This window comes from Salmo salar, chromosome 01 (genome assembly GCF_965601325.2).
Source record: "Salmo salar chromosome 01, fSalSal1, whole genome shotgun sequence".
Taxonomy (NCBI): Eukaryota; Metazoa; Chordata; class Actinopteri; order Salmoniformes; family Salmonidae; genus Salmo; species Salmo salar.
Genome location: NC_138291.1, coordinates 144976322 through 145048410, shown reverse-complemented (window position 1 = coordinate 145048410; position 72089 = coordinate 144976322). Strand labels below are relative to the sequence as shown.

Here is a 72089-nt window from a genome sequence, read left to right as displayed (position 1 = left end):
CTCAGCACTACCTGGCCTGATGACTCCTTGCTGTACCCAGTCCACCTGGTTGTGCTGCTGCTCCAGTTTCAACTGTTCTGCCTGCGGCTATGGAACCCTGACCTGTTCACTGGACGTGCTACCTTGTCCCGAACTTGCTGTTTTCAACTCTCTCTCTCTACCGCACCTGCTGTCTCTAACTCTGAATAATCGGCTATGAAAAGCCAACTGGCATTTACTCCTGAGGTGCTGACCTGTTGCCCCCTCTACAACCACTGTGATTATTATTATTTGACCTTGCTGGTCATCTATGAACATTTGAACATTTTGGCCATGTTCTGTTATAATCTCCACCCGGCACAACCAGAAGAGGACTGGCCACCCCTCTGAGCCTGGTTCCTCTCTAGGTTTCTTCCTAGGTTCCGGCCTTTCTAGGGAGTTTTTCCTAGCCACCGTGCTTCTACATCTGCATTGCTTGCTGTTTGGAGTTTTAGGCTGGGTTTCTGTATAGCACTTTGTGACATCGGCTGATGTAAAAAGGGCTTTATAAATACATTTGATTGATTGATTCAGTAAAGACGTAAAGGTCGAGACCCAGTCTGCGTCTCTCACATGGATAGGAAGACCATTCCATAAAACTGTTGCTCTATAAGAGAAAGCCTTGCTTCCAGCTGTTTGCTTAGAAATTCTAGGGACAATAAGGAGGCCTGCGTCTTGTGACCGTAGAGTACGTGTAGGTATGTACGACACGACCAAATCGGAGAGATAGGTAGGAGCAAGTCCATGTAATGCTTTGTAGGTTAGCAGTACAACCTCGAAATCAGCCCTAGCCTTGACAGGAAGCCAGTGTAGAGAGGCTAGCACTGGAGTAATATGATTTTTTGGTTGGTTCTAGTCAAGATTCTAGCAGCCATATTTAGTACTTTATCCAGGTAGCCAGAGAGTAGAGCATTGCGGTAGTCTAATCTAGAAGTGGAAAAAACATGGATGATCTTTTCTGCAAAGTTTCTGGAAAAAAGGTTTCAGATTTTTTGCAATGTTATCAAGATGGAAAAAAGCTTCCCTTGAAATTCTCTTGATATGTTTGTCGAAAGAGAGATCAGTGTCCAGAGTAACGCCGAGATCCTTCACAGTTTTATTTGAGACGACTGTACAACCATCAAGATTAATTGTCAGATCCACCAGCAGATCTCTTTGTTTCTTGGGACCTAGAATAAGCATCTCTGTTTTTTCTGAGTTTAAAAGTGTCAAGAGAATTTTCAATCCCAATGATGATAACTAACAATTATTTAAGCTTTGACCAATCCCCGAGGTTTGTAAGACCCTGGGTTTAATAAGAAGACTCAGTTTATGCAAAAGGTCCGTACAGTTTATTCAGAGAACGTTCTGAAGTCCATAATACAAAGACATGCCATTTTATAACTCACTCCCTCCCTACCTAATACACGCACATACATACACACAAACAGTAGGTGGGATGTATCTTTCCTCATAGTTCTCACCACTCGTTTATCACTTCCAAGCTGGCAGTTCCCTCCTCCCGAGATTAGATGAACACTGACAGGACTCTAACCAGGTCTAACCAGGTCAGGTCATACACAGTTTAATTGTTCTCTGTATTTTCTTAGTCACACACACACACACATTTCTACTTGTCTCGACCAAACCTTATTGGACTGAAGTTTATCATTCTAATTATTCATTATATATGTTATAACTAACAATTATGCTTCAGGGTGGAATTCTTTAGTCATTACCTTAAACATATAAATTCCCTTATCAAAAAGTAAAACATTTGTCGCCATCCACTTCCTTATGTCTGAAACACAGGCTTCCAGGGTAAGCCTTTTTGGGGCTTCACCATGTTTCATTGAAATACACCAGCTTCAAATAGCTGAAAATACTATATTTTGGGTTATGGAAAAGATATTGCACAGCGGTTTAAATGGTACAATGATTCTCTACACAATGACTGCTTGTTTCGTTACATAAACTGAAATTAGGCAAACTATTGGATTTTCAACAACCAAGTAATGGCGCAGCGATTCTGTATATTGCACCTTTAAGCGTTGTTGTGGACTTAGAACATCCAATTTTGTTGTTTTCATATTTAAAAAGTTTGACTTAGAGAGCGAAAACCTGAAAAAAATCTAAAACCTGTGAATTTCTGACTCAGTTGACAGACTCATCTGTTTCAATAGTAGGCCTACTATAGTCCTACTTGTACAGTACAGCTTCAGTTGGCCTGACTGTGAAAGACCAATATGGGATTTATCATTTTAGGTCATTCAGAGTATGCCACTGTTTCTCATAGAAAGGTAAATGGGATTAGAGTATACCCACTTCTCCAGGCACCACTATGCCACCATGGGTAACACAGAAACATAAAACGTTTTAGGAGTAATATTTAGGTGGAATGGTGGTGCCTAAGGTGACCACATTTAAAATATCCAAATGCGTGACAAAGGGATGATTTTGCGGGACAGTGCATACATTTGTCTGGTTGCAGGACAAAGGGCCAAAATGCGGGACATGTGGTTACCCTCAGATATTTCCCTCTATGGTAGATGCTAGTTGTCTGGGGTCTGATGATGGAGAGTGTCTGGTGCTCAGGAGAGATACAGTATAAACTACAGACCTCCTGTAACCAGGCTCATTGCTGTGTAGTGAGAGAATGGAAATGTGGCAGCAAGTATTGAAACCTGCCTCTATGGAAACCACCCGTTCCTGTTCTTGTGAGTCATTGATGAACCAGCTCCTCTCAGTGCTCATATGTTGCTCTGGGCACTCTTTCTATCACCCTTCACAGAGGTAGTTGTCTCAGAGCTAATATATTCATCATAACCACTAGTTTTGTTGCAGGCTGACACCTTTTCTTGGCGTAGACTTACTTCATCAAACTACACACAATACATAATGCGTAAAGCGAAACGTTCTTGTCTGCAGGAGGTTTGAGCACTATATTGACTAAATTGGCAGACAGACATAACAAACATGACATTTGACCCATTCAAAACAACAACAAATTATATTTCCCCTAAAGGACCTAAACTGTTAAAAATGTTACTTGGCAAAGACTGCGTGGGAACTTCAAAATACTGACATCAGAATGTTAACACATGAAGTAGCCACACACATAGCTAGAAAAGAGGACATCATTACCACGTAGTGACCTTCAAACTGGCTGTTTTCCCAGCAAAGGATTTTAAGAGGTGGGTGGTCAAGAAGCGAGTGCCTCGGATTCAGGATGATGGGGAAGGGAACAAGAATGAGAACAGGAGTGAAATGTCTCCTAGGTAGCCTTTTAGTAATCATCCAATAATTAATCTAAGTGCTATACCAGCAGGACATGAAACTAAAGTAGCTTTCAACATGCACTAGATGACCAAAAGTATGTGGACACCTGCTTGTCGAACGTCTCATTCCAAAATCATGGGCATTAATATGGAATTGATCCCCCCCTTTGCTGCTATAACAGCCTTGACTCATCTGGGAAGGCTTTCCACTAGATGTTGGGACATTGCTGCCATGACTTGCTTCCATTCAGACACAAGAGCATTAGTGAGGTCGGGCACTGATGTTGGGCGATTAGGCCTGGCTCGCAGTTGGTGTTCCAATTCATCCCAAAGGTGTTCGATGGGGTTGAGGTCAAGGCTTTCTGCAGGACAGTTAAGTTCTTCCACACAATCTCAACAAACCATTTATGTATGGACCTCACATTGTGCATGGGGGCATAGTCATGTTAAAACAGGAAAGGGCTTTCCCCAAACTGATTGCCACAAAGTTGGAAACACAGAATCATCTAGAATGTTATTGTATGCTGTAATGTTAAGATTTCCCTTCCCTGGAACTAAGGGGCCTAGCCCGAAACCATGAAAACATCCCCAGACCATTATTCCTCCTCCACCAAACTTTACAGTTGGCACTATTGTGAGAGAACAATTACGCATTTACCTGATTTGTTGAATATTAATAGTTAACAATTATATGCTTAACAATAGTAAGACATTTCTATTCTACTAATGTTGTGTTTCTGTAAAGGGATGGTTCCACTCTAGCTCCCTTCAGCTGGTTTAGACGTATAGTCAAGGACATGGGCGGCTTGGGACAGAGATAAACTTGAGGAACAAAATAGACCTGTATTGTTACAAAATCATCTTCTGTCTCTGAGTAACTTGGTCACACGGCACATAAGACAAAGAGCCTCTGAGAGTGACCACAGTTCTTCGGTCCATCCTGTTCTTTTCATAATCTTTCAAGGGCACAGCTGTGGAAATATGAGGTGAACAGAGTCTGGCTTGAGCACTGTTAACAATTCTCTCAGCAGAAAGGAACTAACGTTATCACTTGTTTGTGTGCTATGAGCCGATACACACAGCCACAAGAAGAAGACAAGGTAACTTATGATGCCCTGATCTGCCCGGGGAGGGGTGGAACCAGCCATGACTAAGCATTGTTAGTGTCAGCTATATAAGACCCATGATTCCTCATTGGGCTCTCAACGAATCACCTACAGGTGGCTCATTGACCAGCTCCATTATTGCAATCCTTAATCGATAATAAAGATTGATTGTTTGAAGAAATTACAAAGTCTCTCTCACTTGATTAGAATTTTCCACGACATTCATGGCGACGAGGATGGGATCCTTGTCTCTGTCTGCTGACCACTCCTGAGGACCAGGGTCAACCATGCATGGGAATCACTCTAGGTTTGATTCAAGCCAACCCGCACTTCACTAAGGGAGCAGAAAGGGACCCTGCCCAGGGTCCTCCAGAGGGGGCTGGCGAATGGATACAGGATCTTTAACAAAGACAAATCGAATAGGGTGAGACTAGCATTTCTTGGAAACAATTCATAAAAAAACAAAGTCGTGAATGTACTGTTGTTTTAGAGATTATGAGATTCTGATGCTATCATCATAATAAAGACAGAGTCGTGACCATACTGCCATAGAGTGACCGTCGTGACCGTACTGCCATAGAGTAAAAGACAGAGTTGTGACCGTACTGCTGTTCTTCAGATTCTAAGATTTTGAAGCAATCGTCATAATAGAAAGAAAGTTCTGATGATACTGTCCTAAGAGGAGAAAACACAGAGTCGTGAACGTACTGCCGTTGTAAGGAGAGGTGTGAAATGCATTATAATGCCCTGGGTTAGTATAGCAAGATGCAAATGTAAAAATGATGTAATTCCAGGAAGTAGTCCTGAACTAGAAACGCGTAGAAGCAAGAAAATATTCCTGCAGGTTATAAAAATATGGATTAAGTATGTTTGGGAACGGTACTGTGTGAATGTGATATGAGAGTTGTGTGAGGGTGAAAATAAGTGTTAAGCTGGAGTTTGGGTATTAAGTGATGGAATTTGGGATCATTTAAAATTTGGATAATATGATATATACATTTGTACAATAAGTTGATTGAAATTTAGATAAGTTTCGATTTATAATGTTATATGGGGATTCTGTGAAGATATGAAAACATGAAAAATTGTATGTGGGTATAACCGATTACTAGAGATTTGATAAAGTAACAATGGGAGAAAATTCTAATAATATAGAACTTCACATCCATACTTAGACCTACGTAAGGGATGTGAAAGTATTCTGAAAGGTTTAGTGTGGTGCCCTTATGGATCATTCGATAAAAATAAGGTTTTGTATTGTATGACTGTCTAAACAGGTCTGGGAAATATGCTCAGAAAAAGATTGGAGTATATCCACTTTTGGTAAAGGTACGGGACTAGACTTACCCCTAACCAATAAAATTATAAACGCTTATGGGATTTTCTCTGTCCTGGTAATAAATAAAAAAATTGAAAACTGTCCACGAAGCCTGAAAATTATATTTTGTCCCGCAGCAAGAGAGGAGTTGCTATGTTTATCGAATAAACCCTTTTTCCGTAAAGTTAGAGCCAATTACCATGGAATATAGACGTAACTTGGAACGACGTAAGAAGCCAAATGAGGTTTTCCATCGAAATAATAATAACTGCGGAGCAAATGTGATGTAATAAAGGAATTTCATTATGTCCCAAGAGAAAAGATAATCTGCTTTTATTAAACCCGCCAGATCTGTTCCAAATCAATGAATGCCGATTCAACTCGTTGACTGCTAAATCCCCTTTGAGCATGTGAAATCTTTGCAAAGAGACACTTGGACGAACTTTAAGGCTATTTTCTGGTAATTGTGTCGTTATTATGTGCCAGATGTTAATACGACAAACCATTATAATTGGGTTATTTGCGGGATTTACTTGTCATTTCAATAGCATTGGTTCTATGTTACTGACTAAAATCTGGGTTTCTGATTGTAATTCAACTATTGCCATGGTTTTCTTAGCTAGATACAGCAGCCAGTATTTGTTTTAAGATGTAAACTGAATGATTTAGCAGGGCGATTTTGAGGTAATAACTTTTTGTGCTGCCCAATGGTCTGCTGGAGTAACCTACTGAGAATGGAGTGTCCATGACTTCCGCCGAAGTTGGTCCCTCTCCTTGTTCGGGCGGCGTTCGGTGGTCGACGTCACCGGTCTTCTAGCCATCGCCGCTCCACCTTTCATTTTCCATTTGTTTTGTCTTGTTTTCCCGCACACCTGGTTCACATTCCCTCATCAGACTAAATGTATATTACCCTCTGTTTCCCCCATGTCTGTGTGTGGAATTGTTCTTTGTATAGGGTGTTACGCTACAGGCTGGCTTGCGCTAGGTTTGTTTCAGACCTATGTTTGTTTGTTTTGTTTAATCCGGTTCATGTTACCATGGTTGTGCTTTGTGCTGCCTCGCATGTGCCTTTGGGCCAGGGTGTATATTAAAGTTCTTCTGTTATCACCCATCTCTGCTTTCCTGCACCTGACTTCCCGGCAACCAGTCACTCACCCCGTTACATGGGGTCGTATTTTAAATCACTGAATCAAATATTAATCATATGAATATGAACTGAATATATGCTTGTCAACAACAGAACATTTTTGTATTATTACCTGTAGTCTAATCAGAAGGGACAGTTACTTAAATGTAATGCATTCTAATAATAGCTGATCGGCAATTGCGATAGAGCTGTGACCATGATCATAATTGATAACTAAACATGGGTTTTAATTATGGCATGATTAAACAAGGTTACAACAGCAATGAACTGAAGTTGTGGGAAGTAAGAGGCTCTACTGAGACTGACAAACAGATTTTACATTTACATTACATTTGAGTCATTTAGCAGATGCTCTTATCCAGAGCGACTTACAGTAGTGAATGCATACATTTCATACATTTTTTTCTCCGTACTGGTCCCCCGTGGGTATCGAACCCACAACCCTGGCGTTGCAAACACCATGCTCTACCAACTGAGCCACACGGGACCGCAGGTGAAAGCGTTATGGTGCACGCTGGGCTAGAGCAGGCTGTAAGAGACGTTTTTTGACAATGTTCAATTATTATTATTTAATTTTATAGTTTGAGGTAAACACTAATGATTAGGAAAAAGTTTATAATTTAGCATTAGTCCTATGTGTGATTGGGACCATCACAAGGACAGCTACCCTTTACTGATGAAGACAGTGATGTTTGACCTGTTCCATATTTAGAAATGCGTTTGTTGTAGACAGAGGTTTGCTCTCACAAGGTCGGCTCAGCGGGAGTGGAATATTGGCTGAACGCCCAGACTCTGTGATTGCCAGGTGTTCTCTCCTAAACTGGGAGCATGCGCTTTGCTGAGAAAGGATCCACTTGGCTATCTTTGACACTGGCAGGTTAGAACTGTATATGGTATGTGTATAAGGTTAAAGGTTTTAAACTCAGTGGCACAACAGAAGCCATTTACAAAGATAATGTACTAGTGTAAGAAAGCACTCTCCCACGTGTCATATTTTACTTGGTTGAAATTCTGCATAGATTATGACATAATTGGCTTACATTATGAACTATTGCTTACATGCGCTGCTTTATGCATTAAATATTTGCTTGTTGATGTCTATGAAGAGATAGCATTCAATCGTAGGGACTGTATGCATCCTTAGTTCGTGCAGGTGACTGGTGGTCATGACCTCCTCCTTCTCAGACCAATTGGCAAAATGCCCAGAATATGTTTTGGAGGAGACAGTGCTCCGTTTCTTGGGAGGCTGAGCGTCCGCGATGACGACCAGTCACGTGTAGGAACCGATCCAATGAATTATTGCCTATATGTTTTATGAAGAATGTAGGAACTTTGTGAATTGAGATGTAATGTGTGGGGTCTTTTCATTTGGTTTTAGTGGGGGTTTCACGGGTTAGAGAGGATGTACCTTAAGGGGCACACAAATTACAGTTTTGGAAGTTTTTATTTTCGGAGTTTTAATTGAACACGTGAATTCTTTTGATAACAAATGTACTGAAAAAAAACTAACAATGTAGACCTCGTATACAAAATGTATGAAATGTTTGAACTGTTTTTGAATACTTAGTCTGAGGTACAGGGAAAGGAAAGGGAAAGAAATACTAATTTAAAGAGGTTGAATGACCTCTGTCCTGACTTTCTAATGTGGTTTGATCACCCTCACTGGAAAGGAGAGAGACATCGGGTGATGATTTGAAGGTCATATGTAATACTGATTTAAAGGTAATATGGTCTATTTTACTATTACCTTATGGGATACAATTATTTCTTTATGGAGTTATTAAGGGCAGTGCTTCTAATACAATTTGTTATTTTTAGGATTTTTATTTAACCAGCAGTGTTGTTGTTGTTTTTTACACATTTATCACAATATGAGTCATGTGTCAAAAGGGGGTGCCCAGAGGCTTTTTGGTTAAATATGCAAATTGTTCATATGCCTACCTGTAAAAGGAAGCAGTGTATCAAAGGATATATGCAGAAGTTTGTTTGTTCTGCTTTAATATAAATCTCTCCCTAAGAATTAGCCGTCTAACTCGCTGACCCTGTAACTCTGCGGTGAGGTCATCGATATGATGGGGGAGTATAAGCCAATAAAATAAAAAAAATGATTTCAACTATGTGTTGTTATTCTCTTTGTCATGTGGAGGGAGCATGGAGACAGACCCGTTCCAAACTTCTCTCATGTTGCTGGTATAATTGTTGGGAAATGGACAAGACATAATGGACTGTAAAGGACAGTGGCGGCTCAGGTGAGAGACATTATCAAGGGCCATCCACTTTGAACATGTGTCATTGGGAAGACAAAATGTAAAGCTATCTGAAGAAGAAAATGAAGGGACGACGGAAGATTGAGTGCCCGGGGAGGGAGGGGGTTGGTGAACTGTGCCCGTATTGGGGTATCAAGTTGATTGTATAGGTCTACACACTGTGAAATGTATAGTAATTTAGACTAAGAATGCATTGAGATACTGATCTGTAATTACCACCGTTATAAGAAAGTTAATGCTCGAATTATGGATAACTATACTGTAAGCTAAGGTAAAGGTACATTCTGCTAGTGTCGATGTGTGCTAAGTTGAGGGTTTAACTTTGAGTTATACAACCAACGTGATTCACTGAGCAATGTCATTCTAAATTCTGGTTTGATAATTAATTGGGTTTAATTATGATTTGGAAACTGAATGATTTCCCTGACCAATTCCCTATTCCTGACTACATCTCTGATGATGAGGATGCCAATTCTGAGCATAAGGACCCAGATGTAGAGCTCATGTTCCACACTGTGTGTACAAAGTGCCCAAAGAGGGGTCTCTGTCACTGGTGTAGGAAGGGTTCTAAAAGAGATGGACATTTCCACCACACTGAGCCCTATCACTGTGCTCGTTGTCAGTGGGATGATTGTCCCATTTGCTGTAATGAAGCTTGTGTGTGATGTTAATTTTATGGTTTTTATTATTTTACAGATTGACTGTGTTTTGATAAAGAAGGTATTAAACTCAGCAACCTAAAGGAAGGTTGTTTACCATGGATGAAATATCAGTCACCAGAAGGATGTATTTTGTTTATTTAAATACATGCTTCACAATAATTATGTAGTGCTTGTACCCTTACATTTTTATAGAAGAAACTGAGTTTCTTGAGAGGGGAATGTGAGAGAAAAATGACGTATTTACCTGATTTGTTGAATATTAATAGTTAACAATTATATGCTTAACAATAGTAAGACATTTCTATTCTACTAATGTTGTGTTTCTGTAAAGGGATGGTTCCACTCTAGCTCCCTTCAGCTGGTTTAGACGTATAGTCAAGGACATGGGGCGGCTTGGGACAGAGATAAACTTGAGGAACAAAATAGACCTGTATTGTTACAAAATCATCTTCTGTCTCTGAGTAACTTGGTCACACGGCACATAAGACAAAGAGCCTCTGAGAGTGACCACAGTTCTTCGGTCCATCCTGTTCTTTTCATAATCTTTCAAGGGCACAGCTGTGGAAATATGAGGTGAACAGAGTCTGGCTTGAGCACTGTTAACAATTCTCTCAGCAGAAAGGAACTAACGTTATCACTTGTTTGTGCGCTATGAGCCGATACACACAGCCACAAGAAGAAGACAAGGTAACTTATGATGCCCTGATCTGCCCGGGGAGGGGTGGAACCAGCCATGACTAAGCATTGTTAGTGTCAGCTATATAAGACCCATGATTCCTCATTGGGCTCTCAACGAATCACCTACAGGTGGCTCATTGACCAGCTCCATTATTGCAATCCTTAATCGATAATAAAGATTGATTGTTTGAAGAAATTACAAAGTCTCTCTCACTTGATTAGAATTTTCTACAACACTATGCATTGGGGCAGGTAGCATTCTCCTGGCATCCAGATGGTGAAGGGTGATTCATCACTCCAGAAAATGTGTTTCCACTGCTTCAGAGTCCAATGGAGGTGAGCTTTACACCACTCCAGCAGACATTTGGCATTGCGCATGGTGATCTTAGGCTTGTGTGCAACTGACTCATTTCATGAAGCTCCCAACGAACAGTTCTTGTGCTGATGTTGCTCCCAGAGGCAGTTTGGAACTCGGTAGTGAGTGTTGCAATCGAGGACAGACGATTTTTACTCGTTACGCACTTCAGCACGTCCTGTTCTGTAAGCTTGTGTGGCCTACCAATTCGCGGCTGAGCCGTTATTGCTCCTAGATGTTTCCACTTCACAATAACAGCACTTAAAGTTAACTGGAGCAGCTCTAGCAGGGCAGACACATTACAAACTGACTTGTTGGAAAGGTGGCATCCTATGACAGTGACACGTTGAAAGTCACTGAGCTCTTGAGTAAGGTCATTCTACTGCCAATGTTTGTCTATGGCAGTGGTGTAAAGTAAGTACTCTAAGTAAGTACTTTAATGTACTACATAAGTCGTTTTTTGTGGTATCTGGACTTTACTTTACTATTCATATTTTTGACAACTTTTACTTCTACTTCACTACATTCCTAAAGAAAATAATGTACTTTTTACTCCATACATTTTCCCTGACACCCAAAAGTACTCTTTACATTTTGAATGCTTAAAATGGTCCAATTCACACACTAACAAAAAAACATAATTGGTCATCTCTATTGCCTCTGATCTGCTTCCTTTGTAAATTATGTCTGAGTGTTTGAGTGTGCCACTGGCTATACATACATTAAACAAGAAAATGGTGCTATCTGGTTTGTTTTATATAAAGAATTTGAAATGATTTATGCTTTTACTTTTACTTTGATACTTAAGTATATTTTAGCAATGTCATTTACTATTAATAATTAAGTTCATTTTAAACCAAATACTTTTAGACATTTAGTATTTTACTGGGTGACTTTCACTTTTACTTGAGTCATTTTCTATTAAGGTATCTTTACTTTTACTCAAGTTTGACAATTGGGTACTTTTTCCACAACTGGTCAGTGGAGATTGCAAGACCGTGTGCTCAATTTTATACACCTGTCAGCAACAGGTTTGGCTAAAATAGCTGAATCCACTACTTTGAAGGGGCATCCACATACTTTTGTATATATAGTATACAAAAGTATGTGGTAAGTAACATGTCCCCAAAAAAACAAGTTCCCATCAGACTACCCAAATCCACTTCGTCCTCCTTGAACTCTCATCCTTCCACTTTTATCCTTTCATCTCACTCCATCTAATCTACAAAGTCCCCTTAGTCCACCTTCATCCCCTCATCCACCCACTGGTTCCCTGTGTCTGTCTGGCTGCCAGACACAGCCCCTCTGACCCCCATCCCTTCCCAGTCTGTCTGATGAGAACAGTCCCAACCAGAACCACAGGAGATGCAGCCTCTGTCTGGACAGGAAGCCAGGAGCAGAAAATGCCCTTTTTATGGGCCCACCATGGTAATGAAAACCTCTACTCTATGCTTTTGATGTCCCCCCCCCCCCTAAACTATGATACTGAATGTCTCTGTTGTCGGAACAAAAGATCTTATGATTTCACTGAGACTAGTTATTGGTTTTTGAATTCTGATTGTCTTGTTTAATGACAATTTCAGATTCTGTGGTATTATCCAACAAATGTTTGATAATACCGTTGTATCATTTTAGTGCCCTCTGTAATTTTGGCTCTGTATTCCAGCACTTTGGATTGAAATGACACAATATGTTAAAGTGCTGACCGCCACCTTTATTTTGAGGGCATTTTCATCCATATTGGGTGAATTGTTTAGAAATTACAGCACTTTTTGTACATTGGTCCCCATTTTAGGGGACCAAAAGTATTGAGACAAATTCACTTAAATGTATTAAAGTAGGCAAACGTTTTGTATTTGGTCCCATATTCCTAACACAATGATTACATCAAGTTTGTGACTTTACATATGTTAGATGCATTTGCTGTTTGTTTTGGTTGTGTTTCAGATCATTCTGTGTCCAATTGAAATGAATGGTAAATAATATATTGTGTGGTTTTGGAGTCACTTTTATTGTAAGAATAGAATGTTTCTCAACACTTCTACATTAATGTAGATGCTACCATGATTACAGATAGCCCTGAAAGAATCGGCTATAAAAGTGAGAAAGTTAAACGGACAAATATATCTCCCCCCAAAAATGCTAACCTCCCGTTATTGAAATGGGGAGAGATGAGCATGTCTTGGGGGTATGATATTAACATAATGGTTTCTAAAATCCCACTTGATCTGTCTTGCATCAGACTCTGCGCTGCTCTGCCTGTTTCAGTGTGTGGATAATTTCATTCAGGCCAGGAAAACAAACCGAGGAGAAAGGACAGAAAGAGAAGTTAGTGCAAAGAAAGAATTTAAGGGATTTATTGTGGAGAAGACATGTGCATGAGTAAAATCTTTATTGCATGCACAGAACTATATGTCAAAGGTTTGAGTGAAACAAGTGCTGAGAGTGGTCCTTTCCAAATGCCACAACATGCACCGGAGAGGGGACCTCAGATTGACCCCTAATACCAGCCACAGAGTGACAGAGGCACCACTACACTTACACAACATTTACACCAGCGAGAGCTGCAGTTTACCCCACTGCCTCCAGACACCGCCACAGTTCAAATCTATACCCAGAAGAGCAGAAGCTAAAAGTATGATCAGAAGCACTTCCTTCACATTCAGTGACCTGATGCTTAATACAAGCAGTTGGCTTGCAAAAAAAAAAAAAAAAAAAAGCTGATTTATTTTGTCTTTCTTTTGCAACAGTAACAGCTATAGTTGGTTTGAAAATAATTATCTTTGACTAAATTATTCTATGATATTATAGTCTGTAACTGGAATGCACAACAGGAGAGAAGACACAAAAAACTAAAATGTAAAAGTGGTGCATGAACCACACACCATTTAAATTTGGCAGCACAAAAATCAAGGGAATATGGCAATACTGGTGGTTACATACAACTGTTGAGAGTATGGCAGTAAGTAAAAACTTCACATAAATGTTCTTGACCACAATTTAAAACAATAACAAAAACGGTAAGACTTTCCATTCAACAAAAAAAATGGCAGATATTTAAATGCATTTCATCCCCAGTAAAAAGTGGACTATGAATTGCAACAGTTTTTTTCTCTAAGTGTTTTAGAGGAAAGTGTGAGGGTAGGCATGATGAGAAAAAAAAAAGTTCATCTTGGAATGCGTGCTTGGGATCGTCGCTGGGAAGATGCCAAGCGGAATTGATGAAGCCGAATTCTACAATTTTGCCAGTGGCTGGCCCCGCACACTTGATTCTCTCCCAACCAATGAATGGTCCTGAGCGGGGGTCGAGTCTTAGATGGCAACCTTGGAGATCTGGTCCTCCAGTTTGGCAATTCGACGGTCCTGTAGGGTGACAAGGTCTCTGAGCGACTTGACCTCTCGCAGTAGCTCCTCCAGTTTCCCTTCATTTTGCTGTGATAAAGCAGAGAAAGAACTACAAGTAAAAAAAAATGACAAGAGACATCGTCACAAACCATCTAAATGGCTAAAATGACTAAGATCCAAATCTAGTCACTGATTTATTTAGTTTACCTTAATACATCTTGACTGTTGCCAGTGTTACAGTACAGTTTATTCACTATGTTGTTACGGTAACTGTCCAGTCCTACTCACTGTACAGGGATGTGGAGAGGCCTTGCTCTGGGCAGGTGAGGTGTTCTCTGCTTTCTTGGCTGGCTTGCCCTCCAGGACGTTGGACTTCTTGACCACCTTGAGGTCGCGGTTCTTTCCGGGGACATAGCCGTTTTTCAGGGAGATCAGGATAGGCTCACCGTTCTTCCCATCAAACCAGTCCTCCGCCTCGATGGCACAGTCTGGTCCCGCTGTGTCCGGGTAGAGGTCATCCTGGAACAGGTCCGACTGTACGTGTGTGTGGGATGGCGAGAGAGACGTAATGGTATCAGGATTGTACTCTAGTCAGTGGTGGACTGTTGTCCATTCTTAATATTGCCCCCATCTGAACGACAAATGCACTCTTTTTTACAGCATCAATATCTTCAATGTTAAAAATAATTAGTCAAAGAAAGAGACAAACCTTTCGGGGGACTGTCATGATGATTGGCTCACACTTTCTCTCATGCAGTTTATAAAACCTGCACGGGAAATAGACATCATACAATGAGGATGTACAGCCGTGGGAATCAAAGGCATTGGGACTGTTCTCTCAAATAGCGCAACACGCCCTCCCTCTAGTGGACGAAAGGAGAAGGTCTCAAAGCCGTCAAACACTTTCTAAGTGTATGGTCGTTACCTGGCAATCTCGCACTTATTGACGTCCAGTCCACGTTTAGGCATGTACCCCATTCCCCTCTGGGGCTCCTTGCTGGAGAAGGTGTTGAGGTAGTGCACGAACGGAGCCTCGTCTGTGATCTCAAAGTACCGGATGCTACTGTCACCCTGAACAGAGATGAGAGCTTACTGAGAAAACCCGTGCGAGACTCTGCCGCTGCACTTTAACAGTGTCAGGTTAATAGAAAACGACAAATCCTCCCAGAAAGACGGACGTCACACTAATCCGCCATCCAGATGGGAAACTATTGGTGCTACTGGGTTCGGGGGATAAGACAGGGATTTAGGAAAGACATGACATCTCTAAACAAGCATATCATCCTCACCTTCCCACACAGGTACACCACGTTGGTGTCTGCGTCGTAGAAAGGCAGCAACACTCCATTACTGGTGTCCAGCTCGTGGACTGATATTGGTTCCTCCATGCTTTTCTGTTAACACAATAAATACATTTCATGTGCTAAGATGGATATGTGGCTAGATAAGGATATGTGCATCTATGAGCGCATGAACATCTATGTGTGTGTGTGTGTGTGTATATGTCTGGTTGGGAGGTGACGTACAGGGTTCCAGAGGGCTAGCTGCCGCTCGCTCATGCGGCTGAAGCCGGTGGTGAAGATGTTTCCGTCAGCCAGGAAGATGGCTCTCATAGGCCGTGCTCCATCGTGGGCCTTGTCCTTCTCCTGAAAAGACACAGCACGTCTGTCAGAGAGGATCGTATGTTTGAGCACCAATAACACGTCTCGGTAGGAGGGTGTGTAGGTGTTTGTGAATGAGTATGAAAGAGAAGAGTGCATATCAAGCCAACCCCCAGAGTCCCCAACCCACACACCGCCACAATCTTCTCCTTGCGGGGATCGATTACGCGGATCTTCTTGTCCTTGCAGGCGGTGCAGATGAGGGCTCCGTTGCGGCTCCAGCAGGCGCTGAAGATGACGTCAGGGTGCATGTCCTCCAGCTGGATCATGGCCTCGCCTGTCCCCACATTCCAGATGATGATCAGGTTGTCACAGCCTGGAAGGACGGACACAAACAAACAACAGTCAGAATCCACATGCCTCTGTCTCATAGCAGAGTGCAATCCCGCAGTAGAGTGAAAAATATAGAAGATGCCTTGTATTCTCAGAGCTGATGTGACAAATGTACTCCATGCTGAACGTGCCACACTCCTTGTGTGAGAGCAGAGAGTCAAAGCTGTCTCTACCTGCACTCATGAGGACGTTCCGGGCCGTGGGGTGCCAGGTGACGATGCCCACCCTCTTGGAGTGTCCCTCCAACACCACCACAGGCTCAGCCAGCGGGGTGACCAGCCCATTCTCTGGGATCTGCCACACCTGGAGACACAGAGAGATTAAGTTAGTCATGATGCCATTAGCTTCTACTTGTCTTTAGCGATTTTCTCATTTTTAACTATGGAGACAGACTAAAAGCTACACTACACAGCCAAAAGTATGTGGACACCCCTTCAAATTAGTGGATTCGGCTATTTCAACCACACCCGTTGCTGACCGGTATATAAAATCGAGCACACAGCCATGCAATCAATCTCCATAAACAAACATTGGCAGGAGAATGGCCCGTACTGAAGAGCTCAGTGACTTTCAACGTGGAACCGTTATAGGATGCCACTTTTCCAAAAGACTAGTTCGTTAAATTTCTGCCCTGGCCAACTGTAAGTGCTGTTATTGTGAAGTGGAAACTTCTAGGAGCAACAACGGCTCAGGCGCGATGTGGTAGGCCACACAAGCTCACAGAACGGGACCGGCGAGTGCTGTCTGTCCTCGGTTGCAACACTCACTACAGAGATCTAAGATCACCATGCGCAATACCAAGCATCAGCCGGAGTGGTGTAAAACTCACCTCCATTGGACTCTGGAGCAGTGGAAACGCATTCTCTAGAGTGATTAATCATGCTTCACCATCTGGCAGTCCGACGGACAAATCTGGGTTTAGCAGATGCCAGGAGACGCTACCTGCCCGAATGCACTGTGCCAACTGTAAAGTTTGGTGGAGGAGGAAGAATGGTCTGGGGCTGTTCATGGTTTGGGCTAGGCCCCTTAATTCCAATGAAGGGAAATCTTAACTCTACAGCACACAATGACATTTAACATGACAACACCCCAGGGCACAAAGTGAGGTCCATATAGAAATGGTTTGTTGAGATATGTGTGGATGAATTTGACTGGCCAGCACATAGACCTGACCTCAACCCCATCAAACACCTTTGGGATGATTTGGAACACCGACTGCGAGCCAGGCCTAATCACCCAACATCAGTGCCCGACCTCACTAATGCTTTTGTGGCTGAATGTAAGCAAGTCCCTGCATCAATGTTCCAATATCTAGTGGAAAGCCTTCCCAGAAGAGTGGAGCCTGTTATGGCAGCAAAGGGGGACCAACTCGCACCCCCACATTCAGCCATGACATTGTGATCAGTGATTTTCTTTTTTAACCAACTTTTTTCTCCCCAATTTTGATCTTGTCTCATTGCTGCAACTCCCCAATGAGGCGAAGGTCGAGTCATGTGTCTTCAACCCACCAAACCGCGCTTCTTAACACCCACTCGCCTAACCCGGGGAGCCAGCCGCACTAACGTGTTGGAGGAAACACCATTCACCTGACGACCGAGGTCAGCCTGCAGGCACCCGGCCCACCACAAGGAGTTGTAAGAGCACAAATGAGCCAAACCCCCCCCGCCCAAAACCTCCCCTAACCCCGGAAGGCGCAGGGCCAATTGTGCGCCGATCTATGGGACTCCCAATCACGGCCGGTTGGGATCCATCCCGGGATCGAACACGGGTCTGTAGTGACGCCTCTAGCACTGCGATACAGTGCCTCAGAGCACTGCGCCACTCGGGAGGCTTCGATCAGCGATTTCTATTGGAGAAGCAGTTTCTAGGCATCTTCATACAATCTTTGATGTGCTTGTCTAATGTTACCAGGATGTGCTAACAGTGTTTAGTCTAAAGGTGGCAGCAGAGAGCTGATGGGGACAACACACCCTTTGTTCAGAAACAAGGAAGGGAGAGGAATAAGGTCTGCATAACACTTCATGTTTCAGAGAGCAGACCTTCCTACAATGTTTTTGTATTCCATCTTTTAGGTCTATCGCATCATATAAAATACATTAAATTAGATCAAATATTGTATGGACCACTCAGTGGACTTCAGTCTCTCGCTACAGGCGAGACCAAATAAAGACGCAAGACATACTGACAGGATGACCTCACCGCCCCACCATTTACATATGGCTGGGGTTCTGATTACGCTATGACACATGCTTTGTGTATAGAGCACACCACGGAGGTTAATGTTGCAGCACTGACAGACAGGGTTATTGATCCCATGTGAATCTCAGGTCTTTCTCAGAGATGTCACCGAGTTCACTGCAAAATAATCTATAGGGGTTGACAAGCTTGACTTCACAAGATGCACACAAGGCGCCCAAGTGTGTAGCAGGTAGGTAGGACAGCATATTGACCATAGTGTCACCGCGACACCATTTTGACCATGTAAGCAGTGAAAACTAGACGTACGTACCATGACCGTGCAGTCCTCGGAGCCGCTGGCGATCACATGGTCATTGTGAGGGCACCAGTCAATGTCCAGGACAGGTCCCGTATGACCACATACTGTTGGGTAGGCCTTGTCTATGCGACCCGTCTGGAGAGAGAAAAGAGGAGGTTTGGTATGATTGCTGGAGATCAGTAACATAGGACGGGAGAAACTGAACTGTGAGCCCCCAATCCTACTGGCAAAGACCAAGGGTTGAATTGTGAAGGAGAAACGAATAAAATAAAGCGTTAGGGTAAAGGACATACTACTCTCCCTATGAGACAGACACTTTGTTGTTACTGTATGTCTGGCATTTCTAAACTATTACTTTCTTTCAGCGCCATTCATCATCTTTACTATCATCAAATCCCCAAGGCATGATGAGACGTGGTCGTTTACAAACTCCGCAGGCTAACGTTCCTAAAAAAAAATACCATTAATCCAATCAGAGGGCCTCTAGATGACATGAGCAACCTGGGGGTCAGCGTGTGACCTCTGCCGTCAACTGGATCAATGAGTGATGAGGAGAGGAGGACCCACTTATTTCGCTCAGCTCCTCTGTCTTTGGGTTAATCCAGGCCGACACCGACTCTGTGCCTGGCAGGACTGAGGCCTCAGTGACGTCACGAAAGGGCTGTGTGAGAAACCGGTTCTCCTTTTACAACTAGCTTAGTCCCTGACTACGGCTGTTACTGACCTCAGCATTTTTTTAATACCACACTGATAAAGAAATGTGTCCCTGCCAAGAGTGATCGCGATGGCAAGGTATAGGGCTAGAGAGGTATGCATTCTCGTTAATGTTTCATTTAGTCTGCAGCTATGTTGATATTTTTTCTCTCAATCAGCCATTAATACTAAATAGAAATATCAGGCTCTCAAAACTCCTAATTATGAGATGCTGGAATTGAGAAGCAATCTAATCACCGGTCTGACCCCCTGGGGCGTAACCGGCACTCCCTGTCTGCCATTACTGCTGTTGTCACGGTAACAACTTGCCAGGAGGAGCGGGAACAGCAGCCAGTAAGTTCATATTCACAACATGGCCTATCATACAGATCAAGGAGGGAGGGATAGTTTGGGTTTGTTGACTGAGTATCTTCACTAATTAGACTCCCCATACACAAGCCTCCCTCTCAGGGGGAATGCAGATCTGTTCTAGAACAAGACGTCGGTAACAGTCACGTTTCCAGTCGGGCTGGGAATTTCCAGGGACATCACAATACGATATGTATTGCGATTCTATATGTATTTTGAGTCAATACTGCAATTTTATTGCAATTTGACACTCCAAAGATATTGCTCACCGTGTCTACTGCAGAGGGACAAGAGAGAGCCATGAGTAAAACGAGTTCTGACCACATGGACATAAAATTGCTGAAAACATGTTGGCTCACCACTTAAAAAGATGGATAACAAACTAGAGAAGTAATACCAGAGTTTTGGCGCAGGAACAGCCGACTAGGCCTAGCTAACCTTAGCGTTTTTTTGTTAGAGAATTGATACTACTGAAGCCATAGAATCGATATATCGTCGCTATACTTTACTGTGTACATTTTTCCCCAATCACTAATTTCCAGTGTAGGTTGACATCTGACCATTATATAGGCTACTGCTACATGAGTGGACAGACAGACTGGAGGTAAGTGACTACAACAGATGTTACAGCAGATGTTGGAGAACACACTCACGCAAAAAGGGAGAAATATTTTCAAGACACAGCCAGGAAGTTACATATTCACTCAAACAATCATCTCTGTTCCATGGATAATACTGTCTAATTGTTGTGAATAATGGTGTTTGGAGATGTGTTGCTGAACTCGTGAATCTGACTTTGGGTACGTCGGAAAACGGCTTAAATGCCAGAATCTCGTAGTGCCGCTTTAAGCAATGTAGCAGTTACCAGTCTCTTTAAGGGGGATGAAGGAAATATATGATAATGTAAACTAATTAACCAAGTGGACTAGAATAATTGCATCCCATCCAGTACCCTAGGGTCAGTGAGGCAAGTGTAACAAGAGGGCGTGAATGCATGTAATACAAATGCCTTTACAACAACCATACTGATTAAAATAGATATGTGATTGATTGCTTGTCTATGGTGTTTGTTACTATAAGTGGCTGGCACGGTTTCCAAATGCTAACGTTTTAGCATTTGTGGCACAAATCCCATTCAAGTCATGGGACCGATATTAGCATTTTTAGCCAATCATGTTTAAATCATCCATAAGGCTGCGTTACACAGGCAGCCGAATTCTGGTCTTTTGATCAATCAGATCAGCTCTGAAAAAGATCTGAGGTGATCGGTCAAAAGACTAATTAGTGGGGGAAAATATCCAAATTGGGCTGCTTGTGTATGTATATGCAGCGCAAGTGAGACTTTGGTGAGCTTCACAATCAATGAGATACTTTTGGATTTTTTGGACATGATACGTGAAAAATGTGAATATCGGTCCCATGACTGAATGGGATTTGTGCCACAAATGCTAAAACCAGGGGTAAAAAAAAATCCCATGACTGAAACTTAAGTCGATCTCAGATCAATTGTCTGGGGCCAAGTTAACTTTCTTACATTAAAGGGGAGGTTATGACCATCATGCATTTTGGGGAAGAGGATCATTTTGTACATGTATTAAACTGGGAGTTGACCAATTCCAGTATCCTTGTTCAGGGGGTCCGGGGTGCCCCCGGGGATCATATTTATGTAGAAGGACTGAGTTCTGGTGAAGGTCAGTTCTGGTGACTTTTTAAAAAGGACATTCTACTCCAAAATGTAGGAAAATAAAATGATGCCAGACATCATCTAAAATATAATTTCCACCTCCAGAAATGAGCCCAATAACATGTCGGTAAAAATTGTGTTTAAATGATTTAAACATATTACCAGATGTCGCATAGAACACAAAACAACAAGTCGACTAGGTAAACAATTCTATGAGGTCGTCTGATTTAGTTTTAATAACATTACATGGCAAAAATAGAAGCACTGGAAAGTTACATCCTGAGTGATTAAGTATAGGCTTTGAATTACACACCGCTGTTTGAGTTGTGCGCTGCGGTAGTGCGCATGTTAAACTATTTCATTCCCTTTATCTGAACATCGGAATGTCATCAACAATCGTGCAGTTCAGTTCAGTGCCCCCCCCCCCCCGAGACGTTTTATTGCTGTCATACCTTGTCCATAGACCGGCTTACACAGGGTAAGGAAACTAATGTCATTTTGTAATTTGGGTGAACTATCCCTTTAAACTCAAACATGTTTTCCTGAACAAATAATGCAAATTGATATTTGATTACAACATCAATATGACACTCATCAATATAAGTGATTCTGCTTAATATATTTGAATGTAGAGTTCACCACAACATTTTTAACACCCATGTCCCAGAATCCACTAGCCAACACACATTTCCATCAGCCAATCGGGAGACAGACAGGAAATGGTCCTGTAGGCAGCCTGACATGCAAAGTGCTGGACTGCCATATATGGTCAAATCTGCTGACAGCAGCAGCAAGCTCTTGGGTACTGAATAGAGGAGGGGAGAGAGGAGAGTGGAGACACAGACAATTGCTGTTGGCTGTTCACATAACTCCCCTACACATATGCACACACACTGGTTCGCTAGTCACGCTGATCAATCCCAGGCATAGGAAGCTTCTTTCAAATAAAATGTTCTTTCACCAAATTTAAACCACCTAGACATTTGACCTAAAATCCATTCAGCGTGTAGCACTACTGTCCAGAAGTTGTTGGTCTTCCATAAGGTCAGAAAACCTGAACGAGGTGGGCAAGCCCTTTGCAGTAAGATACGACAGCGCACCCTCACGTTCTGCATACGTTGTCAGGCCAACAAAATTCGATTGGCATATATCCGGCATAGTAAAATATCATTGTAATCTAATTTAGTTGAAGTCATAGGAATGAGCCATTTCAAGAAAGACCTCTGCAAATACTCTCAGTAATCAAATCCTTAGGAAATAACAAATAATCAAAATCATACTGGAACAGAATGGAGCGATTGAATGTAACTAATACTGAGATCTAGGCCAACAGTGAGAGGAAGTGTTCCAAGAGCGATGAAACAGGAGGAGCCACGATGCTGCCTGGTTGGCCGACAGCGACACACTCACCTTAAGCAGAGGGAGGACGAGGAAGGCTCCGCCCCCACTGGCCTCGATGATGATGGCGACAAATTTGGGGTTGACGGCACAGAAGGAGCTGTCCCATGTGACCCGGGAGACGCGGATGTCGTCATAGCACTGGTCGTTCTTCACCGCCTGGCCAAAGACATGACGGAACTTACTCGCTCGCACCACTCGCCTGAACATATCTGTCATCAGGAGGAGAGACAGGGAGAGAGAGAGAGAGATGTCAGACAGATGCTATAACAGGGTTACTAATCTCTTATGGACAGACGCACGTTACATAAATGGTATCCTAGTGTCTGTCAGACTGTGGGATGCGATGACTAACAATGAACTTTGGTCCGGATGGGAAATTTGGCCCATAGACATGATTGAAATTTGGCTTCAGATTTAGGGTGGGTGGAGACTTTCCTAGTCTCGTTAGTATCTTTCCTCATACATCTCCCCCCAGAACTTAATCAAGATACTTTTGTATATATAGTGAAAGTGCTGAAGCACATAGCATGTAAAAAATGATCTGTTCTCGGTTGCAACACTCACTACTGAGTTCCAAACTGTCTCTGGAAGCAACGTTGGCACATTAACTGTTTGTCGGGAGCTTCATGAAATGGTGTTCCATGTACGAGCAGCCGCACACATGCCGCACGCAATGCCAAGCTTCGGCTGGAGTGGTGTAAAGCTCGCCGCCATCGGACTCTGGAGCAGTGGAAACGCGTTCTCTGGAGTGATGAATCACACTTCACCATCTGGCAGTCCAATGAACGAATCTGAGTTTGGCAGATGCCAGGAGAACACTACCTTTCCGAATACATAGTGCCAACTTTAAAGTTTGGTGAAAGAAGAATAATGGTCTGGGGCTGTTTTTCATGGTTCAGGCTAGGCCCCTTAGTTCCAGTGAAGGGAAATCTTAACACTACAGCATACAATGACATTCTAGACGATTCTGTGCTTCCAACTTTGCGGTAACAGTTTGGGGAAGGCCCTTTCCTGTTTCAGCATGACAATGTCCCCATGCACAAAGCGAGGTCCATACAGAAATGGTTTGTGGAGATCGGTGTGGAAGAACTAGACTAGCCTGCACAGAGCCCTGACCTCAACCCCATCGAACACCTTTGAGATGAATTGGAACGCTGACTGCGAGCCAGGCCTAATCGCCCAACATCAGTGCCCAACCTCACTAATGCTTTTGTTGCTGAATGGAAGCAAGTCCCCGCATCAATGTTCCAATATCTAGTGGAAAGCCTTCCCAGAAGAGTGGATGCTGTTATGGCAGCAAAGGGGGGGGACCAACTCCATATTAATGACCATGATTTTGGAATGTGATGTTCGACGAGCAGGTGTCCACATGCTTTTGGTCATGTAGTGTATATACAAATATCAAACTTCACATTCTCTTTAGACACGCTCTACACTGAAAACAAATACTGGTGTGGCCACTGCCCAAACTAAGGCTCAGTTGATATGAAGCCACTCACATTGAAAACTTTATAGGATAGGGTCAAGTTAGTTATCCCCATCTCTGCCTCAAATGGTAGATCACAGCTTATCTAAACTGGATCAAGCCTAACAGCAGAGCTGGCTCCAAATCAGAATAGAGGCAGACTTTTAGATGTCTACTTTTCTGTGCATCTGATCAAATGAGGTGATGGCTGAGTTTGTGTGTATGAACTATGAACCTAGAAAGCATTAGCCTAATATGTATTTTGAGAAAACTTTGCATCTCATCCACTGCCCTTCTTATTAGCCTACTTAGGCAGCCTTTATTCACATTGCCCAATGTTCACTTTGGCAAGCTGCATGTTGGTGTAAGCTGGCCACAAACAAAGTCCCACGAGAGGTCTGTCTAGCTAGCGTATAGCTCTGTTTCCATAACAACAATGATAGATTCCCATCACGCCTCACAGGGAGCAGGCTCCCATCAGAAGAGCTGACCCTGCTGCAGGAAGAGCTTAATCAATTACGGGTTAGCATCAAAGGCTTCCTTGTGTCTCCCATAGCCACCAACAGAATGCGGTGCATACCCACAGTACAGTACTGTGAAATCAGCCAGGGCTGAGCCAGGACAGGCAGTAATAGAACTGATGCTTATGGGCTATGTTCCACTCAGGCCCTTTAGCTCAGACTCCCTGAGACCTTTCACTTAATCAAGTATCACAAGCATAGTGCACTAAAACTTTGTACTTGACACCCCCTTGACCTGGTGGATAATCTTGAGAGGAGATACTGTGTGCAGTTGTCATTTTGCCAACATGCCACCCATGCCGAAACTCACCATTGCTGGCAATTGGCATTCAATGAATTTTGATCCTACCACCATCCTTCATATGGGATGTTGTTTTTGATGACAGATGGTTTCCTTCACAGGAAGTGGATGCAGAAGTTGTATCTTTCCTTTAGCCCATATAGTGGTCACAATGTGCATGGCAGACAGTGATAATAGACCAGGCTATAAGAATAGGCATGCCAGTCAGACATTCTATGTACTTGTACCATTAACCCACATTCTGCTACCTTCAACGTCTATTCAGAATGTTCACCGATGACCTCGCAATCTCGCAAGGACTGCCAGAATGTAGTAAATAGCCTATCAATTGACCTGACGTAAGCACCGGGCATAATCTCATAGATTGTTGTTAGGAGCCCTGAGCTCGTGTTTTGAATGGTAGGATAGACAGAAACAACAGTCCTGATCTGAATAACACAGAAGCCGTCCCTGTGGTGAAAGATGGCCTTTCAGTCAAGGTCATTTTCATTATACAAGGAGCTGGTACATGTGTCGCTGGGCCGTCCGCTCTCTCACACACGTGTGAATGACAGCTAGAGCTACGGCGTTTACATTCCTCCTCTGACTGAGATCAACCAAGCCCAGGTCAATGGGCTTGCATCTTTTTGATGAAATGGGGCCAGTGACAGAAACATCTGCATATATAGCAACACCATATTTCCTATAAATCATATTAGCCTACACATAGGCTATCCTTAATTTGTCCTGAATGGACTCTCCTAGTCACACATCGATCTCTTTTGAAGCGGGAACAGGCATTAGCACAGCAAGGCCATCTCTCCTGGGTCAAATACTCTCCTGGGTCGAAGCCTTGGGTACAGGACATAGGCTATGATGCTGTGGTTATATGACCACAGCCTGCATAACTACAACCGCAAGATGCAGCCAGAGAAGGACATGCAGGGTTTGACAAACAGAACATTTCGTTCCATTACTAGTTTCAGCCCTAATGATTCATTCTGGATAGGCTCTCCTCTCACACACATGAACCATTCACCAAGATGTGCTCCATGCCTCGCATGCCTAATTTCTCTCAACACGATGACCTACTTTACAGAGAGCAGCATGGCACAAAAAGGACCGAGTCTGGGGTAGCACCACTGCAACTTAAAGATCACACCCATATGAACCTTGGGTCTACGTTCTCCTTTTACTGAGTGTATGGCATCTTTCACTGTAGTTCAATTAGAGATATGGAATCACCCTTCTATTCTTCTTACAGAGTTAGTTGCAGCTGTAACTGGAATGGAAGGGTCATACATAAATCCTTACTATACACAACATACAGCATTGACAGTTATGTCAGCAACTTTGAGACTAACATACTCTGCTGCTAAACAGAAGTCAATCATGTATATCGGTCCTGTGTGGCTCAGTTGGTAGAGCATGGTTGCCATGGATCACCCTTACAAAAAAAATGTATGCATGACTAAATCGCTTTGGATAAAAGCGTCTGATACATGGCATATACTATATAATATCTTCTCACCCCTGATAGATGAATGTCCAACTTCACCATAACTTCTCCTCCACTACAGCAAGCAAAAGTGACATGACCAATAATGCAAACCATTTGCTATAGTAGGTGCTAGGTATTGTGAGGTCGACTTAAGGACACACTGTAACCAAATTATTGCATTTGTGTTCAAAATGATTAAAATGTTGGTCAGACTAAGGTAGGCCATATGCCTACTTTCCTGGTAAGAACAGTATGGGTGCAGTAGACAGACTGATAACTATAGTCTTGGATTGAACTGTGACAACCCCACCAGTGGCATCTATAATACGTTTATGGCCTAGCTAGCTATCAGACTGGGCATCATTGATGCATATCATTGGACACATCATTGTCTGCCACAGAGCATGTAGCTAGGTAGCTAAGCAATGTAGCTAGCTATTAGCTAGATGGCTGGGTCCTGTAGGCTGCCGTCATCTCCATGCATGTTTCTGATTCATACAGGTTATTGATGATTGATCAGAGTAGACATGTAAATACAGTGTATTAATAAACCAACACATTTGACCATAGTCAGAACATAGCAGGCTACTCTTCATTCCATAATCTAAAGGTGGACAATCGCCATGCATTGTGTGGCAAGCAAAAATGCTAGCTACTTCCTTATGTGCAATTCATTAGCAATAATTTCCAAAGGCAGCTCCCCACTCAGGAGGAAAAATGTGCGGTTAATAATGACTTGCTACAGCGGTGTCTAATAAATGGATGACAAAGATGTTTATGAATTTACATGAAGATGCTACCGTCTAGAATTTGGAGCATAGACCACCGTCAGTGAGCTATTATGACGCAAGTGCAGATTTTATTCATGGATCTGGCTGTTCCCATTCAAAACGGTGCACAGCCGGGTAGGATAGCTAGCAGCAAGATGTTTACTGCAAATACAGGACAGTCCATTTTCCTTACCTCCTAAATCTATGCGAAATTTTCCGTGAACACGAGGTAATCAATCTGAAAACATGAATATGGTAGTTTAGCCCTCGTCCGTTAAGATTTTCCCTTGTTACACTCGTTCAGCCGTTCGAGTATTCTTTCCCTCCAGACTGCAATTCTATGAACCGGAAGCAACGCCCTGTTTCATCCCCGCCTCTTCCATATGAGGCATTATAGGAATCCCATATCGGAGAGATACCAATTGTCTCATTTATATGATAAAGATACTCTTTTAATAAAAAATGCTTTTTTTTCTCCACTGAAAATTATTAATGGGTCTATGAAAGCATCACCAACACTGTTACAAGTAGGTCTATAATAAAAGGACAACTAGGCCTAGATCATGGTCGTTTTGGAGGAACAATGCCAATGGTCTCAGAAATGATTGAGTATTTGCTGTAAACAACCTGTACATGCAACCAGCATGAAATGTCACACACTCAGCCTAATTTACCTTTTAATTGACACACCCATGTAACTGCATAGCCCTGCTAGATTGGACATAGCCTACAGTTAAACTTCAAGGCACATTCAAAACCAACAGCAAAAGAATGTGTACAATAATGTGCCAATACTCAGCTTTCTTATGTTTAGTGCGCCTGCATGTGGTGATTCTGAGAACTGCAGGGCAGGCAGTTCCAAATGTCTCCATTCACGCTATCCTGCTTATCACATTTCTCAGATGTTTGCTCCAAGTCAACCTGTACCTTATTTATTTTCATTGTAAGAGTCAGCAATTTATCAGGCACTATTGCCAACCCTCAAACTTCCCACATACATGTGGTTCTATGTACAGTACAGCTGAACCCAACGACTAACACATTCTAACATGTACATAACATAGTTCCAAAGGGCTAGTGTGTGTCATTGACTCAAAGGCAGACTGCAATCTGACAAAAATGACTTCTTTACAACTCAGGTTCCTCACGTATGCGTGTGTGTGGCTGTGTGTGTGTGTGGGTGAGAGAGAGTGAGAGACACACACACCAACTAGAGTGAGCGAGCAAGAGGGAGGGAGGGAGGGAGAGAGAGTACATCACTGGGGCCGAGCTCCCTGCCATCCAGGACTTCTATACCAGGACGTGTCAGAGGAAGGCCCTAAAAATGGTCAAAGACTCCAGCCATCCAAGTCATAGAAGCAGTACCGATGCATCAAGTCTGGAACCAACAGGACCCTGAACAGCTTTTACCCCCAAGTATTAAATAGTTAACCAATAGCTATAGCATTGTCCCTTTTGACTCATCACATACACTAACACTGCTACTACTGTTTATCTATCCTGTTTCCTAGTCACTTTATCCCTACCTACTGTGTACGTACATACATCTTAGTACTTCCGGCGCCGACAGTTCCTAGGAAACTATGCATACTGAATCTACCTCGATTACCTCGAACCCCTGCACATCGACTCGGTACTGGGACCCCGTGCATATAGCCAAGTTATCATTACTCATTGTGTATTTATTCCTTGTGTTATTATTTTTCTATTTATTCTCTTTTTTTCTCTCTGCATTTTTGGGAAGGGTCCGCAATTAAGAGTTTCACTGTTAGTCTATACCTGTTGTTTACAAAGCATGTTACAAATTACATTTGATATGAGGGAGACATATAGACAGAGAGAACATTGATCCAAAGCACCTTCTTACCTTTTTTGGGTTCAGGCTCTGGTGGTTTTTCAGCAGGCTTCTTAGTGACATCAAAGGCCTTCTTCATCTGTGATACTTTCAGGCTCTGGCCCTGGTCCACAGCCCCGGCAATGGACATGGCCGTGAGCGGTTTTGCCCGGTCTGCATGTCTGATCATGGACTTGGCCGCAAGGGGTTTTGTCCAGTCTGCATGCCTGATTCTCTGGTGCATCCGGTTAGTCTCCTTTATGAGCTCAGCCACAGGCCTGTATGTCTCAGTTTCATGCTCAGCCACAGGCCTGTATGTCTCAGTTTCGTGCTCAGACACAGTATCACGATAACGCTGCTCAACAAGACCACTATGGATTCCACGGTCACTGTGGTCAAAGTTCTTCCAACGGACATCTGTGCTGACAGTGTCAGCATGGGGTTCAGGGTCATCATCATCATCACATTCCATTCTCTTACACAAGGCCTGCTCTAGTTCTCGTATCTCCTCGTCATATGAAGGACAAGTTATGTCTTCTGAGATGGCAACCGTTTCTAATAGAACAAATGGCTTTTGGGGCTTTTTTGGTACAGGAGGCGGTGGACCTTTGAATTTAGCCTGCTTTTCCAAAACAGGTTGTCCGTCCAACATGTCAAGTTGTTTTGGTTCTTCCTCTTCTGCAGCACGTTTGACCATTTGTGCCCAAGCATCAAAATCTATGATATTTCTATACTTTTCCTCTCTAGTTGGTGTCCTTTGTCGTTGTGAAAAATCGAAATTATCTGGCGTGTACATGTTGGATGGTACAGTGTAAGCAGCACCTGTGTTGTCCCATAACACACACATGTCCTGAGGAGCTGTGTCACAAGCATTTTCTTTGTTGACTTGATGTGAATGTCTCCTCCTCTTCTTCTTCTTCTCCTCCTCCTCCTTGTGATAATAATCATCACATATCTTCTGCTCATCCAAGCAGCATGTTTTTGCAGCTGGAATCTTAACGAAGGGATTTGGGGGCTTTTTTGGGACAGGTGGAGGAGGCCCCTTTGGTTTAAGCCTCTTCCCTGCAACATAAGGATCTATAGAGGCACCTGAGGTCGCTTTGTCCTCTGTCTGGGTGAAATCCATACTGTTGTTTTGTTGTGTTGGCAATGTGCTCTCCATTTTCCTCTCAGGCAGACTATGAATGAGGGGTGGTGGGGTGATGACAGCAATGTAACAGACAGGCTGGCTCTCCATCTGCATGCTAACAACCTGCCTCTGCCCATCACTGTCCTCTAAAGTTGGCACAGACAGAGGAGGTAAGGGAATCACATTGCATTGTTCTAATGAGCATGAGGACGAGGCAGTTATGAGTTGTGGCATCTTGGGGACAGAGCAGGAGAGGACATTAACTTTGACCTGTTTTTTTGACATAGAGGCAGCTGATTGGATGTTTGTTTTTCTACCAGCCGTTAAATTAACATTCTCATCAGAAAGGGATGTTTTGGCATTCTCAGTAACACTCAGAATCTGAATTGGTGAGGGAGATATGACTGCATTCTGAAGTACTGGCTCTTTCTCTACCTTTACAGAAGAACAACTACCAGCAAGTTCTTCCTTAGCATCATGTAAAACAGCCTCAGTCTTACTCTGAGACTGTTCAGCAGCTAAATGTTGATATTTGGTGATGGAGGTGCATGTATCAGTGGACAGGGATACTTCTTTTGCTTTTCCAGTAGAAGTTTCAGTTTGCTGTTGTAAGGAGACACTACCACAATGGCTCTCTACATTATCAAACTGTTGAATGGATTTCCCAGTTTTGTCTGTACCTTTGGCCTTTGGTGGAGGCTGAGGAGGATTTGGTGTGTCAATATGTCCTGGGACACATGTGGAAGATGCCCTGGGTACTTCAGGTTCGCACCGATTTGACTGACAAGCCTCAATCCTGTGGTCTGTGACACAGTCTCTCTTTACCTCCCTCCTCGGCACGTCTTTCACCTGTGGATGCTCATCTGTGGCTGTGGCCTTCCGCTCTTTTTCAGTTTGTGAACCACTCTTAACAAGATCTGTCGTCTCCGAGCGTTTGTCCGGCTTCGTTTTTGTGTTGAGCGTGGTTAATGCTTCTGTTTTCTCATCAAGTTCTTCCTCTATATTTAATAGGACCAAATCCTCATGAGTGCAGTCTTTATCTTCAGGGGATTTATTATATATATCATTTGGTTTGGAATTGGCATGGGTTGATTCAATACTCAAGAGGGCTGGTTCTTTGCCTTGAATGCCCGTTTTGAGCTCACAAGTCGCAGTCTTTCCCGCCTCATTCTCCTTCATAGCTTTGACAGCTTCAGTTCGTTCAGCCTTCTTCGGGCGACACACGATGCCTTCAGGTTCAGCCAAATGTGGATCCGCTCTTTCCGAACATTCTGTGTGTGAACATTGGGTATGTGCATCGCAACCGCTGCTACCATTACCGGAAAGAACACAAGAAGTGTTTACAGTGCTGCTCGTATCCTCATCCCGTGTTACTTGTTGCAAACTCTGTGTTTTGCTTGTTTCATCACCCAAAGGTGAGGCTTTTTGTGAGGTCTTCTTACTGGATTCCTGGTGTTTTTTTCCTGAAGAGCTCTGAAGTCTGTCCTCACTGAGCCTCTGAACATTCACAGCAGAAGAAACGTTCCTCTTTGGATCAGTAGGCGACGTTGTATGGTCTTGAGGTTTATCCACAACAGCGGCAGAAGTCGTATCCTCCTTCACTATTCTATTTACAGAGAGCGGTTTAATTTCCTTCTCTTTGTCCCTGATATTAGCGATCGTGCTCCTCACATTAGATGATAACCACGATTCATCCTTCTCCAGAAGTACAAAGTCCTCCTCGGTAGGCTCTGTAGTCACCAAGTCCTCTGTGTTAGACATATCTGTCGTATCCTCTGTATCTGAGTTGCTGTGCCAACTTCCAGCCAGGGATTTACTCCTCACTTGTCCTTCCATTGTATTTGCCCTTTTCTTACTACCCGCAGCTTTATTCTGTGTTTTGGGCTCTGAGTGCTGTGTGCTCCTCTCAGAGTTCAGGACACTTTCTGGCTTCTCTATATCATATGTGACAGCCCTGCCTTCTCTGTCCCCTCCCTCGTTCCCTCCCCCCGCGGTCAAGGGGCTCTGTTCCTCACATAGAGAGGTGCTCATTGGCCCCTCACTGAGGGTGTCTGTCAATGCCGGGGTGGCAGTGAGCTCATCGCCTCCCTGCTCACTGGACAGGCTGCTGCTGACACTCAGGCCCTCTGTTTTCCCATAGCTCCCAGTCCCACCGCTACTGCTACCACTGCCCTGTTCACCGGGCTCCGACTGCTCTCCTCCATTGGAGGCATTTGTTGAAACTCCCTCCTTTTCCGACACTTTGTTCAGTTTCTGACCCATTGGTTGTTTTAGTTGTTTTCTCTCTAAAAGGAAGAGAGAGATACATGTCAAGACACAGCAGTGGTCAAGGAATGACTCAGTGTACAGTAGCATTCTGCTTGCCCATCTCTTAATTTGACATAAGGCCTAGGGCCAAGCCTCTCGCTCTCTTACTCGCTCACAATCTCACCCCCTACCTCTACCTTTCTGGATTTCTATATATAGAATAGGAAATAGAAAATAAATATATTACTCTCTTTCCTTTTGAAAACCCACCACTCTCTCCAGTGGACTCTCTCTCTCTTCATTCTGTCCTGCTGGAATGTTGTGGCGCTATAATTAAAGTGGCTCTCACTGCCGCCAGTGAGTCACAGGGCCAAAAGGGAAACAGGACAACTGGGATAATAGAATCAGTCAGCAGCCAGGTGCCAAGGTCAAAGACTGAGGGCTGTTTGGAACGTGAACTGAACAAAACCAATGTCCATTTCCCATTGAAAATAAATATATTAAGCATATTGACATATATCTACAGTAAGGGCATGATCTAAGCACACTCTTAGAATAGTACAGTAAGGCACACGATAGAATTAAACCAATCCGATCATGTCCCATCAGTAGCATCATACAGTCTGAGTTCAGCTCCGTTTCCATTGGCACTTTGAAGTCAACCCAGGTTGGGCTGGCCTTGGTGGGCTAGCTCAAATTGCGTTTCCACTGCCTCCAGAAATTTGAAATGATGTCATATTGCTAGGTAGCCAATATGTAACTGCAGCTGGCTTCGCTAATGTTGCTAGCTAGCTAGCTTACAAGATGAAGAATTTAATTCACCCTCACCATGCTATAACTAACGGTACCCCATACTACTGCCAGTGCCAACCAGACTCAGAGCCGTGTAGCTAGCTTTCAATACGACCTGGCCAGCTAAAATTCCTGCTAGCTCACGTTAGCTAGCTAGCTAGCTTGTTTCAACTCTGATTTGCTTGCTAACATTAGGTAGCTAGCATTCAAGGGCTGACTGTTCTCATAAAAGTTTATTGTGTAGTGCAAAAATGAATGAAGGATCCAGCTATGGCGGTAATTTGTGTCATGTCTGACTACTGCAGTACTGCTTGTCCATGTGCTAGCTAACAGCAACAAGCCCAGACAAGCTACCTAAACGTTGTATCAGCATCCAGCAGGGATCAGCTTGGTGGTTGCATAGTAAGGGCGCCACCAGCCAAAATCTTATTGAGCTGGCACAAGTTGTGAAACTGGGCTGCGCTGGCCCGGGTTTCCCTCGACTCAGCTCGAATTTGAGAACTACATTCGACCCAACTCGAATTTGTCCCTAATTTTAAGTGCCGGTGGAAACAGAGATTTATAGCTCTGCAACAACAGAGTGCTCTCCTGTGTCCTCCTTCAAACCCATTAATTGTTTATGATTGCTATGACAACGAGGACCATGGAAAGATCGGATGGAATAACATAAGAGTCACAAGGGCTTTGACTTTTGAACTGGGTTGTCTGTCTGGGAACTGGTCAGGACAGAGTTTTACGACTGACGTAATGGACGGCCGAGGAGAGATTATTCAAGAGGAACAAAGCTCAACAGGCTTAAAAATAGCATTATGTTTCTTAGTAGTTCAAGGTTGCAAACAAAGATACAAAGTATTAGGACCTCAACTGACCGTCACACCAAGGTCAGTTTATTATCTGAAGTAAAAACTTCATTTACATTGCCAAAACCTTCTGAAATGCACATAGGCCTATTGGACGTAAATGCTCACTGTCTGCGTGTCATCACAGTAACTGGCGCTATGACACAGAAATGTGATACCATGTCCTTAACAGCACATGCCTTCAGAAAATATTCACACCCCTTGACTTTTTCCACATTTTATTGTGCTACAGCGTGAATTTAACATTTATTAAATTCAGTTCTGTCACTTGCCTACACACAATACCCCAGAATGTGAAAGTGGAGTTATGTTTGTTGAATTATTATTATTTATTTTTTTCATGAAAAGCTGAAATGTCTTGAGTCAATAAGTATTCAACCCCTTTGTTATCACAAGCCTAAATAAATTCAGGAGTAAACATTTGCTTAACAAGTCACATAATAAAATGCATGGACAATAATAGTGTTTAACATTACTTTTGACTGACTGACTGACTGACTGACTGACTGACTGACTGACTATCTCATCTATGTACCCAACACATACTCTGGCTGTAATCTGTAAGGTCCCTCAGCCGAGCAGTAAATTTCAAAACACAGATTCAACCACAAAGACCAGGAAGGTTTTCCAATGCCTTGCAAAGAAGGGCACCTATTGGTAGATGGGTCATTTTTTTTTTTAAACAGACATTGAATATTCCTTTGAGCATCAATACACCCAGTCACTACAAACATACACGCGTCCTTCCTATCTCAGTTGCCGGAGTGGAAGGAAACTGCTCAGGGATTTCACCAAGAGTCCAATGGTGACTTTAAAACAGTTACAGAATTGAATGGCTCTGATAGGAGAAAACTGAGGATGGATCAACAACATTGTAGTTACTCCACAATACTAATCTAATTGACAGAGTGAAAAGAACACTGTGCAGAATAAAAATATTTCAAAGCATCCATCCTGTTTGCAACAAGGCACTTAAGTAAGCAACAAATTTGGCAAAGTCATTCACTTTTTGTCCTGAATACAAAGTGTTATGTTTGGGACAAATCCAATACAACACATTACTGACTACCACTCTCCATATTTTCAAACATAGTGGTGGGTACATCATATTATGCGTATAATTGTAATCGTTAAGGACTGGGGAGTTTTTCAGGATAAAAAAGAAACAGAATGGAGCTAAGCATTCTGCTTTCCACCAAACACTGGGAGATTAATTCATCTTTCAGCAGGACAAAAACATAAAACACAAGGACAAATCTACATTAGAGTTGCTTACCAAGAAGACAGTGAATGTTCCTGTGGCCAAGTTATAGTTTTGACTTAAAACGGCTTGAAAATCTATAGCAATACCTGAAAATGGTTGTCTAGCAATGATCAACAACCAATTTGACAGAGTTTGAAGACTTCTGAAAATAATAATGGGCAACTGCTGCACAATCTAGGTGTGGAAAGCTCTTAGAGACTTACCAATAAAGACGCACAGCTGTAATCGCTGCCAAAGGTGATTCTAACATGTATTAGTTCAAGGTGTTGAATACTTATCTAATCAAGGTATTTTGTATTTTTCATGATTTTGTTTTACAAATGTTAGAATTTGTCCTTCACTTTGACAGAGTATTTTGTGTAGATTGTTGATAAAAAAAGACAAATAAACCAATTTTAATTCAACTTTGTAAGACAACAAAATGTGAAGTAAAAAAGTAAAGGGGTGTGAAAACTTCCTGAAGACACTGTAGCAATACATGTTCAATGTTCATAGGGTATTGATTTAGTAGACTACAAAATGGAGTGACTAAACATATCCTATGGATGAAAACCAAATGAAGACATCCTGTAGCCTTTAATTTCATGTCCATGTTCCAGTATCTGTTTGATTCCGCAGGGTGACGTGATTGAGGACAAACAGGTGACAACCTCTTGACCCTGCATCACTAATCCTGCCTGCTGCCTCTCTAGCTATTTCAGGCTTAAGTGGTGCTGAGAGCCACTCACTGATTTTTTTAGGCTTATCCATGTAGGCCTAGAGAGCGCCCTTGTCCAGGGCTACTCGTATATGAAACATTATTTTCAGTAAGCTCCCCAGACAATTATACTGCATTAAACCCAGCCCCGCAGTGATCAATGTTTTAATAATCGTTGAGTTTGAATATGATAACATTTATTTTTTTTACATTAAATTCTGACAGGTCAATACAGTAGGGAAGAGTGGGTAAGTTGAGCCAAAGGGGTAAGCAGAGCCACCCTTGTTTATAGGAAACCATACACAAAATTCATAATTTGACCAAATATTTAGGAAGAGGTCATCATTTCATGGAGTCTGAAGGAAGAAATCACATGGAAAAAGTGGTAAGCAAGTCAGGTCCAAAAAACAGATTCACCAAGTCAAATTTGTTTGAGTTTTCATGATGCTTGTATCTAAACCAAAGTAGATAATTTTAAGATTGTTCTATACATCAGTTGGAGTCTCTGTAAGCGTCAATATGAGGTCCTAAACCAAGAATTAAAGTGCATCCTTGTAGCTGTGTGGGCTAATATAGTCAAAATGTTTGCCTTGGGGTAAGCCAATGACCATGGGGTAAGTTGAGCCAATGGTTGATCCAATGTCAGGTTGAGCAAATGGAAGTGTTTTCTTCCCAGGTATAACGCAAGGCATTATCACTGGGATATGAGGTAACAACAGGGCCTGGCCTATGTTAAAAGTGTTTAAAAAGTACAAAGTGTTTGTTAGGTGTTAAGCCTGTGTTAAAAAAATGATTGTAATACAAAAAGCGATTGTGTTAGGGTAAATAAAGACACGGTTTTAAAAAGGTAGTGGTAATATTTCATTCAGTACAGACATTTGTAGGAGGCTTAACTTACCCTGGCCCGTGATTCAACTTACCCAATAAGTAAGTTGTGGGATAAGTTGTCCCAAGAGACTACCTTTTTTTGGACAAGCTCTATTTTCAAAACTGTAATATTGACATGAATTCTGACTATTTCCAGGGATACACAACATCCTGAAACATATGCAGATATCTTTGTTAGAAAGAATAGTATACTTCCCTTGACGGAATGATGCTGAATGAAAAAAAAAATGGCTCAACTTATCCCACTCTCCCTGTACAGCCTTAATTTTGTGGCCCAGTTGTTGAATCGAATAAAAGATATAAACAGGTCTGACGACTTTGTAACCTTCACCTGACGAGAAACTAGCCATGATCATATCATATACACATATCACATACACTTAAGAGTGGTCCAATTAATTTATTCTATTCTCACAATGTTGATATGTTGTAGCAACAAAATAAAATTAGTGGTATGCGCATTGCAGAGTTCCTTCCGTCTTGTATCTAAGGGGTTATTTTGAGATGGATGTGTACAGAGTCTTATAATGGCAGCAGCTGGCAGCTGTGGGAGGCATCTGTGACAACGACCTCACCCAAATATCCCCTCCCGCTCTTTCCATGTCTCTCCTATCATGCGAGGACACTGAGCATCGAGAGACATGTGACTCAGATTGAACAAACTCTTAGCAACTCTCGAAAGTCCCACCATAGGCTGTTTTGAAACAAAAAGTGAAAAGAAGTGCCACATAGGACACACATTCAAACAACTAATAGAAGAGTCAAATAGGTAACAGCTATGCAGAGCCTAGTGTGACAATAAGCCTGCTATGTAATTATTTGGTAGGCCATAAATGGATAACTACACAAATACCTCTGCTTACTTTTTTGGCCAACTTCAGAACAGCCTATTGAGAGGTACAAACATGGAGTTGGTTCTGAATCATCATGGCCATGGATGGAGTGGGATGGTCGAGTGTCGATTCCTTTACCCGGGAGTTATATCATGACATAAACACCTGAGGCACATGCACAATGTTGTCTGACACGTGAATGCAAAAATATGTCACTCAGAATAACATCAAATAATATGCTGCTCTAGTTGATTCCCCAGAGAATTAGGAATTTAACATTGCACTAACCCACACGTCAACAAATATAACTCAATCGGAATTGATGTAACCTATCCATAAAGTCTACATCTCTGTTGTCATGGTAAGAGCATTTTCTTAATGTCATCTGAGGCTAGAGATGCAGAACAGAGGTAGGGAGGCACTCACCCCAGTCCGAGTTGTGGAATCCGCAGGCCTGCCTGCCTGTCTGTCTAGCCTGTTTCCCTGAAGGATTACAAAGTAGTTTTGTTGGAGGTACTCCTTCCACTGTCAGTCTCATTTGCTTACTTGCACATCCCTGCCCATCCCGTGATGTCAGAATGACTTAATTTGACTAACTCAATAAGAATTCTCTGCCTTGTGGATTTAACCAAGCCCATGCAAAAGCACTAACGCAAACATATACTGCTGTTCACAAGAGACAAAACCCTCCTTGCACATCCCTGCAAAACAAAAGCAGATCTCAATAACATCCCCTTTATTTGACACATAGCAGTAGACTATCAGTCCTTTCTTCTAGTTAATATAAAGCTGAAACTCTGCAAGGTCTATAAGGGGTCAACACAAATCAGTCATTATATGGGTACCATAACAAAGATTCCAGTGAACCATATTTAAAACTATAAATAAATAGCTTGTATTTTAGAAAATGTTTGCTTCACGCAGTGTGGAGGAGGAAACATGGAACTTCAAACTGGCTGCTTAATATAGCCTAGTAGAGTGGCTGTCCTTTGAGGCATAATTTTGCTTGATGCAGGAAAGTCAGATTAAAGTGAGCCTTAGAATTTTGTTTCTTGTGTGGTAGGATTCAGAAAAGATTGGTAACCAATGGTCTATGTGCATGTAGTTGCAATGCAAGTGTCAGAAGAGGGACTGTCTCCTCTCCATTAAGTATGATCCACTACTGGCCAGCAGATAGGTTATGCAGAGGAAATGGTTTATTTCCATCATTCACATCCACTGGACATCCTTTTAACAAAATGTAAAATAACATTTTAAAAAGTGCATTACACATTAACATAGTGCAAAGAATAAGTTACAGCTTAAAATGTAAAAAATATATAACAAAAACAATCAATCAATGTAACAAAACTTACTCTCAATATGATGATGTATGTTTTAGGAGTTTTCATTCATTTATGCCTTATATGCAAAAAAAATCTCTAACACTTGTTGATGGTAAGGAATGAATATCAGGGAAAGATGGCAACTTGTACTCTTGACATGAACTACAATAAGTTCCCCCTCTCCCTATGTCTCAGTGTCTCTGTACCCAGCTTTCTGTCTCACTCTCAAAGCATTGACCAGTTTAAGGATTGTCAGTAAGGGCAGGTGGACCCTAAGATGCCTGGGAATGTATATATAAAACTTTGTTCTGTGCCCATTTGCACAAATAAACCCCTCAGACTTTGGTCTCAATAATAGCAAACAAAATAATAGCAATTGATGAGCCTGTCAAGCAAATACACGTGTGGGAGTGAGAGCTTGTGTACTCCGTGTGTGTCAAGATGTCGCTTTCGAGGGGCATCAGGATAATTATTTTGGGGGCAGAGGGCAAGTGGCGTTTCCATGGATACACTCATTCACAATGACTCTGCAAAGCCTGTGACGAGGTTAGGACAGACAGAGCTAAGGCCAGGGTTAAGGCACTTATGTAGAAATCATTAAAAAAACAAAAACATAAATAATAACAGTGCAGTAGCTTTAAGCATCAGTTGTGACGGACTAGTTCAAGACACTCCTTTTGACAGCACTTAAATCCTCCATCATATGGCCTACTGTTCACTGCTATGAGCATGACGTAACACTGAGCACCACTGGCCAACCAAACAGATTCTACAATAATGTCATCACCACACCAGTGTCATCAAATAAATAGTTGAACTTTCGGGATCTAATTCCACTCTTTATAATATTATAGGGTATTCTGTAAACCTTTAATAACCTGCTATGTCAGAAGTTACATCATGCTTATAACAGCTACATGAAGGCATAACAGTGGGTTGGAATAAAGCGCAAACCCAAATGATATATGGTGACCTCAAGTGCTAGACATCTGATTGGCTGAACTAGATTCAATAAAAAATAAAAAAAAAAGGGACAGGGGGCAGTTTTGTAGACATATCCCAATTTAAAACCCTACTAATTCCTATTCCATTCTATTAACTGTATTTCCTGTGAGGCAACCTCTTTAAAATTGAATACCCACCAGTGAACACAGGCAAATTCATCCAGTGCCTTAAGTGCAGTAACTCAAACGCCACAAAGTGTTCACTGACCACAGAACCCAACCCATTAATGTGGCTTGTACCCAAATTAAATGCAAATTTGCTTTGACCAGTACCTCTGAGTAACAAACACTGACAGTAGTTACTAATATAACAAATGCAGAGCCACTCATATGATTAAAGGGATAGCGCACCAAAATTACACATTGGTTTCCTTACCCTGTAAGCAGTCTATGCACAAGGTATGGCAGCAATCCATTCTTTGGTTTAGTTACTCTGGCACCGTTTCTACATGCTAACATTTTAGCATTTGTGGCACAAATCCCATTCAAGTCACGGGCCCGATATTAGCCTTTTCCGCGTATCATGTCCAAATCATCCGAAAGTATCCAAAATTGATTGAGAAACTCAAAGTCACTTATAGATGTTTTGAACACGATGCACAAAAAAATGCAATAAAATGGGGCCCATGACTTGGAAACAGTGCTAGGGAAACTACACCACAGCATGGATTTCTGTCATACTTTGTCCATAGACTGCTTTTGTTATCACAAAACAAAAGCAATCTTGTCTACATATAGTATAGGCCATTGCGTCAGTGGCAATGACATACATACAGTTCAATTGAAAAAAAGTTGATTGATCCCCCTACTTTAAAAGGGTAACAGTTGTTTTGCACTCATACACAGACAGCTTTTCCATCTTCACATAGCACTACTGTCACAACCATGGTAATAAACTCCTGATATATGCATGCGCCTGCACACACACACTGCCACCATCACACATATTATCCTTGCACACTCAACATGCCAAATGCATTAGTTTATAAACAGCCAAACAACTTTCAAAAGCATAATAACACCCTTGGGGCAAAGTAAATTTAGGCTGGCCACAAAGAAGTCAACTACCTGCATATTATGTGCCAGTTTATCAAATTAGAACATATACTAAATAAATACTCTTAACTGATAGGGGTTAAGTTAAGATTGGTCAAACAGCATGCGGGATGGCAGAGCCTCCAGTCAGACTTGGCCTGTCATACTGTACTGCTGCTCTACACACAGCTTCGGAAGTGTCTCATGTCTGCTGTAAATAAACTAAAACTTCTAGTAGCTAGCTACTGATATTCTACAGACTGCAACAGAAAGCAGAATTGTAACCCCTTTCTGAGAAACTATGACGGTGGATAATCGTCCGTTCCTTCCAATGCCTCAACTTGTTTTTGTCCCAACTTCCTTGTTTGGCTGTTAGTGTTGCCATGCTAATGCAAAAGGCTGAGAGAAGCTGGCTCTTTCCCAAACAGATCCAGCTAAAGCCCATTACGCTGTGCTGCTAACATCACAGACACATTTGGAACTCCCAGGTCTGTCAAAGCAAAAACAAGCTGTTCAAACAAATATGACTTATACAGTAGTTCTGCTTCAATGTATGGCAACGATTCCGTTTTTTTTTTTTTTTTACAGTACAAATAAAGGTAGTTCAATGTTGCTCTGGCACAATGACAGTTGAATAAAGCCGGTTTCACAAAGCTCCTACATCTACTGTGCAATACCACAAATGTGTGTCAATAGGGAGGAGAATAAATAGAAGAGGAATGCCGTCAGAAAAACTTGAACCTAATGTATTTGATTGCCTTTTGAGAGTGATGCAGAGATGTTGGAAGAAAGATATGGTGTCAGACACAGTATGTCTGACTACAGCTGGTCTGGAGAAGAGGGGACAGAGCACTGATCAGCGGTAAAGTAGAGTAATACAGCGTTGTGAAATCCAATCCCAAAATGATTTCAACTCTTTCAGTTGCCCACAAATCCTCGCAAACCATACAAGGATGATGAGTTCTCAATCAGATCATTGAACTACTGTACCTATTGCCATTGCACAGCAGTGGTGAAATGCCAGCTGTGGCAAAAACTAAACAAATCCAACGTTTATATGCTCCCTCTAAACTGCTTCAAAGTAACAAACGAATCCAGGAGAGAATGGAAAATGGGATTTAGTCAATATTTTTTCTCTTTCTGCGTTTCTTCCCATCATCCATAGCATTGATCAAGAAGAGGCTGTAGCCGTGACGATGAGGACACGGTATGTAACACTATATGGTCATGAATAGAATATTGACCACTTTTCAAGACATTACTTCATGAAGTACTTCAAAATGGAGGAGGGCTGGCTGAGCCAGTCATTGAGAAGAGAGGCAAGTCAACAAAAACAGTCATGGACTAAAATATTCTTGAGATGCTTGTGTTCCGACTGAGGTACACTGCTTCGCTTGAAGAGGCAGGAAGATGCTCATATGATGAAGTCGTTATTCGGTGACACAAAAAAACGCACGAGGAAAATACAGTGAGTGAGGATTCAATATTCAACAGTCAGTCTGTTCAGGGGCACATGAGGAGATGTTGAACGAATCCAAGCAGAGGCTCAGTTGCACACATTCATTGAGCTCCATTGAGAGTGCCTTCTCCAACAGTATCTCTTATTTGGATTGATAAAACAGACAGTACATGTATGTATAATAGGAATTGTGTTGTTATTTTTCTTTCTTCCAGCCAACATTCTGTTAATATGTCTCGAGAGACAGAGGAATCTCCAGGACACCTCTAGCAAACCTGGCAAACTTCCTCCATCCTCCTTCAAACCTGCTCCCTAAGTTCTGACTGCGGAACCTGTCTGGAGGAGACACACTGGAAACACAGTCAGCTCCTGGGGGTGGATGGGGGCTCAGAGGGTTCCTCTTCCCCTGGTGTGGAGGGGCAGGCTGGTGGCTCGGTGAAGAACAGCTGGGCCTGATCGTCAGCTAGGTCTGAGAGGTCCTCGGAGTAGAAGGTGAGGCCTCCCAGCTTGGCCAGGGAGCTGGAGCGTTTGAGCAGGGAGGGGACGGTCAGGCCGGCCAGCCTCATGCGGGTTTCTATCTCCTGGGTGCGCTGCCGGACCAGGCCTTGGTGTCCTCCGCGGTTGCTGTGGAGGCTGTCGCTGCTGGAGCTCCGGGTGAGGGTGGAGCCGTGGGGGGAGGACACGGGGGTCCAGGTCTGGGCCGACCCCTGGGGGTACGACACCGGGGTGGTGTTCATCTGGGGGTCTGCGGCTATGACCGTGCAGCTGGTAGATGGAATGGGGGTTTCAGAATGCATCCCTACATCCCCCTCCACCTCCATTTCCTCCACCGCCAAGTGCAGGTCCATCTGCTCAGCAAGCCCAGCCCCTGAGAGTGGACCCTCCATGGCCAAGCCTGAAAGCCTCTCCAGCTGTTCTGCCCTCTGCCTCACCAGCCCCATCCCCAGCTCAGGCCCTGTCCTCTGTAGCTCCACTCCACCACCAGCAGCAGGCTGCAACTCCACCCCAGCAGGCTGCAACTCCACCCCCCCACTAGGAGACTGACCTGCTGGCCTCTCCCCGTCCAGGCTGAGCTTCATAAACGTGAGCTCCGTGATGGCTCCGGTCCCAGCCTCCCTGCCAGGCCTTGGCTCCTGCTCTTCCTCCTCCTCATCCTCCTGCAGCTCGTCCATGTCCTCCGTCTCCAGGGAGCAGTGTCTGTCTCGGGGCAGCTCCTCGCAGCTCATGGGCGACACCAGCCGCTGGCGGTAGGCCTCCAGGCGGGCAATGGTGGCAGGGAGGGTGCAGGGGGAGTGGGGGGCGGGGGTGTTGGTGAAGTGGGTGCCAGGGGGGTCTATGGAGATGGTGGGGACCACCCCGCAGTGGCGTGTGGGGTTAAGGCGGTGGGTGCGGCCTCCTGCCGGGCGCTCACAGCGCCGCCCTGGTGGCAGACGCTGGCAGTCTTTACAGGACTGGTAGGAGGGCTTCACTTTGTAAGGGTTTCCAGTGCTAGCACTGTCCTAAACAGAAGAAACAGAGAGAGGGAGGGAATGCATGGTCAGACAAAGGTCTCGAAGCTAATAAAACACAGATATTATGACACCAATAAGATGCTGGTCCCTGAAATGAATGGGATCGAATAATGACAGAAACATTAGGCATTACAATTACCCTCATGTAAGCTTAATATTTTAACCCTAAACCCAAGCCAGTTCAAGTCAAAATTAACCCAACTTTTACACCCCCATTTTTATAGATACAGGTAGCTATTGACTGCCCCACTCACGTCGAAGGTAGCGGGGCAGCTGCGCTTGGCAGCCAGGCGGTTACTGTTGTTGGCGTTCTCGTTGTTAAAGCGGTTCATGTTGACCTGCTCCTTCCTCTCTTCGTCCTCTCTCGCTCCCTCTCCTCCTGCAGGACTCCAAGCCAGGGCAGCCATCTCTGCCTCCTCCTTCTGCGCCTCCTCCTCGTCCTCCTCCTCCACCGTGCTGAACTCCAGCCTCAGCCTCATGTCCTCCAGGGGCTCCAGGCGGCCCCCACAGGTCTGGGCGGCGGTGCCCTCCCCGGGCAGAGCCAGCTGGGCCATGGGGAAGCCCTCGTCCTCCAGAAGGGCGTCCCTCTCCACATCCTCGATCTCAATAAACACCCTCTCCATACCCAGCAGGGGAGGGCCGCGTACTGGGGTGGAGGGCTCGCTGTCTAGGGCCGTGTCCGACAGCCGTCTGAAGTAGTAGTTGTAGTTGAGGGGGTCCAAGGGCTCCACCTCCAGGCCCAAGCCCCGACAGGGGGAGGCTCTGCAGCCCTCTACCCCCCAGGCCTCACCCTCCACGGGAGTCTCCTCTCCACCACAGCACTGGCCAGACGCCTCATCTGGGTTGTCCTCCCCTCCCTCGGGCCTCCACAGCTTGTTGTGGCGCTGCTTACTGGGGGACAGGGGGGGACGGAGTTAGAATGACCATGTGTACAGAGCATATGCATTGTATACAGACAGACATCATAGACATAATGAGATGCTTAGCCACTAATAAACATTCAGTCGCCATTATCTGCAGTCTCTCTACCAAGCTAATAATACACGAATAACCTTACAGATCCCGTCTAAACAGCTACTGTGGTAATTTAACGGTCACATTTGATCTGATCTCTATGCAGCGAGTTAGGTAGAATACCTCATGACTGCAGTGGAGTGAGAATGTAAATTAATGGTAGAGACTCCTCGTAAGGCCCAGCTGGTTACACAGTGCCTTCAGAAAGTATTCATACCCCTTGACTTTTTCCACATTTTGTTGTGTTACAGCCTGAATTCAAAATGGATTTGTTTTCCCCCCTCACCCATTTACGCAAAATTCCTCATAATGACAGTGAAAACATGTTTAGACATTTTTTCAAATGTATTGAAAATGAAATACAGAAATCTCTCATTTACATAAGTATTCACACCCCTGAGTCAATACATGTTAGAATCACCTTTGGCTGTGATTAAAGCTGTGAGTCTTTCTGGGTAAGTCTCGATGAGCTTTGCACACCTGGATTGTACAATATTAACACATTATTTGAAAAATTCTTCAAGCTCTGTCAATTTGGTTGTCATCGCTAGACAGCCATTTTCAAATCTTGCCATAGATTTACAAGCCGATTTAAGTCAAAATTGTAACTCGGCCACTCAGGAACATTCAATGTAGCCTTGGTAAGCAACTCCAGCGTAGATTTGGCCTTGTGTTTTAGGTTATTGTCCTACTGAAAGGCGAATAAAATAACATGACGCAGCCACCATTATGACTGAAAATATGGAGTGGTACTCAGTAATGTGTTGTATTGGATTTACCCCAAACATAACACTTTGTATTCAAGACAAAAAGTTAGTTGCAGTATTACTTTAGTGCCTTGTTGCAAACAGGATGGATTCTGTACAGGCTTCCTTCATTTAACTCTGTCATTTAGGTTAGTATTGTGGAGTAACTACAATGTTGTGGATCCATCCTCAGTTTTCTCCTTTCACAACCATTAAACTATGTAATGGTTTTAAAGTCAACATTGGCCTCATGATGAAATCCCTGAGTGGTTTCCTTCCCCTCTGGCAACTGAGTTAGGAAGGATGCCTGTATCTTTGTAGTGACTGGGTGTATTGATACACCATCCAAAGTGTAATTAATAACTTCACCATGCTCAAAGGGATATTCAATGTCTGTTTTTTTTTACCCATCTACCAATAGGTGCCCTTCTTTGCCAGGCATTGGAAAACCTCACTTTGTGGTTGAATCTGTGTTTGAAATTCACTGCTCGACTGACGGACCTTACAGATAATTGTATGTGTGGTGTACAGAGATGAGGTAGTCATTCAAAAATCATGTTAAACACTTATTGCGCAGAGTCCATGCAACTTATTATGTGACTTGTTAAGCACACAATCTCAATTAAATACATTTTAATTTCAGCCTGTAACACAACAAAATGTGGAAAAGGTCAAGGGGGTACTTTCTGAAGGCACTGTATACCTGAACAGACCTACATACCGTAAAACTTAAATTAAACGCTGAGTCGCAAATAGCCGTCTATCCCTTTTAATAGCCGGGCCTCTGCACACATTTCAGCAAATAAACAGCTATTTCAGATAAACGCTGGGTCTAAGTGAATTGTTTACTAGTGAACTTCAATACCGTAAAGATTGCGCGAAAGACGATAAAGGAGACAGCGGTGTGATTTGACATGGTCGGCTCAACGAGTGAGAATGGTGCTAAAGTACAAAATTGGGTTGATGATATGCAGCCTAGTCTTCGCAAGTCTGATCGGCGATGGATTTGTTATTATAAAAGGTTTATACTGGTCATATTTGGTCACAAACAAATGTGGTAGTCTTTTCAACATTTTATTGAGCAAAAGCTGTGTGCATTAAGGAAATACAAGCCTGGCTCAAATAGAAGCCTGTCTCTAATAAGCACCGGTTGTGTGTGATTGAAGCAAATAAACACCTGGGCTATTAATTTAAGTTTTACGGTATACCTGTATGGTACCCCAGTCTACCCTGACTGACTCACCTAGCGTCCAGGATGCCCTCGTACTCGGCCAGCTGCCTCATGAAACCAGCGTTGGGCCGAGCGATGCTCCTCTTCTGCTTCACAAAGTTGTAGGCCTTCTCCAGAGTCCAGCCATACTCCTTCATAGCATACGCTATGACCGTGGAGGCTGACCGGCTCACACCCATCTTACAGTGGACCAGACACTTAGACTGGTTCTTCCTGTGGGGCAATAATACGTTTTACATTGAAACCCTACTCATTTAGAAGATGTCTTATCCATAGTTACTAGGCTGTCCACATAGTTTATAGAATAACTTTGGCCAAGACAGAGGCACTAGCCACTATTTCATAGCCTACATTGCCTTTATTGATGTTCTGTGGTGAATACTTCACATGCTCCCATACATGTTAGCCGTTCAAGGAGTAGGGTTCAGTTTGTTTTGAGAAGTAGGCACTCACTTGGCTCGGACAATGAAGTTGTAGGTCTCGTTCCAGTGAGCCAGCAGGTCTGTGGCCTCCTCGTCGTACACCCGGATGTTGTGGTAGGTGAACGTGCCCGGGAAGAAGTTGTCTATTTCCCTGGTCACGTTGAGGATGTGGCCCACACTGCATCAAGAAGAAAGAAAAAAACATGTCAGTCTTTAGTTCAGTGATGCTAGCGATGTTCTAACAACAGACCTTTTTGTATTGGTAGGCCTTTTGAAGGAGAGATTCAACAATGACTTGACAGAATAATACAACGCTATGTTTGTGAGCCAGGGCTGGTGGTTAGGGAGCAGTTCTAGACATAGCTTTAGTGTTTGTGAGACGCCCACTCACCCACAGTCCCGTAGTTCCTCTAGATTGGAGGCATTCCACTCAGAGCCCTAGAGAAGAAACAAACAAAGGAATATACATCAAGACAACTTAGTCAGGTTACAGGGGTGAAATGAACTGTAACAACACCAGGGTTACAGTGAGAGGTGTGGCAGGAGTTCAGAGGTTAGCGAGGAGGACTGTAGTTACATTTGAGTCATTTAGCAGATGCTCTTATCCAGAGTGACTTACAGGAGCAATTAGGGTTTAGTGCCTTGCTCAAGGGCACATAAGCAGATTTTTCACATAGTCTGCTCAGGATTCGAACCAGCGATCTTTTGGTTACTGGCCCAACTCTCTTAACCGCTAGGCTACCTGCCGCCCTGTGTTATCTAAGGGCCTCTCTTTTGTACCTAAATGTACAGATAAACCATTCGATATGAAAGTAGATCTGTTTAAATTCTTTCGGAAGATTGAACTTAAGCATGTGTTTTCGCAAAACACTGTTTCGGGCCTAGAAACACATCAAAGTACTGGTACCCATTTTCAGCCCAAAAGCAAATTCTGTCCCATGGTTAACAACTCCTCGATTAATACCTATTGTAGGTTAGTCGAACAAGAAGCCATGTCAGTGTATACGAGACAAACAAACCACATTCAGAAGAATCTCACTAGAACAGAAGAACAGGCACTTAATGAATTAATGAAAGATTCCTCTTTGGTTATTAAACCTGCGGATTAGGGGGGTGCTATAGTTGTTTTAGACTATGAAAAATATATAGAAGAAATTCAGAGACAATTGAGCAATGAACGTTTCTATAGAAAACTGAGTGTTGATCCCACACAGGTGTTCCAAAGGGAAATATGCTCTAATCTCGAGCAAGCCCTATTAAACAACCTTCTCAAAACCTGAATATATTTGCTGCAAATGTCCATGCCTGTACATTTTACCGAAATTACACAAACCTAAAACACAACTAGGCAATTATCCAGGCAGACCAGTGGTTGCAGCAATAGGCTCAATGCTAGAGCCCTTGTTGATCTTTGTAGACTCTTTCATTAAAACTCAGGTGCAAGCATTGCCATCTTATGTAAAAGACTCTATAGACTTCATAAACAAGATCTCACCAATAACAGGTTTAACAAAAGACTGTATTTTGGTCACATTAGATGTCGAGACCTTATATACCAGCATTCCCCACGTGGAGGGGCTGGCAGCCCTAGCTCACTATTTGGGAGACAGAGACACTAACAAATATCCACTAACAAACTTTATTCTAGAGCTGGCTGAATTTGTTTTGACGTATAACTATTTCAGGTTTGATGATGAATACTACCTCCAAACGAATGGAACATCGATGGGCTCCACATTCGCTCCGAGCTATGCTAACCTCTATGTGGGTCTTCTTGAAGAACGTTTTGTTAATAATGAAAACAAAAATCAATTTTTGAATAAAATCCTGAAGTGGCATCGATATATTGACGACATTTTTTGCATATGGGAAGGAACTGAACAAGAGCGGTCAGATTTTATGGCATTACTCAATGACATTGACCCCAATCTCAAATTCACTATTGAATGTGACACTCAGCGTGTTCATTACCTCGATATGTGGATTGAGAAATCAAATGTAACCCTGTTTACAACTCTGTATAGAAAAGAAACGGGGACAGCTTCCATCCTGAGCCATTAAAAAGAGGACTTCCTAGAAGCCAGTTTTTCAGACTGCGCCGTATATGCCACTCCACAGAGGATTATCTAGAAAAAGCAGCGGAGATGCGCATTAGGTTTCTAAGAGGCTATTCTCCACAATGTGTGGATGAAGCTCTTAATTTGACATTGGGAAAAACACGAGATGAACTGCTACAAAAAAGTCCCGGTAAAGCTAAAGAACACTCAAATGTTCATAACCACAAATACTTTGTACTCGCGAAAAGTGGGAGATGCGGTCAAGAAACACTGGCATATTTTATCATCGGACCCAGCTTTGCCGGCTGAATTTAAAAATCCACCACTTATTGTCTATAGGTGAGGTCGCAATTTACGCAATAAATTGGTTCATGCCAACTGCCAGCCACAAAAGAAAATCAGCCAGGCTCTTTTACGCCCTCTTCCAAATGGTAGCTATAAACGCAGAGGATGCGCACAGTGCAACAATATGATGAAGTGTGAATATTTCTGCCACCCACACACAGGAAAACGGTTCTAAATAAATGACATTATTACGTGTTCCACCACCCATGTTATTTACATTATTAAATGTCCATGTGGGCTCTGCTATGTCGGTAAAACCTCTCGTTCTCTCAAACAGAGAATCACTGAACATAATAAAAGTTCAATCAGGAGAAACGACAGGGATTATCGAGTCGCAGTACATTTTAACGACCTAAAGCATGACATTTCTACCTTTAGATTCTGTGGCATAGAGAAAGTTAAGATATCAGACAGGGGAGGTGATATTAATAATACTCTGAGTAAAAGAGAATGTTTTTGGATTTTCACCCTCCAGACATTATTTCCTAAAGGACTTAATGATGAAATGCCTATGTATGTTATGTTGTGAATTTGAACATGAATTATCCTTATTTAAGATTACTCTGATGTTTTTCGTACAATGTACCCAATGACTAATGAAAACCTGCTCGGTAGGTCGATGTCCTCATTGTGGTTTTACAGACGTGTTTAATACGTCTTATTTACACACTTTATTTGAATATTTATGAAATATATATTGTTATATTTGGTAGCACTTATTTGTTTTTTACTTCGCCTCAAACCCCTTTCCATGCGTGGAACGGATGTGGGTGGGGCTGTCTACATAAGGGTGCTAATTTTTAAAAAAACTCACAAAAGCTCTGACGAAGGCCGTGAGGCCGATACGTAAAGCTTATTAAAGATCAGTGATACTATCAAGAGCAGTGTGCCGTTTCCTTTTTCCTTCATGGATACAAAGAGACCATTAGGATGTCAAGAAAGGTTATTACCAAGTAGAGGTGGTCGAAGATGAGTGTGGCTTTGTCCATCTGACCCAGGATCAGCAGCATCTCGTTGTCGATGAACTCTTTGTACTCCTTCAGGTTACAGCTCATATGCTGCTCCAGCTCCACACGGATCTGGGGGCACATATCAGGTATTAGGTTGCACCATGGTACTATACCATACACATAAGTGAAGTTGGGAGGACTAAGTACAAAAAATGCTAGAATTTCTTAACAGTTCACCTGACATGGATGAAATTACCCTCAAATTAAAGATGACAGTCTGCACTTTAACCTCAGTCATTGTATCATTTCAGAGCCAAAACAACAACAAAATGTGTCACTGCCCCAATACTTTTGGAGCTGACAATACCTCCTTGGAAGTGACATTCTCCAGGTCCCGGAACATCATAATGCTGCGCAGTTTGGCTTTGATTGCACACTCTGTTCTCTCGCTCTCCGTTGGCCTGTTCAACATACGTCAATACAATTATGAATGTAACCAGCACATTTCATTTCAACCAAAAAAACCCGGTTAACACCATAATGGACATACAGTACCTTCTGAGATTGGTAATGTAACTGGAAAAGAATCATACTAAAATCAACTGAAGTGAATTTTACTAAATCGGATGGGTGAGGTCTTACCGGTCGACGAACATGGCAGGTGAGTCGGGCCGCGTGGTCTCCAGGTCGGTCATAGCGTTCCACTCGTTGATGCAGCTCTGCTCGGAGGTGATACAGCTCTCATAGAAGCCCATCCAGGTGAGGGCCATGCCCCCGGGGAAGTAGTTGTACCTGCGAGACACCTCGCATGCCTTATGGAGGATCTGCAGGGCAGACCTGAAGACACGCCGGTAGCAGAAGCTCTCAGTCATAATACAGGTTCACAACAGCAACTGTTCAGTAGCTATTCTACTGATCTAATGACATGGAGAGTCAGTCTTTGGATCATTGATTTTTAATGACGGCAGGAAATTCAGAGCACATTATTAAGGCGTCTTGTCAAATCCAGAGCAAAATATGAGTCTGCTAAGAATGAAAACAAATTGTAACGTCTATTGACCAGTAGATGGTGCATGGACACTGCCAGCGTTTTTATCAGCATCACAGTGTTACCAGCCTGAATAATTCCATTAGTAGTTTATGATTTTCATTCCATTGATTGTTGATATTAAGATGAAACCAACACCACAAGCTCAAGGTGGTAAAGTACAGTACTGTCCATAGACAATCACTATGGTTTCAGGGAATATAAGGTCACCAGACAATGATATTCTGAAGTACCCAAACACAGTATCAATTAAAATCACAAAACAGACACTTACCACATGGCCTGTACAGAAACAGGCTTGAAGACATGTGTTCGTCCTCCTGTGGTCACACTAAATCCTCTGAGGAGAGAGAAGATGGAAGGATGAAGGATTAGGTTGGGTTCATGGACAGAGAGAGGGAGAGAGAGAGAGAGAGAGAGAGTGGTTTGAGAACACAAACGGGGCTGAGCTATAGTGGCTCGGGATGCTATTCAGGAAACAAACCAATGGAACATTCCTCCAGCATAGAGAGAGGGATGACTTTAACAGCTCAGCAAGAGCTCATCTGCCACATTGAGGGATGAAAACGGCTGTAGTTCACTGTACTGCCCACTGGAGGGCAAAGTAACTCATTCTGCGTCCCTTACAGGGCTGAGCCGTTTGAACGGGCTTAACGATCAGAGATACTTCATGGTTGACTGTGTGAATCCAGCTTGATTGTCTGTGGGATGTACTGCGTGTGACACATACCGTATCTTTGTAGGAAGTTCCATGTATACGTATGTGGGGGGTAACTACTGACAGCCATGTTATTGAGGAAAAATGTACTTTCTATGCCTGGGATGTGGTTGTCCCACCTAGCTATCTTAAGATGTAAGTCCCTCTGGATAAGAGCGGCTGCTAAATGACTAAAATGTAAATGTAGAAGAGCAGCACTTACCCATCTCCATCTAAATGGATCTTCGCGTCGCTCCATAGCGGTAGCACCATCCCGATAGAGCAGCTTTTACTGGGAATAATACAACGGAATTAATCATTTCTCTAAGACAACAACAAACCGCATTGTAGTCTATCACTGCTGGCTGAGGAGGAAAGACGGGTGGGTACCTGTCCTTATCGGTGAAGTCCATCCCCAGCAGGATATTCTCCTCTGTGTCCTGGCGACCACTGGTGTAGACCACAACCATGTACCGCACGCGGTCAGACCAACCGCTCTCTAACCGTACAGCCTGGGGTACAGCAGGAGGAATAGGTTACACTGTGTAGCATCTGTGCGTCAATCAATATGGATGGTAAGTACATTTGTTGGGATTTGACTCACCAGTTTAATGCGGTCCTCAGAGCGGAGGGTGTTAATCATGACCTGCAGGTGTTGAGGTAAGTCACCTAGGAGAGAAGAGGACCACATACCATAATCCAGCTGCTTCAGGTGGTGTGTCCCGATCAATCAAACCGATCTACCCATCAGCCATATCTTGTAGAACTATTTCCAGCTCAGCTATCCAGGTTTCTATTTAGATACCTCCTGCAGGTTGATCCAATTCCAACCACAGCAACACACATCTGTACAGAAGTTACACACGGCAGAGCAAAACCTGAACAGCTCATGACGGGACATGAAAATAATCGGGAATGGTGTACCAGAACATCTAATCTCAAGTACAACCCTCGGCTAAACTGATGCAAACATGCAGAAACAGTCAGTCATATGCGTAAACACACAGACAAAACGGCAGGTTTATCAGAGCTCAGCATTGACTTGAACGCCTGGTGATGTAATCAAAGGAATCTGGAATGCTCCTCACATTGATCTTGTGTTTAACCTGCGTATCATAGGGGAGGAGAGGGGAGGGGTGTGTTTGGACTCCAAAATGAAGGGATAGCACTCGCCAATCGAACAAATGTCAACAACAACCCTGCTATGAGACATGCTGTATCAGACACACATATGCCTACGGGTACATACACACCACCGAGGTAACATCAGCTGCACTGCGGGTTGGTTAGTCCAGCTTGGCGAGTTTGTAACATCTTGATGGGAAAATCAAACAAGCAGGATGTGGAAAACCGGATCTACAAAGCCCCTTTACTGCTAAAAGCAATACCTGCCTTGAGGGCACTCAATCAAAGGCCAGGTAATAATTCAGTGAACATGGGATAAACACAGGCTCAACCACAAAAGCCAAGCCAACCTCAGCAAATATGACCTTTTCTTTGCATAGAGCTTTAGCAGTGGCATTGTCACAGTTCACTGAACAACGGGCTCAGTGTGTGCCAAGAGTGTTTGTAGTTACCTGCGAGTTTGTGGTGTGTGGGTGTCTTGGGTCCCTGTGCATTGGTGCCCTGCTGCAGGAAAAGGGCAGCTCCTTTGACCATGAAGAAGCTCTCGCTGAGGCTGTAACACACACAGACAGACAGGCAGACAGACAAGGAAACACACACAGGCAGACAGGGAAACACACACAGACAGACAGAGACAGACAGGCAGACAGGAAAACAGGGTTTACAGACGTCTCAGACTGCATCAGTATCCAGTGGTTTGATGATGTAACAGAGAATGGGGAAGCATTCATTTGAGAAGTGAAAGAGCACATACTGTACTGTAAGTAGGCAACAGATCATCAGAAAGCCTACATAGCGTGTTGGGCAAATCATTATACTGCTTGAACAGCTTAAGCAGTGTCTGTGGCACACTGTTCTTCTACGGCGTTCTACTCAGAGGACATTAGAAACATTCACTCCATTCTACACCTGTTCGTTCTCCCTTCCCCGTTTTGTTGTGCTCCATTTACGTAGGTCTACAGATGAACAGAATGTCTGTTGTCGCAAAACTACTCAGCCACAGCCTACTTTACTTCCCATGTCTTTGACAGACACCAGTGAGTTCACTTCATTGGAGTCAAACAGCCATCGAAAGTTAATGTGGAAGCTCTACTGCAGAATATCACAAGGTTGATGTGGTTCAATGAACTGTCCAAACCACAGTATTCTTCTCACTTAGCAATAAGTCAGACTGTTTTTCTCTAGAGCCAGGAATGGAGACAATGACCTGGAAATGTCAAAATGTACCGAGGGCAGAATCAGGGAGCAGAGCTACAGTGAGAGAAAGAGACAGGGTGGGATGGCTGTTAATTGCTTTTCAAAGGTTCAGTGACCAGCAGAAAAGGACATTCCGAGCTCATCCGTAAGTGAATGTCAGCAGACTTTAGAGACCTTTCCTTGATGAAATATTCCCCTGACAGAACATGATTAGGTCCCCTGACCTTTCTGGGAGGGAGAGGGGGGCAGATAATTGTGCCCACCACTGTAATATGTCCCCTATCTGGCCAGCACCATCCCTCCCTTGTCTGGCCAGGGATGGGCTCTCCTGACTGCCCAGGAGGCACTGACCACCCCCGGATAAAAGCTAGGTTTTCCTTGGACTCCACAATGTCCAGGAGAAACAGAGCTAAGTGGTCACTGGCCATAACATTGACCAAAAGGAACAGAGCTGGGCTTTGTTAACAGGCAAGCTGCCCTCTCGCTCTGCCACCACACAAAGACTGGTATGACAGAGTGGGTCCGTCACAAGAGCTTTTGTTTCTGTTCAGCTGTTCCATCGTATTGTTTCTTTTCAGAATGTCCTGAAAAGACGATGATGACGAGGGTGGCCTCGGTCAAGAGGTCAGAGAGTGGGGTACCATAGGAAATCAGTTGGGTACATAATATGTAGCTCATCTTTCAAAATGTCCAAAGTCCTCTAAATGGGATGTACTGCAACAATAATCACAATCCAGAAACAAGAGTGACAGATGAATGTATAGACCTAAAGGTTTATCAAATATGCTCCAGCTACTGTTGATCTGTCCATTACACTATTACTGAGAACAAATCAGAGCTAATACCCATGTCTCTAAGACAGCTGGGAACAGTAGACGTCTAAAAAGGAACACTCAAGAATCTAGACAGCAATTAAAACAATACCCGTAAGCAATTCCAACAGCACGATCAAATGCATAATTAAAGTACACTTTGTATTTATGTCTAAGAAAAATAAGTTGTCAATAAAATGCACAGAGCTATAGAAATGGATGTTACACTTTGTTTTACCAATGACTAATAACAGAAAATGCAGGTCACACAATATATGCACTTCCAAGTTACAACCGTTCAAACCATCTTTGCTACCACTTATCAAGGTAATAATGCCAGTGACAGAAACACTTAGGATTGCCTCTCCTGGAGTGAGTGTGCTGAGGACTTACATTCGGTAGATCTCGCTCTGAGTCAGGACTGCGTTCTCCACAAAGTGAGGCAGCATGGTAAGCATGGCTTCCTGCGAGGGCTCCACCACAAGATGCATCCTGATGCTGGTTACTGGATCTCTCCCTTAGTAGCGTTCTGGTCTACTGGCTTCCTCAGAAATTATAGCTTCATAGCACATCCATGTGCAAAAATTACATTCACAACCATTTTATGCCTCAAAAACTACATTTGGCTTCTGAAGCACAATAGCCAAGATTGCCTTGGGTTTCTTTTTTTTCATGTAAAAAGGTGTAGATTGGGTTGAACTAGTCTGATCATGTATCCTAGTCTGGTGTGTCTGTCTCTCCCTCCTGTCCGTCTGGGTTGTGAGGATTAGTCTTCAGACTTCTGCTGCGTCTGCTCAGCTCTGTTGCTTATCTCTTCCTCACAGCGCGCGCTTGAGCAATCAGCACTCCCTCCGCAACACTCCTCCACAAAAGCTCTATTCAAGCATATTTCGCGTTGGCTGGGTTGGGTGGCAGGGAATCTAGCTCGGCTCAGCTTCAGTCTACAAAGCACGCGTCTGTAGAGCGGAGGCTGTTTGACATGAAGGATCCCAGAGGATCTCTGATGAGACACTGAGCCAAAGGAAACATACTACTCATTGAGTGGCATATTCAACTCTGTATGAACCACAACTCGTTCACAGAACACATCCAAGTCCATAATAGTCCAAACATAGAGGCTGAAGCAATTTAAGAAAGCTACTAGTTAGACAACACACATACCAAGGAGATCTCCCTTTTCTAAGTCCCTGCATGTAACACACACACACACACACACACACACACACACACACACACACACACACACACACACACACACACACGTGAGCGCTCTCCTTGGCTGTTGCATAACCCTGTCTGGTACTTGGGGTTCCTGGCTGAGGCAAGCAGGGTGCTGTGAGTACCAAAGGCTGCTGGAGGGTTGAATGTGGATCAGTTTTCTGCCTGACTGATACAGTATGGCTTTCAGAGAGGGCAGGTTGAAGTTTATTGTCATGAGTCTTGTCCTGGAGGCAGAACTGTGCCATTTGCCCTTAGATATGCCAGCTGCAAAGTCAAAATTGGCTATATTGTAAAAATTCTTTAAAATAAAAATGTGCTTTTTGGTATTCATTCAAGGTTAGACATTAGGGATAGCAATGTGCTTAAGGTTAGGTTTATAGTCAGATGTATGACTTTGTGGCTGTGCTAGCTAGTAACAACTGCAGAGCAGCCTAAAGAACAAGATTCATGATGAAAAACGCTAACCTGCTCAGAGAGGCAGACTCGCTGACATCACCGGGTCCACAGGACTGAGAGAGGACGAGATGAGCAGGTCTAACGTGGATTGGGTTGGGCCGCTTCCAAAACAGACTCTTCAATAAGCAATGGTGTGACTATTCCGCCCTACAGCGTGTCTCTGGGTTGGTGACTCTTTATCATTATCAACTCAAAAGTCTTTGTTTTAGCCCAGGGGTCCACAAACGTTTTGGGGCCGGGGACTCCTTTTGTGATAGCAAATTCATCAGGGATCCCCTCATAATCAGAACACAACTTGAGTTAGATAAAAGGTTTTACTATGACTTCAGCAGTGCGTGACCGGACTAACTAAGTCTCGGGCCCTGGGAAGGAACATTTTAAAAGGCCCGCCTCTTGGCATCGGAGAGAGAATGTTGCAGTTTTCAAACAAATGTCCTGCAATTCTACACGTCATCATGGGGCAGAAAGATTTTTAGTTGTTGCAGCTTTAAAGCTAATATCCTGCAATCCTACACCCTCTAAAAACATATTCCAGACCCCTTGGACAAAATTGGTTTAAACTGGTAGTAATATAAAAAAATCTGAAATATAAAATTATTATTATTTTTGATCTGGCCGCAGCACCTTCACTTTGAGAACCCCTGGTTTAGCCTTTTAACTAAAAAATAACATGCAATGATGCTTGATTCAAAACACCTCATATCAATCATTTGGTTAAGTTTGTGTTTTTTTTTTTACTTCCCTCATCCTCCCTGCTTCTTCTGCCAAGAGAGCAGGCAGAAGCAGCTCTGCACGAAAGATTTTACATCATCAAAATGTCTCTCCATCCCACCTTTCAAACATTCCTCTATCTGCCTGGTGCCACCAAGAATGTAGTCTACCTTGTCAATGTTAGAATCTCAACACACCCTGTATGTATCATGTCTACCAGATGGGGGAATATGTTGTGTAAGGCTGAAACCTCCCTTGCCCAGTCAGGTTGGACTAGAGAACAGAGTGTGCAGCCAACACTGGGCCTACTACAATGGACAAATAGGTCTTATCACCTCTCTTACCAAGAAACTCTGACAGTCTAATCTAGAACAAAACAAGACCATTACATCACATCACATCCTGCTGTAGCCGAGCAGAGGATTCCATCTGTGCTACTCACCCCCAGCTCTGCAATACAGCTGGATAGTGTTTCTGGTTTGATGGAATGTATGATAGCGGTTGATGGGAATGTTAACTCTGGCTTGAACCATTAACACTGTTATTACAGTGGATACAACTAGGCCTACATCTAGGTGTAGAAGGGTCCTCTGATAGGGACATTTCATGTACTACTGTAATGGGCTGCAATGGCGTGTGATGTTCCATCCCTTTTGCATGCGATCAAGGTGTGGGCCAATTGATTGGATAATAGTTATACTAAACTCAGCAAAAAAAGAAACGTCCTCTCACTGTCAACTGCGTTTATTGTCAGCAAACTTAACATGTGTAAATATTTGTATGAACATAACAAGATTCAACAACTGAGACAAACTGAGCAAGTTCCACAGACATGTGACTAACAGAAATGGAATAACGTGTCCCTGAACAAAGGGGGGGGTCAAAATCAAAAGTAACAGTCAGGATCTGGTGTGGCCACCAGCTGCATTAAGTACTGAAATGCATCTTCTCCTCATGGACTGCACCAGATTTGCCAGTTCCTGCTGTGAGATGTAACCTCACTCTTCCACAAAGGCACCTGCAAGTTCCCGGACATTTCTGGGGGGAATGGCCCTAGCCCTCCGATCCAACAGGTCCCAGACATGCTCAATGGGATTGAGATCCAGGCTCTTCGCTGGGCATGGCAGAACACTGACATTCCTGTCTTGCAGGAAATCACGCACAGAACGAGCAGTATGGCTGGTGGGATTGTCATGCTTGAGGGTCATGTCAGGATGAGCCTGCAGGAAGAGTACCACACGAGGGAGGAGGATGTCTTCCTTGTAACGCACAGCGTTGAGATTGCCTGCAATGACAACAGGCTCAGTCCGATGATGCTGTGACACACCATCCCAGACCATGACGGACCCTCCACCTCCAAATCGATCCCGCTCCAGAGTACAGGGCTCGGTGTAACGCTCATTCCTTAGACGATAAATGCGAATCCAGCCACCACCCCTGGTGAAACAAAACTGCGACTCGTCAGTGAAGAGCACTTTTTGCCAGTCCTGTCTGGTCCAGCGATGGTGGGTTTGTGCCCATAGGCGACGTTGTTGCCGGTGATGTCTGGTGAGGACCTGCCTTACAACAGGCCTACAAGCCCTCAGTCCAGCCTCTCTCAGCCTATTGCGGACAGTCTGAGCACTGATGGAGGCATTGTGTGTTCCTGGTGTAACTCGGGCAGTTGTTGTGGTCATCCTGTACCTGTCCCGCAGGTATGACGTTTGGATGTACCGATCCTGTGCAGGTGTTGTTACACGTGGTCTGCCACGGCGAGGACGATCAGCTGTCCATCCTGTCTCCCTGTAGCGCTGTCTTAGGCGTTTCACAGTACGGACATTGCAATTTATTGCCCTGGCCACATCTGCAGTCCTCATGCCTCCTTGCAGCATGCCTAAGGCACGTTCACACAGATGAGCAGGGACCCTGGGCATCTTTCTTTTGGTGTTTTTCAGAGTCAGTAGAAAGGCCTCTCTAGTGTCCTAAGATTTCATAACTATGACCTTAATTGCCTACCGTCTGTAAGCTGTTAGTGTCTTAACGACCGTTCCATGTTCATTAATTGTTTATGGTTCATTGAACAAGCATGGGAAACAGTGTTTAAACCCTTTACAATTAAGATGTGCGAAGTTATTTGGATTTTTACGAATTATCTTTGAAAGACAAGGTCCTGAAAATGGGACGTTTCTTTTTTTGCCGAGTTTGTTTTTTAATGGATATAACATTAACGCAAGAATAATACATTCTTCATCCAGAGCAACATAGACCTACAATGTGTAATTCAGCACCAAGCGTCCATGTTATTTCACCAGGACATTTCTGTGTGCCTCCTGCTGTAACCTAACCCTGGAATTCCCACTGACACCAGGGTCAGGGGTCAATATCCATAGGCTTTGGGAAACATACTCACCGATCTCCTAGCCAATGTATACCACCCCTCCCCCTACTGGAGCACAACAGATCCTTCCAAAACATTACTGCATCCTTAATGTCTGTGCATGCACAGCTTCTCAGGAAATATGGGGTGGGTGGGGGGGGGGGGGCTTACCTCTGATTTGCTCTCCGGTCATCATCACTCCCAAAATCCTGCAAGACAAATACAAAGAGAAATGTTACATATACTGTAGGCCCACTAGAAACACAAACCAGTAATCCTTCCATCATGGCTGTGCAGACAGTACAGCAGCATGGATTGCGCAACAGCAGCACATGACCATATTATGACCTGCTATGTCCTATGCTCCCTTCATTGACCTTGCTATAATACCTCATCACAATGTCACAGTACAATGTCTCAGAGGGTATATAGGTCATTACTATGGTGTTTTTGATTGATGTGAACAAGTAACTAAATAAAGACCTAAGGCCTACTGTAAAGTAACAGTTAGAGCAATGCTGTAACTCCTGAGGACAGAGGGCAGAGTAATTGTGGTTGTTTGTTGCATTAAGTAAGATCTGCGCATAAAACTCTCTGGGTGTTCCATGAAAGGTTACAGAAGTTATGGTGGCCAAAGGAGCACTGACATAGGCCTAAACTCTGTGCTCGACCCGTGGTGATGTCGAAGAGGTTATTTAATCCAACAGCTCAAACTAATCCAATCACTTGTAGCAACATACTCTAGATACTTTCAGGTATACAAGAGAGGAATACACAGGATTATACTGTAGGTCACCGACTCAGTATGAAATCCTTTCTGCAGCAGTATCTTTAATGATGTAATTAGTATGACATCATTTCTGCAGCAGTCAGCCATGTGTGTGTTTGTGTGCGCAACTGACTGCCACGATGGGAATTCAAGCCATAATGGGTTCATTGGCCTTTGAAAGTCATGGTATAAAAAAAAAAATGCATCATATGCTTTATTAGGGAGATCAGAAGCCGGAGAGATGTACTACAGTGTATGTTTTAACTGAACTTAGGTTTTAAAAACGTTCAATACACTTGCATTGAATACAGTGTATCAGCGCTCTCTACTGGCCATACCAGGTTACTATCTATGATCTCATATGTTTTGAAATATTAGCTCACACCTGCCACCGTAGTATTTTGACTGTGAGTTGAACCATTAAAACGAGCGGGTACCAACCGCAGCATCCCTGACTCACTAGTGATGTAACCGTGCATATTAATAGGCAAGTAGCTAGTTGTACTATTCTGATCAATCTCACTCTATTCCATATGCCAGCCAAAGCAAATTAATTTAAACAAATTACTTTCAAAATGTGCAAAAGCCTGAGTTCATACTTTAATTAAAGTACCTACTGTATAAACGCGTATTTGTCTTTTAAACCACACAAGCTGAAGGCACAAATAAAATGTTGCCACACGCAATGAATGCATTGTTCTGGTAACTAATCCCCAGCTCAGATTTTGTTTACAAGCTAACGTCGCGGGGCTGGACTAGTTAACCATTCTAAACGCCACGGATTCCAGGAAGTCAACTATTAAACAATGTCCATACAAAACTGTTTTGCCGTGTTAAATAAAAAGTCACAACATTTGTAAAATTCTATTGACAGCTGAAAGCGTTCTCTGCTATGCTGGGCCTAGTGGGTGAGGGACGTGGGAATCGGGCGCATCCCCGGCGTTTCCTCCACGGCGCTGCCTATAGCGAACAACCCCCGCGCTAGACAGTTTCCACTTACCTCCCCCGCGTTGGTGGTGGCGGTACTGGCGGTGGATGCTGCGCTGGGGGTGGGAGAGCGCTGCAGGGTTACCAGGGCCATGGTGGGCTGCTGTTACGGAGGAGGGGAGTCCTTTGAATGGGAGAAAAAAAGGCGCGTTGCTCTGGGACAAGATGCGCCGAAATTGTCCCTGTCCAGCACAGGAGAAAAAGCTCAGGATCGCATTAAATATTCTTTGGCTCTGATTTCACCATGATACACCCATCACAGGCTTCCGCCTCGCTCATCCTCCACAGTTCGCTTTAGAATAGTCATCTGTAAATAGTTGTAAAGGCAAGTATAACACTTCGTCCATCTGTGTTATATGCCATTTTATCACGCAGACAAACAAAACATCGTAGATTGCATGAGGAGCAGAAATTACATGCGCTTCTGTTTTACTGCCGGATACTACGATTGGCCGCTTCAATTTGCGTGCGCGCTGTCATTGGGCAAATGTCGTCAAGGTGATTCTGGCCAGACTATATTTTTGAGACTATAGACCACAGACTATTCTCTGCGGAGTCCCCAACAGGCGGATGTTCCGGTGTTGTGCCGAAAAGCCCCCCCCTGCCAGAATTCTCCCCCCCTTCGCGTGAATGCGCACGCACTCAATTCTTCATTGCTGCGACTTGCTTGAAAGTTGAGATTTCTGATCACGTTAGGCTGCGTTTCAATTTTTTTTAATGTCGGTTTGATCGCGGGGAGGCACTAATAATGTCTACAGTTTTCGGTTTGGTTATTTGTTTCAAGTGTATTAGTCTATAAATAAGTCTCTTTGCCAAAATTCGTCTTATTCGACTAGTAGTTGTTCTGACATTTTTATTGCTTGCCTACATTTGACTCCCTCCTCTGTTTAATATAACACACATTCATTATTAATTTCGGTTGACTTTAGCCACCAAATTACGGAAATTAGAAGGGGGGGGGGGGGGGGGGGGGGAGATTTTGGCAAGGCTATTTTCTTGCCTGACGAAATTCTCCCCTCTATCTATCTTGGGACTGCAAGGCCTGGCACACTTCTGAATAATTTTGGTAACTCATGTTGACCAGTAGTGTGTGCCACAGAAAGTATTTGACTCTAGCCATAAAATTAAGGAAATTAGAAGGGGGGGGGGGTAGATTTCAGCAAGGCTATTTTCTTGCCTGCCGAAACCCCCCCCCCCCCCTTCTATTTTGGGACTGCAAGACTTGCCAATGCAATATAAAGTCAAAAGAAAAAGCCTGGAAGGAAGATGACTAGAAACAATTCGGTTGACCGTTTTATGTGTGGATTAATTGTCGGAGTAAAGGACCTTGTGCATTTCAGGTAAAATAACAACTCAATGTTTATATCCCAGGACAAATTAGCTAGCAACAGCAAGTTAGCTAAATAGGACAAATTAGCTAGCAAGTGCAAGCTAACTAGCTAAATTGCCATGCATGTTTAATGCTTTTCGACCTGTCCCCAAATTAATGTAATTGGTTCAGAGTTTGTTTTGATATTTTAACCTGCGTGTCGTGATCGCGTTTGGTGTAGGGGGACAAAATAAATCTATGCACGATGGTGCACGCACGCAGCCGGTTTGGGTTCCGTGTTAGGCTCCTTAGTTCCAGTGAAGGGAAATCTTAATGCTACAGCGTACAATGACATTCTAGATGATTATTTTCTTCCAACATTGTGGCAACAGTTTAGGGAATGCCCTTTCCTGTTTCAGCATGACAATGCTTCTTTCACATGCTTTGCTTGCTGTTTGGGGTTTTAGGCTGGGTTTCTGTACAGCACTTTGAGATATCAGCTGATGTACGAAGGGCTATATAAAAATAAATTTGATTTGAAAATTTGAATGCCCCCATGCACAAAGCGAGGTCCATACAGAAATGGTTTGTTGAGATCGGTGTGGAAGAACTTGACTGGCCTGCACAGAGCCCTGACCTCAACCCTATCGAACACTTTTAGGATGACTTGGAACACCGACTGCGAACCAGGCCAAATCGCCCAACCTCACTAATGCTCTTGTGGCTGAATGGAAGCAAGTCCCCGCAGCAATGTTCCAACATCTAGTGAAAGCCTTCCCAGAAGAGTGGAGGCTTTTATAGCAGCAAAGGGGGGACTAACTCCATATTAATGCCCATGATTTTGGAATGAGATGTTCGACGAGCAGGTGTCCACATACTTTTGGTCATGTAGTGTAGCTACCAGCTATCAGTGGTGTAAAGTATAAATACCTTAAAGTACTACTTAAGTAGTTTTTTTTAATATGTACCTTACTTTACAATTTATATTTTTGACTACTTTTACTTTTCTACATTCCTAAGGAAAATAATGTACTTTTTACTCCATACATTTTCCCTGACACCCAAAAGTACTCTTTACATTTTGAATGCTTAGCAGGGCAGGAAAATGGTTAGAACATCCCTGGTCATCCCTACTGCCTCTTATCTGGCGTGCTCACTAACACACATGCTTAGTTTGTAAATTATGTCTGAGTTCTGGAGTGTGCCACTGGCTATCTGTAAATTTGTTTTGCTTAATATAAAGAATTTGAAATGATTTATACTTTTACTTTTGATACTTAAGTATATTTTAGCAATTACATTTACTTTTGATACTTAAGTATATTAAAAACCAAATACTATGACTTTTACTCAAGTTGTATTTTACTGGGTGACTTTTACTTGAGTCATTTTCTATTAAGCCATCTTTACTTTCACTCAAGTATGACCATTTTGCACTTTTTCACCACTGATAGCTACTGTAACTATTTTGCTTTTTGTACCTGTTGTTGGCGCTTGTTGACCCGCAGTGTTGTGCCAGTCCTACTTGATCTGGTGCGATTCAGAATAGCCATCGACGATCTGTTCGCATCGCAAGACTCAACCCATTGTCCAATGTGGTTTTCCATAAAGGGTCCAGCAGGCCCAATCGGGGTCGATCCCCTATCACACAGATGGCTAAGGGGGCTGCTGTATGTGTTTCCATCAATTCCCTTCCCCCCTCAGGTAGGGAGGAAGATCAGTCTCGAGAGCGCATCTTTTCTACTTGTTGCTCCACATTGGCCACAGCAACCATGGGAACTCCCTCTCTGTGCAGACCTCCTTTCACAAGCGAAAGACAAGCTTTGGCACCTCAAACCCAGCATACTGAAGTTGTTGGTGTGGTCCCTGAACATGACCTCCTTGTAGCTGCAGTGTTATCCTTCTTGGTAATTGATCAAAATCAGGCAACCAGGGAATCTTCTATCTGAACTCTGTATTAAGTGGAATGTGCTCAGAAAAAGGTATTTCGACCAAGCAGAATCGCCTTCTTCCTGTCCAATTTCTGTAATTTTGACTTTCCTCCAGGAGCTTCTGGCTGCAGGGAAGTCCCCATCTAAACTCAACAAAAAAATAAACGTCCCTTTTTCAGGACCCTGTCTTTCAAAGATAATTTGTAAAACTCCAAATAACTTCACAGATCTACATTGTAAAGGGTTTAAACACTGTTTCCCATGCTTGTTCAATGAACCATAAACAATTAATCAACATGCACCTGTGGAACGGTCGTTAAGACACTAACAGCTTACAGACGGTAATTAAGGTCACAGTTATGAAAACTTAGGACACTAAAGAGGTCTTTCTACTGACTCTGAAAAATACCAAAAGGAAGATGCCCAGGGTCCCTGCTCATCTGCATGAACGTGCCTTAGGCATGCTGCAAGGAGGCAAGAGGACTGCAGATGTGGCCAGGGCAATAAATTGCAATGTCCGTACTGTGAGAAGCCTAAGACAGCGCTACAGGGAGACAGGATGGACAGCTGATCATCTTCGCAGTGGCAGACCACGTGTAACAACACCTGCACAGGATCGGTACATCCGAACATCACACCTGCGGGACAGGTACAGGATGTCAACAACAAATGCCCGAGGTACACCAGGAATGCACAATCCCTCCATCAGTGCTCAGGCTGTCCGCAATAGGCTGAGAGAGGCTGGACTGAGGGCTTGTAGGCCTGTTGTAAGGCAGGTCCTCACCAAACATCACCGGCAACAACGTTGCCTATGGGCACAAACCCACCGTCGCTGGATCAGACAGGACTGACAAAAAGTGCTCTTCACTGACGAGTTGCGGTTTTGTCTCACCAGGGGTGATGGTCGGATTCACGTTTATCGTCTTAGGAATGAGCGTTACACCGAGGCCTGTACTCTGGAGCGGGATCGATTTGGAGGTGGAGGGTCCGTCATGGTCTGGGGCGGTGTGTCACAGCATCATCGGACTGAGCTTGTTGTCATTGCAGGCAATCTCAAAGCTGTGCGTTACAGGGAAGACATCCTCCCTCATGTGGTACCCTTTTGTAGGCTCATCCTGACATGACCCTTCAGCATGACAATGCCACCAGCCATACTGCTCATTCTGTGTGTGATTTCCTGCAAGACAGGAATGTCAGTGTTCTGCCATGGCCAGCGAAGAGCCCGGATCTCAATCCCATTGAGCACGTCTGGGACCTGTTGGATTGGAGGGTGAGGGCTAGGGCCATTCCCCCCAGAAATGTCTGGGAACTTGCAGGTGCCTTGGTGGAAGAGTGGGGTTACATCTCACAGCAAGAACTGCTAAATCTGGTGCAGTCCATGAGGAGGAGATGCACTGCAGTACTTAAGGCAGCTGGTGGCCACACCAGATACTGACTGTTACTTTTGATTTTGACCCCCCTTTGTTCAGGGACACATTATTCAATTTCTGTTAGTGATATGTCTGTGGAACTTGTTCAGTTTATGTCTCAATTGTTCAATCTTGTTATGTTCATACAAATATTTACACATGTTAAGTTTGCTGAAAATAAACACAGTTGACAGTGAGAGGACATTGAAAGTGTATATGGCAGCCACCTCTATAGCTCATAACCAGGGACACAGCCTTTAGTATCGAAATTCATGAAAGGTGCCCGCAGGCTACGGTCACCCAAGGCCCCTTCAGTACCCTCATTGGAGTTAGATTGTTGTGCTATGATCACTTATAAGTCCACCATTTGAGCCCGTCTTCACTTGAGCTATGTGAGCTGTCTGTCAGACTGCCTTCCGGTGCCGACAGGGATGGCCGCCTCGCTTCGCGTTCCTAGGAAACTATGCAGTATTTAGTTTTTTTATGTGTTATTTCTTACATTGTTACCCCAGGTAATCTTAGGTTTGATTACATACAGTCGGGAGGAACTACTGGATATAAGAGCAACATCAACTCACCTACATTACGACCACGAATACGACTTTCCCGAAGCGGATCCTCTGTTTGGCCCACCACCCAGGACAATGGATCGGATCCCAGCCGGCGACTCAAAATAACGACGCCGTTGAAGGGGCAGACGGAGCGGTCTTCTGGTCAGGCTCCGTAGACGGGCACATCGCGCACCGCTCCCGAGCATACTACACACCAATGTCCAGTCTCTTGACAACAAGGTAGACGAAATCCGTGCAAGGGTAGCCTTCCAGAGAGACATCAGAGACTGTAACGTTCTTTGTTTCACGGAAACATAGCTCACTCGAGACACGCTATCGGAGTCGGTACAGCCAGCTGGTTTCTTCACGCATCGCGCCGACAGAAACAAGCATCTTTCTGGTAAGAAGAAGGGCGGGGGTGTGTGCCTTATGATTAACGAGAGGTGGTGTGATCATAACAACATACAGGAACTCAAGTCCTTCTGTTCACTTGACTTAGAATTCCTCACAATCAAATGCCGACCGCATTATCTGCCTAGAGAATTCTCTTCGATTATAATCACAGCCGCATATATCCCCCCCCCAAGCAGACACATCGATGGCCCTGAACGAACTTCATTTGACTCTATGTAAACTGGAAACCACATATCCCGAGGCTGCATTTATTGTAGCTGGGGATTTTAACAAGGCTAATCTGAAAACAAGGCTCCCTAAATTCTATCAGCATATCGATTGCGCTACCAGGCCTGGCAAAACCCTGATCATTGCTATTCTAACTTCCGCGACGCATATAAGGCCCTCCCCCGCCCTCCTTTCGGAAAAGCTGACCACGACTCCATTTTGTTGCTTCCAGCCTATAGACAGAAACTAAAACAGGAAGCTCCCGCGCTCAGGTCTGTTCAACGCTGGTCCGACCAATTGGATTCCACGCTTCAGTATTGCTTCGATCACGTGGACTGGGATATTTTCCGCATTGCGGCGAACAACAACATTGACGAATACGCTGAGTTGGTGAGGGGGTTTATTAGCAAGTGCATCGGCGATGTCGTACCCACAGCGTCTATTAAAACATTCCCAAACCAGAAACCGTGGATTGATGGCAGCATTCGTGCAAAACTGAAAGCGCGAACCACTGCTTTTAAATCAGGGCAAGGTGACCGGAACACATGACCGAATACAAACAGTGTAGCTAATCCCACCGCAAGGCAATCAAACAAGCTAAGCGTCAGTATAGAGACAAAGTAGAGTTGCAATTCAACGGCTCAGGCATGAGAGGTATGTGGCAGGGTCTACAGTCAATCACGGACTATAAAAGGAAAACCAGCCCCGTCGCGGACCAGGATGTCTTGCTCCCAGACAGACTAAACAACTTCTTTGCTCGCTTTGAGGACAATACAGTGCCACTGACACGGCCCACTACCAAAACCTGCGGGCTCTCCTTCACTGCAGCCAACGTGAGCAAAACATTTAAACGTGTCAACCCTCGCAAGGCTGCAGGCCCAGACGGCATCCCCAGCCACGTCCTCAGAGCATGCGCAGACCAGCTGGCTGGTGTGTTTACGGACATATTCAATCAATCCTTATCCCAGTCTGCTGTCCCCACATGCTTCAAGAGGGCCACCATTGTTCCTGTTCCCAAGAAAGCAAAGGTAACTGAGCTAAATGACTACCGCCCCGTAGCACTCACTTCCATCATCATGAAGTGCTTTGAGAGACTAGTCAAGGACCATATCACCTCCACCCTACTTGACACCCTAGACCCACTGCAATTTGCTTACCGCCCCAATAGGTCCACAGACGACGCAATCGCAATCACACTGCACACTGCCCTAACCCATCTGGAAAAGAGGAATACCTATGTAAGAATGCTGTTCATCGACTACAGCTCAGCATTTAACACCATAGTACCCTCCAAACTCGTCATCAAGCTCGAGACCCTGGGTCTCGACCCTGCCCTGTGCAACTGGGTCCTGGACTTCCTGACGGGCCGCCCCCAGGTGGTGAGGGTAGGTAACATCTCCACCCCGCTGATCCTCAACACTGGGGCCCCACAAGGGTGCGTTCTCAGCCCTCTCCTGTACTCCCTGTTCACCCACGACTGCGTGGCCATGCACGCCTCCAACTCAATCATCAAGTTGGCAGACGACACTACAGTGGTAGGCTTGATTACCAACAACGATGAGACGGCCTACAGGGAGGAGGTGAGGGCCCTCGGAGTGTGGTGTCAGGAAAATAACCTCACACTCAATGTCAACAACACAAAGGAGATGATCGTGGACTTCAGGAAACAGCAGAGGGAGCACCCCCTATCCACATTGATGGGACAGTAGTGGAGAGGGTAGAAAGTTCATCACATCACGGACAAACTGAAATGGTCCAACCACACAGACAGCGTGGTGAAGAAGGCGAAGCAGCGCCTCTTCAACCTCAGGAGGCTGAAGAAATTCAGCTTGTCACCAAAAACACTCACAAACATTTACAGATGCACAATCGAGAGCATCCTGTCGGGCTGTATCACCGCCTGGTACGGAAACTGCTCCATCCATGACCGTAAGTCTCTCCAGAGGGTAGTGAGGTCTGCACAACGCATCACCGGGGGCAAACTACCTGCCCTCCAGGACACCTACACCACCCGATGTCACAGGAAGGCCAAAAAGATCAAGGACAACAACCACCCGAGCCACTGCCTGTTCACCCCACTATCATCCAGAAGGCGAGGTCAGTACAGGTGCATCAAAGCAGGGACAGAGAGACTGAAAAACAGCTTCTATCTCAAGGCCATCAGACTGTTAAACAGCAATCATTAACTCAGAGAGGCTGCTGCCAACATTTACATTTGTCATTTAGCAGACGCTTTTATCCAGAGCGACTTACAGTAGTGAATACATACATTTCATAAAACATTTTTTTCCCCCGTACTGGTCCCCCATGGGAATCGAACCCACAACCCTGGCGTTGCAAACACCATACTCTACCAACTGAGCCACAACATACTGACTCAACTCCAGCCACTTTAACAATGGAAAAATTGATGTAATAAATGTATCACTAGCCACTTTAAACAATGCCACTTCATATAATGTTTACATACCCTACATTACTCATCTCATATGTATATACTGTACTCTATACCATCCACTGCATCTTGCCTATGCCGTTCTATACCATCACTCATTCATATATTTTTTTTATGTACATGTTCTTATTCATTCCTTTACACTTGTGTGTATAAGGTAATTGTTGTGAAATTGTTAGGTTAGATTACTCGTTGGATATTACTGCATTGTCGGAACTAGAAGCACAAGCATTTTGCTACACTCGCATTAACATCTGCTAATCATGTGTATGTGACAAATAAAATTTGATTTGGCTATTGTTTCAGCCAAGAGTGTTGGAGAATTGCATGCGATTCCTACCTATCCGTCATGCTTCACTTTAGCAGTGCTTTGGTCAAATCCAGCATTCTTACATAAGTGCTTTCATCGTCACATGCTAACCAGACCTTAATCATATTGGGGGAAGCGGCATTTCACCCGGTTCCCCACTCCTTACAGGAGAGTCATGAGTTGCATACACTTTGCCCGGTTAAGCCATTGAGTGCATATCGTGCTGCAACAAGAACTGTTCATCAAATAGAACAGATATGTGTGTGTTATAGGAAGAACACCAAACTGTCTCAAAACAGAGACTGGCACACCAATGCAGTGTCAACATCATACGCTGCAGCAGGTAGACCAACTCCAGACCGTGGTAGCGCACTTCACCAGGGGTGTGGCCACTTCATGGACCCTGTTCAGAGGGGCCTCCCTGGACACTAACTGTCCTGCTGCAAGTTAGGGCAACAGCCATGACTTTCATGAGGTACTACGGATTCAATGTTATGCCCACCGAAATATGACCCGCCTAACTGCGCTCCTTAACACCCGCAAGTCGCATCAATGTGTCAGAGGAAACGCCGTTCAACTGGTGACCGGAGTCAGCTTGCAGACACCCGGCCCGCCACAAGCAGTCGCTAGAGCGTGATGAGCCAAGTAAAGCCCCACCGGCCAAACCCGGGTCTGTAGTAATGCCTCTAGCACTGTGATGTAGTGCCTTATACCCGTGCGCCACTCGGAAGGTTTCCATATTTGCATTTTAAGTGGGAAATTCAAGCATGGAACAATAGTACACACATTTCAGAACTCATGCACAGATATGCACCCATGTATTGCAATAATGAAAATTAACACTCTTAAATTATCAAAATAGTTATAGCAAAATTCATAGAAAAATTCTCTGAGCCTCTCAGGCTACACAATATCTATAAATACTCAGTCATCAAAGTCCCGTTAAAAATGCTGGTGTGCAAACTTAAGTGTAGTCTTGCTAATGTGCTGTAACTTGAGTTCTCTTCCCATCCAATAAGGTCTGCGTGGGGTTCCAGCTTGTAAACTGTCCCATCTTTAATATCCTTTTGTGTGGCATCCGTGACAAATGACTTGATAAGACTGAAGTGGGAATAATCAAGTGCCCTTTATTTCTCTCAACGCCTTACTCCAC

At 43.7% G+C, this 72089-nt stretch overlaps 3 protein-coding genes across 6 annotated transcripts in view; all 3 read right to left on the bottom strand.

Annotated features, from left to right (window-relative positions):
* Window positions 1-13149: 13149 nt before the first annotated feature.
* cor1c (Coronin-1C) lies at window positions 13150-32190 on the bottom strand. 2 transcript variants are annotated; one of them, XM_014128684.3, is made up of 11 exons: window positions 29196-32190; window positions 22801-23000; window positions 18657-18779; window positions 16321-16450; window positions 15949-16130; window positions 15680-15799; window positions 15443-15547; window positions 15079-15224; window positions 14863-14920; window positions 14442-14687; window positions 13150-14240 (listed from the first exon to the last, which is right to left on the bottom strand). In XM_014128684.3, exons 1-11 carry the CDS (start codon window positions 32125-32127, stop codon window positions 14121-14123), a joined length of 4362 nt encoding a protein of 1453 aa, XP_013984159.1. In that variant the 5' UTR covers window positions 32128-32190; the 3' UTR covers window positions 13150-14120.
* Window positions 32191-39046: 6856 nt separating this feature from the next.
* Window positions 39047-62924, bottom strand: LOC106564343 (protein phosphatase Slingshot homolog 1). Of its 2 annotated transcripts, XM_014130401.3 has the most exons (15): window positions 62364-62924; window positions 60766-60803; window positions 54294-54394; window positions 53321-53385; window positions 53107-53228; window positions 52940-53008; window positions 52294-52359; window positions 51614-51808; window positions 51339-51432; window positions 50972-51100; window positions 48011-48057; window positions 47651-47797; window positions 47210-47410; window positions 44461-45097; window positions 39047-44194 (listed from the first exon to the last, which is right to left on the bottom strand). In XM_014130401.3, exons 1-15 carry the CDS (start codon window positions 62442-62444, stop codon window positions 43058-43060), a joined length of 3129 nt encoding a protein of 1042 aa, XP_013985876.1. In that variant the 5' UTR covers window positions 62445-62924; the 3' UTR covers window positions 39047-43057. The 2 variants fall into 2 exon arrangements, with proteins under 2 accessions (XP_013985876.1, XP_013985883.1); XM_014130408.3 differs by lacking the exons at window positions 60766-60803; window positions 62364-62924 and adding an exon at window positions 56244-56960.
* A 9119-nt stretch (window positions 62925-72043) lies between these two features.
* LOC106564371 (synaptic vesicle 2-related protein) overlaps window positions 72044-72089 on the bottom strand; it is a 10342-nt gene continuing 10296 nt past the window's right edge. For both annotated transcript variants that reach the window (XM_014130433.3, XM_014130443.3), the window contains exon 16: window positions 72044-72089. This exon is cut by the window's right edge and continues 238 nt beyond it. The gene's annotated coding sequence lies outside the window, so the exon portion shown is untranslated.

Coding starts and splice junctions, on each gene's coding strand:
- LOC106564343 (XM_014130401.3), bottom strand. CDS start 62,444: ATGGCCCTGGTAACCCTGCAGCGCTCTCCCACCCCCAGCGCAGCATCC. Junction 53,229..53,320: donor CTGAGGACCGCATTAAACTG/GTGAGTCAAATC, acceptor GCTGTACCCCAG/GCTGTACGGTTAGAGAGCGG. Junction 45,098..47,209: donor GAGGGCATCCTGGACGCTAG/GTGAGTCAGTCA, acceptor CCTGTCCCCCAG/TAAGCAGCGCCACAACAAGC.
- cor1c (XM_014128684.3), bottom strand. CDS start 32,127: ATGGAAGGACAAGTGAGGAGTAAATCCCTGGCTGGAAGTTGGCACAGC. Junction 18,780..22,800: donor TCGTCCTCCCTCTGCTTAAG/GTGAGTGTGTCG, acceptor TTCTCTCTCCAG/ACGGGTCGCATAGACAAGGC. Junction 16,451..18,656: donor CCGAGGACTGCACGGTCATG/GTACGTACGTCT, acceptor CTGTGTCTCCAG/GTGTGGCAGATCCCAGAGAA.